The sequence below is a fragment of the Zosterops lateralis genome (genome assembly GCF_965231275.1).
Source record: "Zosterops lateralis genome assembly, chromosome: 2".
In the NCBI taxonomy this organism is placed as follows: domain Eukaryota; kingdom Metazoa; phylum Chordata; class Aves; order Passeriformes; family Zosteropidae; genus Zosterops; species Zosterops lateralis.
In genome coordinates, this window is record NC_139763.1 from 115,084,238 (window position 1) to 115,156,326 (window position 72,089).

At 38.4% G+C, this 72,089-nt stretch overlaps 2 long non-coding RNA genes across 4 annotated transcripts; one reads left to right on the forward strand and one right to left on the reverse strand.

Annotated features, from left to right (window-relative positions):
* The first annotated feature begins 1,491 nt into the window (after positions 1 to 1,491).
* On the forward strand, positions 1,492 to 46,986 carry LOC310924100. 3 transcript variants are annotated; one of them, XR_014592744.1, is made up of 5 exons: positions 1,492 to 1,601; positions 2,185 to 2,565; positions 16,086 to 16,141; positions 17,599 to 17,673; positions 46,721 to 46,986. It is a non-coding gene; the product is annotated as an uncharacterized lncRNA (long non-coding RNA). The 3 variants fall into 3 exon arrangements; XR_014592745.1 differs by lacking the exon at positions 46,721 to 46,986 and adding an exon at positions 38,673 to 38,729; XR_014592746.1 differs by lacking the exon at positions 46,721 to 46,986 and adding an exon at positions 23,877 to 23,973.
* LOC310924101 lies at positions 12,693 to 18,088 on the reverse strand. The gene is made up of 3 exons (XR_014592747.1): positions 17,775 to 18,088; positions 16,054 to 16,151; positions 12,693 to 14,423 (listed from the first exon to the last, which is right to left on the reverse strand). It is a non-coding gene; the product is annotated as an uncharacterized lncRNA (long non-coding RNA).
* Positions 46,987 to 72,089: the final 25,103 nt, after the last annotated feature.

A 72,089-nucleotide genomic window follows, 5' to 3' on the forward strand; every position in this document is an offset into this window, starting at 1 on the left:
AGGTGGACAGTTTTAGTCTTCTTGAAGACTGAGGATGTTTAGGATGAGTTATGAGTATCCTGAGGTCTTCACTGAGAGGAGTGTGGTGTTGATGGTGTGAAAAATGAGGTTCACTTTTTGGTAAATTTAAAAAAACCTATGTTTAATAAAATAATTAAGACAATTAGGAGAAAAAAAAAAGCCAAGTACGGCCGGCCGGGTGACTTGGCATTCAGCCAAGTCCACACCTTGCTTTCTCAGAGACACTCGTTAAGTACCCTTCCCGTTATATCGATATATGAATATTCATAAAATTCCATAAACTAGTCTCCATATTCCAGGAACTGTTTTACATGGCCCCTCCTTGGGTCCGCCTTTTTAGAGCATGTGTGTTTCGTGGCTGTGTCCTTTCTATCGCTTCCAATTTGGGCCTTGGTCCGTGCTTTCTGCAGGTGGTAGATGCTGATAGTTGGTGTATCAGTAGCAGAGTCTTCTTTACATGTTCACAGGATGTAATCCCAACCAAACAGACAGTTTAAGCATACTTACATCAACTACTCCCATTATAACTAATTTTCTTTTACCAATAGCAGAAATAAACTTATATCCTATATCCTTACTATGTTATTAATCATATAGCACACATCTTGTGAAAAGGCAATTTTTTAATACACACATATAACAATGGTAAGGTATTTTCCCTCCTTAGTGCTGTGGCTTTCTTTTAATACATTCTCACTTCCCCACTTCCTCCCTTTCTCCTACTTCCAGGGAAGAGATGAAAACTGCCCCACAGCTCCTTTGCACCCAAAGGGCATTTGTCCATCCAGCAGTGCCAGGATCTGCCAGGCTTGTCCCCAGTGGCATTGCCAGAGCTGGAGCTCAGACAGGCTGGGCAAGGGGAATTCAGCTCAGCCCCCTCAGGGAAAGGACAGCCTCTGGGATCCAAACGATTCCTGCCCCCAGTATAAACCATATTTACAGGGGCAGAGCTCACCTGCATCCTCCACAGAAGATGTTAAAAATGGGCGGAGATAGTATTTTTCTCCTTAAAATGCCTTTATTCATCAGCTCTTAAAAGGGTGGCTCGAGGGAGGTTTCAGCCTTTTTTGGTTCACCTTGAGGAGGGGGGTCAATTCGGCTTTGCAGTCTCAGGTTACTGCAGAGCCGGGAGGCCCGCCCTCGTCGGGTTGGTCTGGGGTCTGCCTCCTCTGGGGTACTTAGGTTACAGTGAGTTACAAAAAACTGTTCATTAACACTTTAGGGTATAGACAGTTCCGTGCTGTCCCCTGTGGGTCCAAATTTCACATCGGTTTGTTTTGGCAGGAGACTTTCGGTTTTAAAAGTATCCCAGTTTACACTGGGGTTTTTAATTTGTATGTTGGTGGCACAGGGTCGCCTGTGGGGGTCGTGTGTGCCGCGGCGCGGCAGTTTCATGGCGGCGGCGGGGGGTCGGGCTGGCAGCGGCGGGGTCTCATGGCGGGTGCCGCGGCTGGGGTTCTGGCGGGGTTTCGACGGCGCCGGCAGAACGAGACTGGGCCAGGCAGCCCGGGGCAGACCCCCGCCGGCAGTCGTTTTGCGGCGGGGGTCGGGCCGACAGCGGCTAGGAGCGCGGGACGCGGGTCAGTTCGGCAGCCCAGGAGGCTTGCGGCCCCAATGGTGCAGGGAGGCGCGCCGCGAGTTCGGGAGCGGCGGCGGCGGCGGGCGCTGGGAGCGGGCCGCTCCGCGGCGGTGGGGGAACACGGGCCGGGCCGTCGGCAGACTCACATCGGCAGCCCGGGGCGGGGGGGGGGGGGGGGGGGGGGGGGGGTGTGGTAGCGGCGAGGAGCGTGGGGGCGTGGGGCCGGGCCGGCCTGTCGGCAGTCTCACGCCGGCAGCCCAGGGGGGCACTGCCGGTGGGACTCCCGGTTTCTCCGGCGGCTCGGGGTGGGCGCGCTGCGGGGAGCGCAGGGGCCCCTGCCCTCTCAAGCTCTGACGGCAAACAGGCTCGCTCCGGCATTGGGGGGGCTGCTTCTTTCGCGATCAAATAGGCCCCCGCCGGCTCTTTCAGAGGGAGTATAAATGTGGCTTTCTACTGCCACTACAGAAATTTACAATTACAAAACATTTAAAACATTAATACACTTATTATACAATAATTAAGGGCTTTAACACTTTAAATTTTCAACATATACTTAGGAGTTTTCTAAATTTTATTCCTTTCAGAAGATACGATGGATTACAGCTCTCTTCACAGAGTACAAAACAAATCCTTTTCCTGATGAGGACCAAGGACAACTTTCAGGCCCAAAAGCACAAACAGTGGTGGAATGAAAATAGAAAACAGGAGGGACAAGACCTCACAACCTGAAGCTGTACTTGGACAATTAAACCTCAATATGCAAATGGAACAAAACTTACAAAAATGTAAGACCTCATGACTGATGGTCCATTTTGTGACCATTCTTAGTCCACCCTGGGTGTAGCCCTGGTCAGGCTCTTGTCCTGCCCAAGGTTTATCCTAAAGTTCTTTCCATAAATACCTACTTTATTCTCTGTCCAGTCTCTGCCCCAGATCAGTCTTCCCAAGGCATCAGTCCCTGACTGGTATGTATCTGTTAGTAAATAAGTTAAGTAAAGAAGTTAACTTAAAATCTTGAAACAAAATGGAACACTTTATTTCTCTTTAGATGTGATATCTTGAACTCTATCTATCTGTTAGTAATATAGAGAGGAGACTTTGATGACATTCATGTGGAAGACACAAGAGATAATTGTTATAAATGCAAAGGCAAATTTCAGGTTAATAAATGACAATTTATTAATAACAGAATATCGAGCACCTGAAAAAGAGAAAAACCACAATAATAGGAAATTGTCAGCGCGCGCTGGGTGGATAGAGGTCCGCACCGATGTACCAGACGCCCTAGTCCACGCCAGTGCAGCTCTCAGTCCACCGTTTTATAGGAATTTTCTGCCCTTAGGCAGTCCAGGTGTCCAAGGTGGGTTGAATAGTCCGGATTTCTTTTCGATGGCCCTCCTGGACCTCATTAAGTCTAGTTGTCTCATTCCGGGAAGGCTCCTTTCTTATGTCAATTCCAAAAGTCCGTCTTATGTTGATTTCATTCCGCTTGTGGCACCAGAAGGTTGGTGAAATTGGCATCGTCGTCAGGAAGGAATTTCTCCTTGCCTTGGCGAGGAAGTGATTCTTATCAGGGTTGGCCAGTGTCTTTTGTCTAAGTTGATGACCTTCGTCCTGTCCTTGCAACTGAGATTAGCAGGCTGAGAGAGAACGGTTACCCTTCTATTGGATTTTACAATTTTACTTTAGCTTTGTTTCATTATACATCGAATTATTATTTTATACACGAATTTTTACCCTATTTTTATCACAGTCCCCCACCTAATAATTCATCAAATTAAAAATTCGCTTTTCTCCCTTTATTGACCTCAATTTTAGTTTAAAAAGTCACATTCTTCCCAGTCCTCCTGGGAGGATTCATCACCTTGTTGGAGCTTCCGCTCCTTTTCGAATTCCCTTAGGGCCTCTGCAGCCCTTCTTTTACCTTTTTCTTCCTCAAGTTTCATTATTTTGGACACAGTTTTCCCTTGTGCTGCCTCTGGATCCATGGGAAGGGATGCTATTTGCATCCCTTGGACGACTGAATGTATCAGTCGAATGAAACAAGGGATCAGACACGGGAGGAAGACAATGCCTGCAATGGAGCACGTTATAAAGAATATTACCTTCTTCCACCATTCCCCCTGTCCGAACAGCTGGTCCCACCATGAAGCCTGAAGAATTGAATTCCACTTCTGGACTGGCACATGTGCCACCTTTTTTATTTCCTGTGCTAACCCTTTGATAGTCTCCCCATAGTCATCGATTTCGATGCAGCATTCTGATTCATTGAATCTGCCGCAGACCCCTCCTTCCTCTGCTAGCAGGTAGTCCAGGGCAAGCCGATTTTGATACACAAAAGCCCTCATTTGTGAATGCTGTTTTGCCAGGAGTTCCAAGGCCTCTGAGGTGTGGTTAGAAACCACTTCTACCACTGCTTGCAGCCGAATTAACCTATTCAGGAGGTAAATAGGTGTTCGATATCCCCAACTGCCATCGTTAGCCCAGGTGGCTGGCCCATAATACTCAATGATTCTTTCAGCGGGCCACTCCTCCTCCCCCCATTTCTGGTTGCCTCCGGCTATGGGTAACACTCGTCTTATCTCCCTTCTCTGTCGGTTTAATGTTTCGAACAGAGGAGCTCCTAACAAACTGCTTTCGGCTCTGGGCAAGGTGAAAAAGAAGGGTCTTATCATTCCTAGGGTACAGGACCCCTTCTATTTCCGGGGAAGTTCGCTATAGGCCTTCTTTCCACAAATCCAATATATCCCATCTGGAGCTTTCCAGCCTATATTGGTTCTACCCGGCTCGTCCCAGTACTCTCTCAGTCCCGCTAGTGCCTGAAATGGATTAGCCCCGGGACTTTTGTGCCAACAAAGTCCCATAGTCTCAAACCACTCACAATCTTTTTCTCGAATTTGGCTCCAATATCCGGAGGGTGGTTCAGGTTGCCAGACCCGTGTTTTGTCATTCACCGTTAGGGTATTTATGCAAGGAGTATAACCCACCAGGTCGGTGAACTCCTTCCCCTCCCGGCTGATGCAGATAGTTCCTACTATCCTTTTTTCCAAAATCCATCCCTCCGGTCTCTTTACTATTTTTGACAATTTAGAGCTTTCCCATTTTAGAAGTTGTTCCGGGGCTAATCCTTCTCCTTTCCAGGGCCACCTTTCGGCTGACTTTAATCCCCCACAAATCCAGCAATCCGTCAGCCCCAATTCAGTGGCTATCTCCTGCATTAGTTCTACAAAGAGGTTTTGGTTAGGGGCCGGAAATCCCCCATCCCCGTATTGCCTTTCCAATTGCTCGTACTGTTCACTGAGCGATTTCAACCTTTCCTGCTCAATTCTCCTCTTTCTGGCCTCAGCTTCCTTTTTCCTGAGTTCTAATGTTACCTGTTTCATTTTACTTTCAGGGTCCATCCCTTCCTTGTCCCTTGAAAAACAAAAAACTTGGTCAAACTGCAAACACACACGCTTATCTCCCGGAGGCAATAACTCGAAAATGATGGGTTCTGAGTCCAAGAAACCCGTTTCCTCATGTTTGAGATTCCTCCCTTCCCAATACAATTTTCCACCCATATTACATATTTTTAGTTTCGCTTTGTCGTAGCACAGGGGGTTCACCTTATAGTAGGCAAGGAAGGTAGATTGCCTTTTTCCTCCCATCCATACAGTTTTGTTACATTGTTGACATGTTGGTACCGGGTGAGGAGTTTCGAGCTCCCGCCTTCGTCTAACGAGTGAGTGAGCAGGATCCCTGAACGGCCCGCCCTTAGGACTTGCCCCTGAGCGTTGGCACCGGACCCTTCTTTCTAATTCACAAAGGTGAAATCGAGTGCCATTAGCCCAACAATCACCCAACTGCCTTTTTAGAGGACAATCCATTATCGGCCCGGTTTCTGGTGCTGTTAAGCACCATTCACACTTCGCGGGAGGATTCTCCCCCAGGAGCGCCCCTGGAAGGGCCCCCTTGGCCCAGCACACGGCTAGGCTCAGGACCGTCAGGATTCCCCACCGAAAAACCCCTCTGCCTTGCCCATCGCCCGTATGTGAACATACGGCGGGGTAAACCATCTTCCCGACAGCAAGGGTTTGCTTCAGGGGCCCGTGTGGTCCTGATGGCAAACCTTCTCTTATAGGTTGCCCACCGGGATAATTTGATTGTATCTCCTCGGCAAGGTACCTTGATGGTCCTCCGGCACTCAGTTGCTAAGGGTTCTGCTTTAGCGTCCAATTTTCCCTTTATTCCCTTTTTGAAAATCTGATACCACTCAGGAGAATCTAATTCCAAAAGTCCGGCCCGAGTGGCAAGTACTAAGAGGCGGTCTGTGTTAACCTGCTCCTCGATTAGACAGTTAGTGCACAAACCTTTAGGTCGACTCCCTCTCCAACAATGGGTGACCTAAACCTGTTTACAGTACACGCATTCAAAGTGAATGAAAGGAAAGCACTCACAACCTGGGGTATTACAACTTATCTGGTCGGTCATCTAGGTTGACGCCTGAGTTTGATTTTGAGCTCTCCAGGAGGGGTGGTGACCTTCCAGTCCGAGGCTTTTGAGTCCTCGATCTTTTTCACCCTTGATGAATGAGTCCAACCCTTCTCAGCGGTTCGAACTGCGGTGTCAGTTGTGAGTAGTACCAGGAACAGTCCTTCCCACTGCGGGGCGAGAGGAATCTCTTTCCAAGTCCTGATTAACACTTTATCTCCGGGCCGAATGTGATGAATCGCAAATCCGAGAGGGGCACTTTGGGGGATGAGTCCACGCCTTCTGAGCTCCTGTAAATTTTTGTTTACAGTGATGAGATAAGGTTGTAACTGCACATCCTCGACTCGGGGATGTCCCACAGGCATTCCGTGTTTGTATGGCATCCCATACAACATTTCAAAGGGGGACAGTCCCGTATCAGAATGAGGCATGGTTCTTATGTTCAACAAAGCAAGGGGAAGGCATTTTACCCAACACATCTTAGTTTCCAGCATGAGTTTTGCCAACTGAGTTTTTAAGGTCTGATTCATTCTTTCTACTTGCCCTGAACTTTGAGGGTGCCAGGGGGTGTGATATTGCCATCTGATTCCCAAGGCCTCGGTTAATTGTTTTATGATTTTCGAGGTAAAATGAGTCCCTTGATCTGAATCTATGCAATCCACGATTCCGTACCTGGGGACTATTTCCTCTAATAATACTTTGGAAACCGTTTGAGCCGTGGCTTTTGCCCTTGGGTACGCCTCTACCCAATGTGTCAATTTGTCCACAATAACCAATAAGTACCTATGCCTCCCGACCTTTGGTAATTCAGTGAAATCCACCTGGATCCTTTCAAACGGCCGGTATGAAAGAGGACGACCTCCCCAAGCCGCTTGTCTGGATCTGGATCGATTCACTTTCTGGCAAGTCACGCACCCCTGTACCTCTTGTTTTGCCAACTCAAAGATCCCCTTGCACCCAAAGAATTTCAGAAACTGGTCAGCCAATGCCTGTGTTCCCCAGTGGGTCTGTTCGTGCAGGCGTCTCAGGATCCCTCTGGCCACACCTTTCGGGACCAATTCCCTTCCATCCGGCAATTTCCATTTTCCCATCTCCAATGCCCCTCCCATCTCCTTAAATCCTTCAATGTCCCTTTCAGAGGGACATATTTGGATTCCGGAGTTTTCCTCCCCAATCACCTCGGGGATTCTTACTGTGAGTAATGCTGCCCTTTTTGCCTCTTGGTCAGCCAGGTTATTCCCACGCGTCTGAAATTGCAATCCGATCTGATGCCCTTTCACATGCACTACCGCAATCTCTTTTGGTTCCCTGATTGCCTCTAAGATTTGTCGAATCATTTCGCCGTGGACCAAACCTTTCCCTTTTGTGTTTATCAAGCCCCTTTCTTCCCAAATTTTCCCAAAAGTGTGAACCACCCCAAACGCATACCGAGAATCAGTGAATATGGTCCCCTTCTTTCCCTTTAACCCTTTGAGAGCTCTCAGCAGAGCATAAAGCTCACAAGCCTGGGCCGACCATTCGGGTCTTAGGGGACCCGATTCCACCACTCTTCCTGTTCTGCCATCCACCACTGCGTATCCTGATTTTCTTTTCCCCTCGACTACTCTTGCCGACCCATCCACAAACCATTTCTCTCCCCCCTCCAATTCCTGATCCTCCAAATCTGATCTTACTTTTGTCTGAAGTTCCACGATCTCAGCACAGTCATGCAATAGTTCCTCAGAAAGGTCTCCAAACATGAACTGTGCAGGGTTTTGTGCCGAGGTGGTTTTCAACTCCAATCCCGGGGAGCTGATCAGAATGGCTTCATATTTCAGAAGCCTGGAATCGGTCAGCCACTTTTCCGCTTTTTGTTGCAGAATGTTTCTCACATTGTGAGGGGTGTAAACTACCAGAGAGGCTCCGAAGGTAATCTTTCTCGCCTCTTCCACCAGGAGTGCCACTGCAACTATAGCCTGCAAACACGTAGGCCAACCTCGACTCACAGGATCCAGGATTTTTGACAAAAATCCTATGGGTTTCTTTTTGTTGGCCCATTCCTGAGTCAGGACTCCCTGTGCAGTTTGCCCACTAACATCTACAAACAACTGGAATTCTTTATTCACATCTGGAAGGGTCAGTACTGGGGCTGTCATGAGAACCTCTTTTAATTTTTGAAAATCTAATTCATCCTGTTCCGTCCACTTCACCCTGTCGGTGTTTAATCTTTCATACAGAAATTTTACCTTTTCACTGAAACCCTCAATCCACTGCCTGCAGTATCCCAGGAGCCCTAATAATTGGCGTATTTGCCTTTTAGTTTTTGGCGCGGGCAACGCTATAATTCCCGCGACTCTCTCAGGGTCCAATTTCTTTTTCCCTTGGGACAGCCAATGCCCCAGGTACTTCACTTCGGGCTCCGTGAACTGCAGTTTGGATTTTGAAACTTTCAGACCCTTAGCTCCAATAAAGTTTAACAATTCCACTGTACATTCCCTCACCCGCTCCTCTGAAGATCCTGCTATTAGCAGATCATCCACATACTGCAGCAATTTCGTCCCTGCCTTTGGGGTAAACTGAGTCAAGAGGTGCTCCAGGGCCTGCCCGAATAGATTAGGGGATTCTACAAATCCTTGCGGAAGCACTGTCCATCTCAACTGCTGTTTTCTGTTGGTATCGGGGTCCTCCCACTGAAAAGCAAAGTAATCCCTGCTTTTCTCATCCAAAGGGCAAGTCCAAAATGCATCCTTCAGGTCAATCACACTATACCACACATCCTCAGGCGTGAGCCGATTCAACAAAGTATACGGATTGGCCACTACCGGAAACCTAGTCCTGGTTCGGGCATTCACTGCCCTCAAATCCTGAACTAACCGATAGCTTCCATCTGCCTTCTTTACAGCCAGTATAGGGGTGTTATGGGGGGACATGCATGGCTCTATTGTTCCTCCCCTCAAGAGGTCATCAATAACCTGCTTCAATCCCTTTCTCCCTTCCAGGGGAATGGGATACTGTTTGACCCGTATAGGGTCCTCGGGGTTCTCGATTATAATATGAATAGGGTCGATTTCTAGCTTCCCCACCTCCCCTTTAGAGTGCCATACCTCTGGATTGATGTCTGCCTCATCCTTCTCAGTGAGTTTAAACATTTTCACCACAAGATCGGAACTTCTTACAACTATGCTAATTCCAAGGGCGATAATCATATCTCTCCCTAGCAAGTTGTAATCAGCTTCCTCTACCAACAACAAATTCCCTAGGCAGACTTTATTTTCTGATTCAATTTCCACGCTTTCTATCACAGGTACTCTAAAGGGATCCCCTTTTGCACCCACCACCACAACTTTCTCCTTACCGACCGTGCACCCTATTGGTAGATTTTGTAAAGTGCTCCTTTCTGCCCCGGTATCCACCAGAAAAACGGTTTCTTGACGCTGGGGACCTACTTTTAGTTTTACCAGGGGCTCGTTAGATGTCCTGGTCCCCAAGGTGAAGAGCCCCTGACACCCCTAATCTTCCTGAAATACTTTTTCATCTTTCATTCTCTTTTTGCAGTCCCTCCGAAGGTGTCCTACCCTTTTGCAATAGTAGCACTCGGGCAGTTCCCTTCTTGTGTCTGGGGCTGCTTTTCGGGGGCCTTGAGACTTTCGGGGTAAGGTTTTATATTTCCCCGAAGCCTGTTCCTGTCTCTGGACCTCCTTCACCGCAGCTACCAAAACCTTAGCTTGTACTTTCTGTTTTTCATCCTCCCTCCTCATGTATATTTTCTGGGCTTCCCGCAACAATTCCTGCAAGCTTTTGTCCTGCCAACCCTCTATCTTTTCCAATTTTTTTCCGAATGTCCTCCCATGACCTTGCCACAAACTGAGTTTTGAGCAGAACTTCCCCCACAGGGGAATTAGGGTCCGTCCCAGAATATATCTGTAGACTTCGCCTTAATCGCTCAATCCATTCAGTGGGGGATTCATCTTTCCCCTGACATTCATTGAAAACCTTGCTAATGTTCTGACCCCTTGGGACAGCTTCCCGGATGCCCTGAATTATGATGTTCCTTAGATCTATCATGCTCCTTCTCCCGTCCTCTGTTTGTGCATTCCAGTTTGGGCTAGAGCTGGGCCACTTTTGATCCCCAGGTGTCCCCTGTGGGTTCCTCCGGTCCCAGTCTCTGATACCCGCCTGTTTTATCATCTCTCTTTCCTCACTATTGAATAAAGACCTCAGGATTGCCATCAGGTCCTCATATGTATAAATGCTGCTCCCTAGGAACTCATCCAACCTGTCCGCCACACCAAAAGGATCATCCAACAATCGCCCCATTTCCTTTTTGAACGCTCTTATGTCTCCTGTGTTGAGAGGCACATTTACAAATCCAATGATCCCTGGGGCAGTTGGTACTTCCCTTAATGGAAGTAAACTGTGTCCCACATTCTCATTCTCTCCCCATTCATCACCCACCATCCTTGCTTTCAATCGGGTTCTGCTAGCAGGGGGAGAACTGGTAGCAGTGGGTTGTCTCCCTTTCCCGGACTGCGGGGGCGGGACTGCCGCCTGTGCAGCAGAGGGGGGTCTTTCCTCCGCTCGGAGCAACCCTGGTGGCGGCGGAAAAGGTGACCGAGAGCGCCCCCAAGCTGGCGCAGACGGGATCTCAGAGGGGGCTCCCGTGGCCATGGCATCTATCAGCGGGGGCGCCGCCGACGGACCCAGGCCAGACGGGAGAGGCAGGAGCGGGGGTGGCAGTGAGGGAGCTGCCAGTGGGGACAATGGAGGGGAGGCATGACTCCCCACCTGAGATGCCTGTGCCCCCAAAAGCTGGTTTGGAGGATCGGAAGGGGCTGTGGGCACCACTTGCTCTGGAGAGGGTGGGGAATTCAGCCCAATGTAGGGAGGTGGGAGGTGATCTAGGGGCTCCCAGGGCTCGGTCCCGGTTCCGGGCCGCCCTTTCTGTTTTATCGGGAACAAACCAGCTCGGGTGTTTAGCCAAAGCCGGGCGTATTCCTTCTCCTCGGGGTCCGAGGGGCTCTTGTTTGTCACATAGCGATTTAACTTACTACATGTCCAGCTTTCAAATGATCCCATTACTGGCCACGTGAGGTGTTCCCCCAATTTCTCTCCACCCCACACATCCATGCAATAGTAAATCATTCTTTCCTTAGATTTTTCTTTCCTCTGTGGACAATCTCCCCAATGCTCCAACATCCACCCCAAGGGACTATTTCGAGGGATTTTCATGGTTCCCTTTCCCTTACCAGTGGGGGGTCTTTCTGGGTTTTTTTCTGGGGCTTACTCTTTTTCTGTCCCATGTTTCGCGAATTTCCTTACCAAATCTTCGAAATTCCCTGCAAGTCGACTTTTCTGCCTGTGCGTTGTGTCTCTGGTTGTTTCTCAGGGGATGGGGCTTTTCGATCACTCCCCCTCCAGCGAGCTGTGCCGAGGGTTCCTGATCGGTTCTCTAATCCTTTCGGATTTTCTTTGGACCCTTACCTTGGTCCGCTGGCAAAAAGGGTTTACCGATTCCCGAGCTCAACAGGACGTACCCTTCCCCTTTTTGCCCACTCCGTGATCGGTCCCCGAGACTTCCCTCGTCCCGGTTTTGACGAGCAATGCAAGAGAGTTTCACACGAAATCGCTTCCTTCGCGGCCGACCGCTCCCCTCGCGGGAAAAGACGGAACTGCGACCTTGAAGTCCACACTCGCTTCGTGATCAGATCACGTCTCACACACTCGCCCAATCACCCGCTCAACCAGCAGTACTTACAGCTCCTTTTCCTGCGTGGATGTCTTCGTGCACGTAGACGTTTTACGAGCAATTGCAAGCCGCGGCTTTTCCGAAGGCCCTTTGCCTTCCCGAGCTCTCTTTGCCCCCGGATCCGTTCTTTCCCCTGTCCTATTTTTGTGGTTTTCTCGCTCCTAAATTTGGTTCGGAGGTTCGGGTGGAGCCGCGGGGTCTCCTCACTCACCAGGCCGCCGAAATCAGCGGGGGTACCCCCCTGGATCGCAGGTCCCCGCAGCTTCCTCCGAATCCGAGTCACGGCACCAAATCTGTTATAAATGCAAAGGCAAATTTCAGGTTAATAAATGACAATTTATTAATAACAGAATATCGAGCACCTGAAAAAGAGAAAAACCACAATAATAGGAAATTGTCAGCGCGCGCTGGGTGGATAGAGGTCCGCACCGATGTACCAGACGCCCTAGTCCACGCCAGTGCAGCTCTCAGTCCACCGTTTTATAGGAATTTTCTGCCCTTAGGCAGTCCAGGTGTCCAAGGTGGGTTGAATAGTCCGGATTTCTTTTCGATGGCCCTCCCGGACCTCATTAAGTCTAGTTGTCTCATTCCGGGAAGGCTCCTTTCTTATGTCAATTCCAAAAGTCCGCTTGTGGCACCAGAAGGTTGGTGAAATTGGCATCGTCGTCAGGAAGGAATTTCTCCTTGCCTTGGCGAGGAAGTGATTCTTATCAGGGTTGGCCAGTGTCTTTTGTCTAAGTTGATGACCTTCGTCCTGTCCTTGCAACTGAGATTAGCAGGCTGAGAGAGAACGGTTACCCTTCTATTGGATTTTACAATTTTACTTTAGCTTTGTTTCATTATACATCGAATTATTATTTTATACACGAATTTTTACCCTATTTTTATCACATAATGAATACTCTATCGGGTAAAGTTTCTAATAAAAATCTGTTTTAATTATGTGGAAAGGAAAAGCAGATATTTGAAGTATCATGGTGAACACTGACAGTTTTTAGGATATTATGAGTCAGACCTTTCCCTGATGAAGAGATGAATAAGGTGAAAATATTATTAAGGTCTCTTCAGAGAATAGTTTATATAGGAACTGATGTTGAGAATGTACTCAAGTGAAAACTTTTCAAAGCCATGTGTATCAGGGAGGCACAAAGATGAAAATATTTCTTGCTGTAGACCATGGATGTTATTGTGTACTGACCATGAATCTGACCTGCCAGAAGAATTTTTTCTGCTAGAGGCTATTAAAACTCTATGATAGATTAGTCATGAACTTTGGGAGAAGAGGTGAGGATCATGCCCATGTTGATAAATTAGGTGTGGGTTTGTGATCTAGGCTTTGTCCTCGGTGGATGATTGAATACAGAATCAAAGAAGAGATGAAAGTGAGTATTTTATCCACTGAGTCATCCTTTTTCTTAATGCTTTTTTATTTTCCCAATACTTTGTTCATCAGCTGCTGTTTTGCAAAATTCATGCATGTTTGAACATTTTGAACTATGTTGTATTAATTAAATTTCAACTTCTGAAGTATTAACTAACCAAGCACCTTTCGTGAGTCACTGATTCTTAACCGAAGGCTTACTTGATTTTCACCAGTAGGTTTTTATCTAATTGTATTTATTTAGAAATATATGAGAAGCAAACTTGCAGAATAAAACATAAAGGAATGTCATTAAAATTGAAACTTGAGATAGTTCAGAACAATACCTTTTTAAAAAAAAAATCAGTATGATTCTTGTCAAAAGTTAAGGCAGAAAAGCATTGCTTTTCATTAATATGATTTATGAAATCAGATCTAATACTGGATTAACGCTCTTCAGAAAAAAAAAAAAGAGGAAAAAAAAGAAAGGTGGAGTTAAACCAACCTAATTTTACAGAGATATATATCAGGATGATATAAGTGTTCAATGAAAGTAAATAAGATTAGCAGTTTATGTTTTAAAGTTTTAAATCTGATTAAGTAAATTTAGAGACATTTGGAATTAATTTGAATAAACACAAGTTAGACATACTTTCCTTAATATTACGATGTTTATCACATTGATAACCTAAGTATTACATCTATTTAGAGAGCTTTCAAAATGTGTGTCTTTGACTGTAGATACTAATGAGTTCATTACAGGTAACACAGCTCTTCTTGAACCTCTGCCTGAGCAGGTTAAATGGTGTGACTGTTGCCACCAAATCCTTTGAGCTGCTGTGTAGAAAACGATCTTACCCATTTCCTTTGTTAACTCACATGGTAAAAGGGCCTTTCTATGCAACTGAATGGGGAGCAGCCAGAGGAGGAAAAGGTGCTGAGCTGCCGTGTTTTCATTCACAGATCAGAAATTATTTGTTCAAGCTTCCCCCTAGATTTTCTCAAGTCATATCCACAGTGACCCAGCCTTCCCCCCACTGGGTAAGCTTGAATCAGGACCAGAGTATCATCCACAGGCTGTTGTTGCCTTTAACCTTTCTTTATCAGGACTTCAAGCACTGCACAGTTTCAGCTCTCTTTGCTTCCCTATGTTATAGCAGATTGAGCATCAACAAAGACTCAAGGGTAAGAGTTCAGTTTTAGATTTTGTCGTGGTTTCCCAGATGAATTTAAGCAGGTCACTCTTCATTCTGTTTCCATTTTCCTGTCTTGAAAGAGGAAGAAAAAATAGATTTGCCTCTTTATGAAGTCTTTTAATATGTATACATCATAAGTCTCTGTAAATCCTAGGTATTACTACTATCTGCTTTATTCTACTGCAAAAGGACTGAGCAGAACACTTGATTCAAGACACATCTATCATCTATCTGAGTTTGTATTCAAAACTGAGGAAAATTTGTGTTTTTTTAAAAATAAAATGAAATAAAAAGCTCTTGATTATGTGTCAGGGTGTGGTGTTTCTAAAGCAGCTGCAGTGTTTGTCACTGAAATGTGTCGGTGTGACTCCACTCTGAAACTGCCTTTCTTTGGACTTGAACAACTGACATCCACAGACACCCACAGGTCTTCCACGTTGTCTTTAACAAAATGTGTATATTTAGCAAAGATTAATGCTAAATACTTATAATGTCACAGGATTTCCTCTGTTCAGGAGGTTTATGACCTGTTTAAGGATTGGCAATGGCACAATGGACTTAAAAGCTACAAAGAAGTGTCTTGTTTATTTGGTTTGATCTTGCAAACTATTATTTTTTTTCCTGCAGTTTACTGACCTTAAGGAAATGTTCATGACTTTTCATTTAAACATGTAACACTAACTCTTAATATTAAATGGTTCAACTAATAGTTAAAATTTGTTTCTTAATTCAGATGTTCCAAAATTAGCGTGCACAAAATCTACTGAAGGCCACTGGTAATCTGCCATCAATGCAGAAGTCAAGTTTAAATTGTGGTGGCAGATATTTTATTCTTTTAAAAAACAGATACATAAAATAACTCTTCCTATCCTGGATTTTTGCTGTAGCGAATTTATAGTCAGTGAAAATACCTTAACAAATACACAAACATGTTTTCCATGTAATTCATTTATTGTAGGGGCTTCTATTCAATTAGCATATCAATCTATTCATGTAATGCTAGGATTTATTTTCATTCATCTGATATTTTGAAATGAGATACAGTGGAGCCAAACTAATTTTATTACTTTATCAAACTGATTTCAATAATTTCTTAAAAAAAGACACTGAAATTTGCAATTATATTTAATATATAAATAATTACTGAATTCTCTGGAATAAACAACATGATGTTTGATAGAAATTTAATAACTATTAAAATATTTCTAGCATTTTCTTTACAGTAAGCTAGATCTCCCAAGTATTTAGAAAATTTTCATTTAGGGTGGCTGTAACTTTTTAATTAGCCTTTTAAACAGACTGATAGATATATTTCTTTTTATTTCTTCAAAGTCTTTATTTAGCAATTCTTTGCATGCTGCAGCTCATCAAGTACAGCTAATGGTCTTGAATAATAATTATACAAACCCAGTTATAAATTTAATGCATGTATATGTATAGATATGTATATAAAAATTATACACTTTAAATTGAATTGTCTGTTCTCATAAACAATTCTCTGGCACTTTGCAGCACATAATGTCATGAGATAAAGTGTTTAAGAAAGCATCAGAGTGATCAGAGTGTGGTCTAAGGAGATAAGTCACATAGTTCAAAAGTTTTCCAAAGCTGACAGTACATAAGAAGAACCTAATAAAGGTAGGAAAGAGTTTGCTAATTATTAATTAATCAAAATTATAACATGAAAGGAAAAGAAGCATACCTTGATTAATCAACTTTTCATCTCTCCTCCAGCTGCTAAAAAACCCAGGAAACAACAGACTAAATGCATCACCCTGGCAAATTCACAGGTAAAGGACACTGAAAAAAATTGCATATTTTGCTTAGTTTGTAATTTTACTTAGCAAGTAACTGAGTTAAAAAAGAAAAAAAATCCATCTAGCTACCTGGTTGGCCCTAGTATTTACAGTTCTGTAAGCACATGTATTATTGTCACATTCCTTTTATTTTGGAATATAATGTTTTTTTTAAAGAAATAAAACTGTTTTGGAAAAAAAATTAAAAGTATATTATGGCATTTTAGCCCTGAAAAATTCATTTCAGAAACATGAGAATGTGTTGCAACTTCCACTTTCTTCTACACATTGTGAAATTAAAACAAACCCTTTATTAGCTCAGAAAAAAACCAAAACCTTTTCATTCTGAAGGCAGTAGATGGAACATTTTAGTGATCTTTTTGAAAGATTTCTTTCCTATTTGAAAATCTAGTTTCCAAAGCTGTCAAAAAGTAACTAAACTCATAAAAGGTTTGAATGTTTCTGCTAAAAGCAAATAAATATATAGATAATTTTCATGATAACTGCTACTATTGCTGTTATTTCTCCTAAAACCTGTTCTTGATGGGTCATGCCTTAATTTAGGCATAAAATACTCATAATTTGCATACTTTTCTCATACTTTTTCCGTAACTGGCCTCCAATCTTGCAGTTTCCATTTAAAGGGCACATGGAAATTTCATTAATTTTGGTGAGATGTTTTGAGTCTCATTGAACTGAGGGCACTGGAGAATGGAGGGCGTAGACTCAGTTAGCTACACAGAGAAAAAGAAATGTTCCTTTAAGAACCATGTTTTTGTTTGGGATAGGGGTTTTGTATTTTATTTAACAATTGTTTAGATTGACCCCATAACTTTGGTGCAAAAAATAGAAACTTGAACTTCTCACTTCAAAGCTCAGACAAAAGACAGCTGTTCTACACCTGCTCTCTCTTACTCCTTCCTGGCCCTTTCCTGTTTTTTCATATGGCACAGAATGGTTTGGGTGGAAAGGGACCTTAAAGATCATCCTTACAGGCAGAAACACCTTCCACTATCCCAGGTTGCTCAGAGCCCCATCCAACTTGGCCTTGAACACTTCCAGGGATGGGACAGCCACAGCTTCTCTGGGAAACCTGTGCCAGGGCCTCACCAGCCTCACAGGGAAGAATCTCTCCCTTAAATCTAATCTAAACCTCCCTACTTTCAGTTTGAAGCCATTTTCCCTCTTTCCAAAACAACAGTTCAACAGGCATTACAAAAATGTTCATCAGCTCCTACAAATCTGATGATGATAAATGCCAAGAAGTTGTATTTGCAGTGGAATCCTAACTAGCTCTGAATTAGGACAATAAACTTTCCGTATCAAATTATTAAAATGTTCCCTTCCAAGAAGTCACACAGTAATTTATAGAGCTTCAGCTAAGCTACAAATTTCGTCAGTGGCAGAATAGGTTGTAGTTGAACAATTTTGATTTTCTTTTCCTTTTTCAGACACCATACTGCTACAGCATCCATTTCCTTTAAAAGAGAAACCCACCAAGCTAATTTACAATTCACATTTCGGCTGTAAGTAATGTTTCAAATGTTTAATCATAAAATTAGTCCACTCTCTAATGTGATATCTGCAGGATCAATATGGCATGATTGTTTTGAGAACAGGGACTTACCATTGTGAGTCACTGGCTTTAACAAGGATGAAGACAGACACAGGTCATTGCCAGCATACATACTTTTTAGAAATGGTATTTTAAGAATAAAGAAAATAGAAATAATTAGAAACTTTAAAGAGGATTAAAAAAAAAAAAAGCAACACACTAAAAAAATCAAATTTTGAGGACTGCTTAGCTACCCATAAACCATGTTAATATATATTTCCATTTTATTCTCATGTGATGCTGAGTTCTTAGAACATCAGGTACTTTGATATCATCACTGTATTCTACCAAATTACTACTAACAAGGTCACCACCTGCATATTAAGTTGGAGTTAATATAATTTAACAGTGTTTGAACAGCACTACTCAAATCTTGAACCTCAGAAAAGGTGCAACTAAAGAGGATCAGAACGTTTTCACTTCAATTATTTGTCATTGCTAGATATAAATACACACACACACACACATATATATAATATATAGATTACATACCTCTAACTATATTTAGAGGTATGTGATCTGTATATCTTCTTTTCACAAATCCAAAACTACTTCACCGAAAAATAAGCTTTCTGGTAAGATATTAGAAATGTTTTGAAGCTGTGAACTGTAGCCACAAATCATATTTTAGATATCTTGTGATCCTAAGTGTTGGCTGATTAGAGTGCTTTTTCAAAGATTATGTAGTTCAATAAGGTTTTCCCAGATACTAATTTTCAATTTTCAAAATAAAATATTTTCTGCTATTCATGAATGTTCCATCTTCTATGAACAAACATATATATAAACATGTATGCTCCAACATTTTAACCTTCAAATGGGTTTAAGCCACTTCTTCACTCATTGGAAACACAAATCAGAGGTTATGCAGCTACCCCCTGTCTCTGAAAAATATTTTTCTCATAAATATATTCACTTATGTGGTCTAAGCCTGACTTTTAATAGTATTTCTACATACTTGTAGGGGGTTTAATTATAAATCAGAGTAAAAATATAGTAATAAACCCTGAAAATGTTATTTCTATAATTCCTTAATAACATTTCTCTACGGTTTCCAACTGGTAAATTGCATTAATGCCTTAAAAGAAGTACTGATTAGAGAAATAGTTTATGGATTTCTTTTAGGTAAAGTGCTGGATCTCTGTGAGCTAAAACCACCACAACACAACATATTAATTATCATCAAGGTGGTATTTTCTTGCAGCAGGCCAGCTGCATTCTACATTGATTGCAATACAAGTTACAAGCATTCAGATCTTAAAGGAAAGCCATTTTTAATTTTAAAATTCTTATTAAACGAGCAACTTCTCCTGCAGATAGGAGAATAGAGCTCTCTCACACACACAGTGTAGCTGATTCTTAGCACCAAGTCTCAACACACCCGAATGGTATAAAAACTGTCAGATAAAATTATCTATGTAATAAAAAACATTATTTTTAAGTTCTAAGCTAAGATATAGAAATTGTCTTCAACTGGATTACTGTTCAGGGTAACTTTGTCTTTCTCCTGCCATGTTTCTAAATGCTTTTTCAACCAGTGGCCCACTTTCATAAGGTCTAGGACTTTTCTGCAAAAAGGTTTGTGTAGACTAAAATCCAAATTATTATATTGATAAAAGAACTAAAGAGTAAAGATTATATCGGAAGTGAAAAAGGGAAGAGTTTTGGAGGAAGAAAAAAAAAGCCAATCCAGTCAAAGTCATTACATGTTCAATCAATTACTATTATTTCTAACCTGGGCCCCAGTTTTATATTCAGGATTAACAGCTACCTCTAGTGTCAATATTGGAAGGGATAATTGATTTTGGTCCCTTTTGGTGTGCTTCCAGAGGGCTTCACATTCATTTCTAATTTGAAATATATCCTCAAATACAGACAATAGAGAGATACTGCCTTTGTCTATAAAATGCTTCAGAATGTGCAGTTTTTAAAATATGAGGAAAAGAAAAAGAGAAAAAGGAAGAAAAATGTTTAATGAAAAAACATAATCATCTCATAAACAATGTGTTAATACAAGATAACGCTGATTTACGTAATTAATTTTGTGCATAAATAACTATTGCTTTTATATTTTACAAAAATGTTTTTCTTGTATTGATGGTTTGTGTTAAATTTATTCCCTTCATACTTCCCCTTCACCAAGTCAGAGGAGCAATTAGTTTCATTAGGTTGATTCAAGTAAGGATGTATTCTACAGGTTCTGGCATGAATCAGTCATCTTTTCTAGTTGCAGATATGAAAGGGACTCTCAGCAAAAAGGGACTCTCAGCAAAAAGGGACTCTCTTCCCTGGCTGGGGAGTCATACAACACACTTAACATTTTCTAAGCAAGTAAGACCTCTCATGCAAAAATATTGGCTAAAATCTCTGCCAGGTGCAAGGACTTTCCCTTGTCCTTTGTAGGCTGATTTTCTTGGGTCATGACTTGGTCCAGTCAGATTCTGCAGAGCCGGATTTTCTGATTCTCTTTTTCATCTTTTGTGACTTGATTACTTTTCTCTGGGCCCTCCATCCCTTCGTTGTTCTCCACATGAAGTGCAGTATTGTAAATCCCATCACAGCAGGAGGCCTTAGAAATAGAGCTGAAGTCCCTTCTCCTGAGCAGGCTGCAGGGGCCAGGAGCAGCCCAGTCTGGCTGTCTGACCTGTCTGCCCATCTGCCCACAGGCTGTGAGCAATTTCCTGGAAAAACCCTATGCTGGTTTCCTTGCAAAGTTGGAAAGACACACTGCTTATTCCTGTGCACTCTTTTTTTCCTGATGTATGGTCTAAATAAGGTAGAAAGACACATGGAGAGTGGTATGGAAATTGGGGATGCGGTTCCCCAGGGAAGACAGGCAGGGGCTACAACGTCTGGTATTCCAGCGCGTAGGAATTTGATGCACCTAAAACTGCACAAAGTGGCCCTACCCTATATTACATATTTGCAGATGGTTTCAACCTGCAGGTAAAGACACCTGGCCAAGCTCCAGGTAAAGATCATTAGAGCCTCAGTACAAGACTCTCCTTGGGTAGCCAAACCTCATTGTTTTCCCGTTTCAGTAGCTTTACCTGTCCCACCTTTGTTTGTGAACAACATATGACACACATCAGGACACACATGATTACGGGAATAAAGCAGGGAAGTATGACTGCAATTTTAATAAAATAATAATCCGTGACCATATATCCTTTCTCGAATTCCTCTAACACTGCAAGTTCAGTATTCTTTTGATGAAAGTGTGCTTGTAAGGATCAGACACATATCTATGCAGCTTATGTGCATCTGTACAAATTCACAGTAAAATATTAACTATACATATTTCACACATTTGATAGGTAGGACATTGAAATAATTTTTCTAATATTCCTAAATTTTACTTCTATAACTATGGAACATAGGTCTGGTGTTTTTTTCTCAGTTGTCTAACCAGCCTGTTCTAATTTGGATTTGGACATTGAAATATTTCTTTAGTTTGAAGAGAGGTATAATAACAAGATGAAATAAAATCTATTTGTACTCCAAAATCAAAATTACTTTGAGTGAAGAAGAAAAACAAACAAAACAACTGACTAAATATCACTCTCTGAATCTATTTCTTCTTATTTACAACCATTGAATGAAAACAATAGATCAATTTAAGAATAAATTATTAAATATTTTAACTGCCCTTTCTAATTTTTATTGCATTCATTCTTTTTGTTTGGTTTGTGACAGGTTTTTCCCTAGCTGGTTAATCAGAAATTATGATTCCTTCAGCAATTTTTCATGACCCTGTGGGCTTATTAAGGTCAAATAACAAATGTCATTGTTTACATTCCTCACCACCATTATTTACTTGATAGTATTTACTTGCTAAGCAATATGGATTTCTGACCTCTACTGAAATCAATTACTTAAAAGAGCAGGGATGCTATTGGTCCTAGAGATATAGATTTAAAAAATAAAAAAGAGAGAATCGGTGCACTTACCCAGTTATGCTATTTGTTGTGCCATTATAGACAGTATGTTAATTGTTTGGGACACAGGACAGAAGACCCAAGCCCCCTCCATGAGGATTAGTTCATGTCTTGGCCATGCTGTTCCTGTTGCCACAGTAACACCTGGAGAACCTCCTCTTCCTTTGTGCTGCAGAGTCACTCTCTGCAGTTGACATGCAGAACCCAGAACAGCTACTTTGGGGCTCTGACACAGCAGGGTTTATGAGTATTTACCTTAGATTGACACCTAAATGTGTTAAGTACCTACTTAATATTTAGTACACAGGTATTTCATTTGCTTTTCTCATTTTGAATAAGACAACACGAACACCGTTTCTTCTTTTTTTTTTTATATGAAGGTTTGTAAAGTCTTTCTAATTAACAAGTAATTTACATCCAAGAGGACTCTAATACGTGTTGCTATACTGCGTCTTATACTCAGAAATTTGTGGTTTTTCTTCTTTGAAACATGTATGTTCTGAATATTTTTGGATGGAGTAGAAAATGCAGTTTTAATTGACAGAGACAGTATCAAGGAGACGAGGCATTCTCCTTGTCCTGATAATTATTGATCCATAAATGGTGTATATAACAAGATCTAATGAAGGGATTTAATATTCTGATAAATTAAAAGGAAAGCTACTTTGCTGCTCTCAGCTCGTTTTATTATGCCAAATCATTGCCTATCTCACAGATTCTGACAACAGGTACTGTGCCAAAAATGTCATAATTAACTGAGAATAGTAAGTTTAAATTCACTTTGTCGTCTGCTTTAGGTCTTATGAACAATCTGTGGAATCAGAGATTTTAACAAACTTTCAGCTGACATGGAATGTCTTACTCTTTCTTGACTCTGAAATGTATTTGCATCAACTTCATCAATCTCCAAAACAAACAAAAAATGCCAACAAGCATTTTTAAACTGTGCACTGAAGCCATCCAACTTAACTCTGGTCTGATTCTTCCACGTAGACCCTCTCACTGAAATACAGATGCCAATCTCCAATACCGTGTTTGATTAACACAACTTACCCCATGCATAAATTCTTTTTCAACAAGATAAATATATGAAAATTGAGTAGATATACAGCTCAGATTTTTCAGTGCAGCAAACAAATGAGCCTATTATGACTATTTTGAGTAGTAGCTGTCTGTATTAAATAAAGAGTCTGGGTTTGGTGACCAGTGAAGGGAATATATCATGATAGTTCCTATCTTTTAAACCTTTTGCCTGTGTGACTATGTAAAATGGAACCAAACTTTTAGAAGCAATGATGTAAAGATATAGCATGAACAGATTTATGCTCAGAATGATCAGGGATACATAAAAAAGACCTTCAGAATATCATAAACACCTTTCTCACCTGTGTTTTCACACAAATGTTTAAAAAAGTATTCCCAAACCCTATTATTTCTGTTCTACAGATCCTAAAAGACAGTCTCGCTACATCTCTATTTAGAAGTCATCTCTCCAAGTACAATGACCATCAAATAATTTTTTGTGTTAATGATATCAAGGCCTTTGTCAAGTGTTCTGAAGTTACCCTTATTAAAATTTATATACCATAGTTTATACTCAGAGATATGGGGAATGTTCCTTACCTTTTTGTCAGGGAGAAATGCCAGTACACTCTGCAGTCAATTAACAGTTAAACCTACCTGGCTCTTTCCACATAGGAATGAATTTTCTAACGATGGCAAGTGACTGAAACTGTGACTGCAGCAGAGCAGTGCAGGAGAGAAGAGATAATGCTCTATCAAATCACTTTCAGTGTTAGAGATTATAGGAACACCCAGGGCTGAACTTCCATTCAGCAGAAGTCATCCAAGAAAAAAGACTATAATGAGAGACTTCATCTGAGAGCAGTATGCTCCTCAGCAAGAAAAGACTGAAATTTATCTAACAGACTGCTGCTTATTTCCTGGGAGATGTTTGAATTGACTTTAGAGATAGCTGACTTGTTATTCCACTGGAAGGGCAGAACAGAGAAAACAAAATGAAGCCAAGCTAGAATGAGAGCTAAAGGAGAAGGAATGCCATACTAAGGTTTTTTTGGTTTTTTTTCTTTTTTCTTGTCTGCCTCAAAAGAAAGCAGTTGCTTTTTACTCTTTTCCAGTCTAAGTATTGTATTGCAATAAAGTTATTTTATTTCAGTTAAAATTTTGCCCAGTGCTGTCAGACTCTCCATCACCACACAGCCCAGAGCTAAAACAGGGCATGGGTTCTCAGCTGTGTCTATCTGAATCTCAGGACTGGATCTTCTCTAAGTGCCTTGGTCTGCATCCACCTGCAGGTAAGGATGTGATCCCTTGATCTGATGACAGAAGGGGCTGACAAAGATGTGAGTTTACCCCTGGAAAGTGTAAATTGGAGTGCTTTTGAGGCTGTTTGCATCATCTCTGTGTGCATCAACTCTTCCTTAGCAGAAAAAGATTTGAGCAAGAGAGGGGCAATGAAAATACTTTCCAGAAACTAAGAACACATTTAGAGGAGGTTGGATGACATCTATACAAACCACAGCAACAGTGCCAAGATGTAAATAATAGATACAAAATAATAATGATGATTGATGGTCCTGTGAGCAGTGAAAGTAACACAAAGACTTACATGACCACCAAAACCTGAGGTGAGTTTTACAGCTTTCCAGAGAGTGCTGATTAATCTCCCCAGGGTTCTGGAAACGTAGCTCGGCTGCTGTAAATGAACAACTGATGTCACTGTAGGGAATCAGGAATCTGTCTGCCACTGGCAGTGTGACTTAGCAGCAGCACTTATGACATGAGTTGGAACCACCCTCTGAGGTCTGACAAGAGGTCATCCTAAATTAGCCTGGTGGGTATGCTGAGTTGAGGATACTTCATACACACCCCTGAGTCTGAGCAAGCTGCCATAGAAATTGGTTTACTCAGGAATTCCTTCCAGTCTTCTCAGGAGCTCACTACCAACAAACAGTGGAGGGAGCTGCAGCAAACCTGCTGAACCTTTGGAACAAACCCATCTGTGATGTCCTGCTCCTGCCGTGTCTGTTGTGATTCCCTGATGGCTTTGTGTGCCTGTTCAGTCCTTTTGGTCCCCACCAAAGTGACCTTACGCTACTAAGCCCACATATCAGCCTCCTCCTTTAAACTGACATAAGGCTAGCACAGACATTCTCTGATGTCACGTTTTGCTACAATTTTGATTTTGGAAGGTATTACAATGCTTTCTTGATTAATTTTTTTATTTGAACTACTATTTAAAGTAATTGAATATTTGAAGTAGCATTCTGAATTATATTTGCCTATAATATATTGAAGTTCAACTAAATAAATATTTAAGAGTGTCATAAAAGGAGCAGGATTTCAGTCTAAAGAGAGATTATTTAGGGATTTTCTATTATTATTATTATTATTATTATTATTATTATTATTATTATTTATTATTATTATTATACACTTGCTCTGTCCCAGAAACCATTTAGCAAAAGTAAAATCTCAGACACTTCTTTAGTCTATGCCTGTTACTGAGTGGAGATGTACTGAGCTATACCAGCACAATTCATAGAAATAACTGTTCAGGAAGAATGTTGATAAGCTTGTTATTTCTGCTTCTATTCTTTTAGTTGCTTTACGCTACTTAATAATCCTCATAATGTTATTTTTCATTATTTATAAATGTGATAGAACAGGCAATATATTCTGTTCTGTGGGGTCCAACTTTCACATGCATCAATAAGCCAGAGGGGGAAAAATAGATCATGCACATCTATAAAACTAGAAACTGCTGTAAGATAGAACTTCTTATGTTTCATTCTTGTGTCTGGGTTCTATATTTAGCTGAAGGATAGATTCATGCTAATCCATTTTCTTTCTTTGTTCCATCAGCTATTTTTTAAGATTCTCTCACTTCTGGACATTTTTATTTTCTTCCTTTTAGAGTGGTGTATCAAACCAGGAAGACAAGGCTTCTGTCTCCTGAAGGATAACAGTGGCCAACTGGTTGCATTCATTGGCCAGTCCACAGAGACTGTCAAGGGAACAGAATGACCAGTGAATCAAGCAATGCACGTTAGTGACAGTGTTACCCTGTTGGATAAACACTCATACAGTGAGAGCATACCTTCAAGAATTTGAAATTCAAAGCATGTATGAGGTTTTTTTCCTAAAATTCTGAGGACAATGAAGTATTAAATACATGATGTGCCTACACCCATTCTCCCTATGTTCACACATCTCACATGTCAAATATGAATGTTTTGTAGTTCTTCCAAACTAGGTCATGCAGCTTGCTTGTGCAAACTTCTTATATGGACTAAAACTGGAGGGAAATTGAGACTTTTCTAAAGTATTTGCTTTAAATATATATATATATGTGTGTGTAGATAAACATTAGTATCTTCCTCCTTATATCAGAATCTACCAGTGCTCATCACTGTTGGGGAAGTTGCCTACTTGTAAACACATCTGCACAATCTGAAACTTGTATTAGAGGTTTCTGCTTTCCTGTTCCCAGTACTGTGGTTGAAATATAGGAGAAAAATCCTGACAGTGACAGAGTTCACAAAGCCAAGAACTGATTTAATACTCTTCTCTTATCTTTCATAAAGGGCAGCCTTTTGGAAGAAGTTGTAGAGAAACAGAAATATTTGATCAATTTCTTACAAATAATGTATTAAAAATGGTTGATTGAGCAAAATAATAGCAAACAGATTGTCAGTTGTTGGCCTGGAGTATTTGACTGCTATGTCATTGCTGTGGTACCCCTGTTTCAGGAGAATGCACAACAATAATGAGAGGAGAGTGCTGAACCCAGCAGAATGTTGGGAGATGCACTTCTGGATAGGAGGACTCTCAGCATCACTTTCCAGCATGGCAGGAACATCCACAATGCGTGGTACAGTTACATTGAAGCAATTTTGTTGCTGAGGCTGATGCTGGATCTTCTCTGGTCCAATGGGGAAGTTAATTACTTTTATCAAAATTCATCTAAATCTGCATTAATGTAAGGGTTAGGAATAAAAAAACCTTCAAATTGTCTCATCTTAAACTTGTCAGACTAGACAAGTCCTAATAACTGAAGTGATGATTGACTCATGAAAGCAAGATCTTCTGCTCTCTCAACATTGCTGAGCCTGTGAGGTACATGTGGTGACCATCTAGTGAACTCTCTTCTCTAAGGAGGCAGAGCAGGTCACTTCAGTTGTGTTTTCAGTATCTCCTAAGAGAAAGACTTCATAACCTCTCTGAGGAACAAGCTCCACTGATCAATTACCCTTCCAGTTCATATTTCCTCATGTATAAATGGCTTTTCAATGTTTATTGTCTGTACTTCCTCCATGAGGTATTTAGGCACACTGACAAAATTCCCCCTAAGCCTTCTGTTTTCCTCATGTGTCATATACTCCAAGCCCTTAATCACTGAGTAGCTGTTTACAGGATTTACTCCAGTATCTCCCTGTCTTTTGTACAGGCACTGGGGCAGCATTCCAGGTTTGTCTCACCAGGGGTGAGTGGAGGGGAAGGATCATCTCCCTCAATCTGCTAAAAAACTCTGTCTAATGGACCCTGGGAGGCTGCTAACCTTGATCCCTGCTAGATCACAGATACCTTGGTGTCACTGAGAGGCCCAGGTACAGGACTTTGCATTTCCCTTTCCTGTAACTCATGAGATCCTTGTCTGCCCATTTCTCTACCCTGACAAGGTTCCTGTGAAGGGCAACATAATCTTCTAGTCCACCAATCATTTTTTTGCAAACTTGCTGAAGGTGGATTCTGTCTCACCTCATTGACTGAGGTGTTGAACCACAGTGCTCCCAGTGCCATTCTGTGACATACATACCAAGGGCTGTGGTTTTCCTAGCCCCATTCCTGCATGGCTGGACACTGTCTCTCTGTTCTTCCTGGATCACTTGCCTCTGCTACCACTTACTGTATGCTTTCTTTCCATGTGTGAGTTTTGTCAAAATCTGCTTGTTCATCTCTGCAGATCTTCCACCACCTTTGTTTGGCTTCTTACACATAGGACAGATAGTTGTTGAGCTTGCAGGAGGTGACCTTAGAGAATCAACAAGATGTAATTATGAGTATTTGGTGGCTAATATCCCGGTCTAACGACATTCCTAAAATTATCTTTGCGTTATATGTTTTAAACAGTGAAGAAAGAAGGTTAATTTTTTTTCCATTACTTAATTAATTAATAGTGATTGGCACAATAATTCGGAGGAGTATTTCTTGATTTGTTGTTTTGGGTTTTTTTCAGTAGAAGTCCCACTTTATGGGGCAAAATATCTGATAGTTTTATTAAATGGTAGTTACCATCAATATCTGACCTTTGAGAGGTTTCTTCCTAGTAAATCTAAGTCCTCTGGATTTTAAAGGGATTGAATACTCTAGCTGAGCACATTTATGTTTACCTTTGGCCTTAAAAGCTCCCAAAAAATGTCTCCATTTTAATATATTCCATGTGCTTATCATTCAGTATTAAAGTAAATGTATTGAATTTACTGAAATAGAATTTTTATTTTTTGTCCAAAGCAAAAATCTTAGGATTGTGGATAAGTTTGTTATAAACAATGATTTGAGAAGATTAGTCAGAGATTAACCTATTGCATTTCTTTTTTTTTTTTTTGCCGTGTGACTGCCAAAGAAATATAGTTTCATTGTTTTTTATCCTAAAAGGTTGAAACTTATGAATGAGAAGAACGGTAAATGATGAATAACAGACCCATAAAATTGTTTATGAATGCTGGGGTTTTTTGCATGCAAAACTACATATTCATATATTGAACAGTAATTTCCTAAATATTCATGTTGAACAAAAACTTCTCTGCGTGAGTTTCTGTTAGCAATGAATATTACGAAGTGGGAACCCGCAGAAACAGCTGTGCAGAGCTGAAATAAATGTTCACTTAACTCTATTTTTGTAGTAGCTGTACAGCTCAATTTATCAGGAATATTACACTCCTTACTTATCACTTCCATCAGGGTTCACATATACACAGGCAGAGCTATTCCTTCGCCACACTCTACAGCTCTGCCAGCTGCCATAAATCAGTGTTTTAGCTCTTGTCCCACATCCTGGTGTTGTAGAGGGCTTGAGATCTCAGGAAAGCAAGCAGAGGGTAACTAATTTGATTTCCAAACTGTTAGACTGGAATTAGGTGTAACATTTTATAACATCTAAAGGCTTTCACTTTCTTATCACAATCATTAAAGGCAAAGTTCCTCAGCGCAGCGTTGCTGATTTACAGGATTGAAACATTTTGTCATTTTTTGGGAAGTTCGCATGTGTGAAATATAACTCTTGGTGTTACAGAGTAAGGGAATAATGCTGTCAGGCTGGGTGCATTACAACATTGATCCTCCAAGAGCTAGGTTTGATTTGGCTGAGTAACTTCAGCAGTATCACATGGAACACAACCTTACAAAAGGAATAAAACCAGCCAGTGAATGAATAAATGGATAGGCCAGGTATTAAAATTGCAACAAACTGAAGGAGGAGTAGACAATTGAAAGGATAATTGTACCTTCTTACTAATAAAATATCTGGTGGTGATGAATAAAGAAAAAAAAGTAAAATCTTTTTTTTTCAGAGTTTGAAAAGGTATCATAAAACTTCTGCCTTAGCCATCTGTCATAATATAACCCCAGCCAGCAATCAAGTTACACACAGATACTCACTCACCAACAGTGGGGTGGGGGAGAGAACTGGGGGAGGGTCAAAGTGAGAAAACTCGTGGATTGAGGTAAAGACATTTTAACAGAGAAACCAAAAGCCTTCCTCAAAAGTAAAGTAAAACAAGGAATTCATTCATCACTTCCCATGAAAAGGCAGGTGTCTGGCCACCCCCAGGAGAGCAGAGCCCCATCACATATAATGGTGACTTGGGATGACAAATGCCATCACTCTGAACATCTCCCACTCCTTGTGCACTCTCAGCCCTCTCACTTTGTGAGGCAGAAAAAGCTGTGACTGTGCAGACACTGCTCAGTGATAATGAGAACATCCCTGAGTTATCAGCACTGTTTTCAGCACAAATCCAAAACACAGCCCCACACCAGGCACTGTGAAAATAGTTAACACTTCCCCAGGCAAATCCAACACACCATTCAATATACAGAGTTTAAAAAAAGGTGGGATCTGCCATGGGCCGATTGATGATATATATGACTAAATGCATTTCTTATAATCTAATTTGATATCTTAAGTAAAAAAAGCATATCCTAAATTACATATAGCTTCATTCTACATCTAGTTTGATTTTAAGCAGCTTCAATGAATGTTAAAAAATTGCTGTCACCAGTTTGCAGTCTGCATGAAGTATGTAAATATCTGTAATTTCTGATAGAAAAAAAATCCTATCAATCATTTCACCAGTGAAATTCAGTAGCAGAAAACTCATGAAACAGATTAGATACTGTGAGAGACTGGAACATTAATGGTTATTGACTCAAACCACTTGGCCCTGTGTGGAGGCAGCAGGTGCTTTTTGTGGGAGCAGGACAGTCTTTGGGCGTATGCTGTTGAAACCTCTGATTCTCATAAGAGCACTCAAGATGGCTTCAAGCTGGGTTATGAGCCAGGTGAGGGAGAAGGTCAATAAGAAACATATATTGCAAGGTGGGATATTTCTTTATAATCGTGCCAATCTCCCCTCCCACAGAACTGGGTCAGCTGCAAAACTCTCCTTCACCCTGCAGAAGGTACTGGGACATTCTTATGTAGGTCTGAAGGTATTTATCTCTTCTGATGGGGCAAAACTGCCTCAAATATCCTGACATGAGGGGCAGCTGTCTTATCCCAGAAAGGGTCATAAACAACCAAAAGGCATTAAATACCCACAAGACCCATTCCTGGGGCCTTGCACCAGAGTACTGCACAAAATCCAAAATGTTGCAGCAGATCCTCAGTGTTGCAGAAGACAGTGTAAAACTCCTCTGCCTGGGGAGGCACCTGTGAGTTCCCACATAAATCTGAGCTTTATTAACCCACTGAACTTTGTGTTCTGTGTGCTTTCCCTCACCCTGGACAGATGAAGACTGTGACTATCACTTTGATCACTTCAGACATTGAAATTGCAACAATCAAGTCTCACTGCTGGGTCCTTGGGCAATGACTTTCTTTTCTTTCTTTTCTTTCTTTTCTTTCTTTTCTTTCTTTTCTTTCTTTTCTTTCTTTTCTTTCTTTTCTTTCTTTTCTTTCTTTTCTTTCTTTTCTTTCTTTTCTTTTCTTTCTCGCTCTCTTTTTCCATTTTCTGAAGTGTTATTTTTGTATTGATATAATACTATAGATAACAACCAAAATGGCTACATAATCATTTTTATTAGGAACAAAATGTTCTAAAATAAACCATATATATATATATATCTATATATATATCTATATATATATATCTATGCATGAAAATATTTTAGTATGATCATTCAGTGTCATTTCACTCTAGCTCTCCCCAAGGGGTCTATTAACAAGAACCTGAGTTACCCCTTCAGGAGAGGGTGATAATAAATACTTTTAAAGTAGAACTGAGAAGTTTTGGTGAGAAGGTTCCTGATGAATCCCTCTAGGAGGTTAATGGAGAAATGCAGCTTCTGAGATCCAGCTTAGCTAATATCCCTAATCACTCTCCTGATTCCATTATTTTTACAGGCAATTATCTTAGATATTTCTAGAAGAAAACACTCTTAGGATAAATATAAGTACCTTAATTAAAACAAAATAAAAAGCAAAGCATAACACTGACATTAGCTAGAAGACTGATGATAGAATTCAAACATAAACATAGAATTTAAAAAATTTATATTAAAGGGAATCAAAGGTTATCTTACTTCAGATTCTGAAGTGGTTAAAATTTTAAAATTAAAAAAAAAGAAAAAAAAAACACATTTATTTTTTAAAAATCTACTTTGACAGTGAAGTTCTTCAAAAGTGACATTGTGCATTTTGAAATGTTTTCTACCAACATTACCTTTTATGAAATGTTTATTTAACTTATTTCATGAGAATGCTCAGTTTGTTTACCTGTAGAAAGTCTGTTTCATCCTGTAAATTTAATTTTATATACACAAAATTCTAATACATTTAAAATATTATAGAGAAAGGTAGGGAAAAGGTTAGCAATATACTTCAAAATGACAGAAAACAGTGAAGAGGGTTTATTCTACTATGTATTCCCCTTTCATGGATACACTCCATTCTGTCTCCACATTTTGTTAAAATACTACTGAATTATGTAATCCATGTGGTTTTTAATCACATTTCAGTGTTACTATTTCAGCTTGTCCCCTATTGATAAAATGTGCAATTATTTATTTTGTATTTTTACCTGCAGCACTTTTTTTTTTTCAATTATAATGGCCTTTTATATTGTGAAAGAACATTTACATTTCACAATTTGAGTAGCTCTGAGAATTTCTTGAGCTTTGTCAAATTACTCTTTCATGGTCCTGGATGGCTAATCTAAAATTTTCAAGTAACTATTTTAAAGTACGCGAAGTCAAAAATTCATTTTAGAAAACCAAACTTATTACAATATGACTTCTCATGACTTTTTGTTGTTGTTTTAAAAATGAGTTATAAGAATTGAGGATTATATCAGATTACTCTTAAGAAAATGTAGCTTAAGCCTTCTAGAAATACACTGACACTAATAATTATAAAAGTAATTAAATTTTTAATTTGTTATTTCACTTCTGAAAATGCCAAGCTCTATTAAACCACTACAAATACTGATTGCATCATACTTGTAAACATTGTGCTCTCAACTGGGGGTTGTTAGCTCTTCAGACAAAAAGAAAAAAACCTTTTTTTTCTAACAACAAAAATTTCACTAAATTGTATCTATTAGCTCCTTTGTAGAAATCAATATTCACACGTTCATTAAAGAAAATGTTTAAACATTTTGTGCAAAATAGAGAGGAAATATTATGCTTTAAATAATAGTCAGTATTTTTATGTAACTGAAACTGGGTTTCACGGCAACCTATTAGGCTTTTGAAAGGGTAAGAAGCTTTGATCATGCAAACTTCTGGTGGTATCTGGTCTAATCTGTGCTTTCTTTTAACTGTAAACAGCCTCATTAAAATATTGCCAGTTAGAGGGTCTGAGAAAGAAGTAAAACATATCCAAAACTGATAGAGAGGAAAGAATATCAACTAAACAGACAAATTGAATGGTTTATTTTAAAGATTTTCCATACATGTTCTGATGGTATTAACTCCCTTTGTAATTCATTGTGAAAAGTCAACCATCAAAAAGAAAATTGTTTCTCCATGCGTAGGTGGTGTTTGCATTAAATTACTGTTAGCACAGAATAAAAAAGAATTTGTGACAAGCCACAAGCTCCAAACAAATCCATTGCTGGAAAATTTAAAAAGGCAGCACGAAATGCAAGTTCTCAATCTGTTTAATCATGCCCAAGGTTCCAAAGTCACCCTACAGACTGCATGATTGTTTACAAATAGGCTTTGACAGGTAATTTCACTGAATACTCCACCCCTATTTTAACTTTATGGTTCCAGTCCTGTACCCAATGAAATCACCTGGCAGTTTGCAGTTGATTGCCACAGGGATATGGCTCACTGGCTTCTAAGAGCAGGGGAAAGTAAGCGGATTTGGCAGCATTTCAAGCTGGTGAATGTCACAGACAAGCCATGGGAACATCAGTCCATGCTTTTTCAGCTTCAGCTGACATGGAATACACAATGGATTTGGGAGCACTGCTTGCTCCTGCCCACGTGTGAATTAAACTTCTAGACTGGAAGAAAAATGAGAAACAAATAATGGAAAGGCCACAGGAAATGTGTTGTATCCATGTATCAGCTTCAATAAACCAAACAAATGGCAGGACGAAGTGGACATTGAAAATACATCAGAGGACAGAAGCACATCCTCAGTCTCCTTTCCTGGCCTCTGGGCTGTATCATGTCTGCCTCCTCCTCACTGAGTTTCCAAGATGATTTGATGGACTTCTAGTTTTCCAATGACATCCTGTTCCAGGCCAGTAGTGCTGAATTGCACAGTGGTGGCCAGGAGATATTGGTCTCAGCTGCAAGGGAGACCTTGGTGCTCACCACACACACAAACCCTCAGTCCTGCTGCAGAACATGGAACAGGATTTACATTTCTATGGATTTGCTGTTACTACCTGCGATCTCCTCTTCAGCTGTGTAAAAGCTAAAGCAGAGGGTTTGGCCTGAAATGTGTCTTTTATCTGGAAAGTTTCTGAATGTGAAGAAAATAAAAACTAAAAGCAATTGAAACAGGCTAGAACTTTCCAAAAGGGAAAATGATACCCTGGATCTTAAAAAAAAGTTAATATTTTCTATTATGTCCTCTAATTAACAGTGAAATTCTGCACTCATAGCCCAACCAAAATTCTTTTGGACTCTATACTTAGTGGCTGTTAAATTACATCTGTAATTAATACACACAGAAAATGTGAATAAGATTAAAAATGTCAGCATTTGTTTGAAGTGGCAGAAAATTTAACATGCATTTAAAATTACATTTCTAGTCCATTTTTTTATAAAGCTCTTTGTTTTATTAAAATACATCTTGAGGCTCTATTGAGACAGATATCCTGATTTCACAAGTTTTGACAGTAGAGCTTGTCTAAAGATTGAAGAGCAAACACTGAATACTTGTTTCTATATAATTTACAGCTTTCAAAGGAGTCATTTGCCTTTTCTGTACTAAATAATTGCAAGGAATACTTTGGTTTGTTTAGTCAGCATATTTAATACCTGGTAAGAATACCCCTAATGGAATGGTATCTGGATTTCCCCAGCTCCCCTTGGTTGAATAAAGTAGGATTTCAAATTTAATTTTTTAAAGCATAAGAGAAAATATGTGAGTTCAGAACTTCCATTGTTTGAATGGCTTTTTGTGCTGGTTTGCTGTAGAATAACTTTGACATGAATATCCACCGCAATCTTTTGATTTCATGCAGTCCTTGCAATGTAAAGTAACAGACACTAATGTTCATCAGCAGAAATATTTTTCGTCCTGTGGTTGGCCACTGGAAGAGGTTCCTCAGGGAGGTGGTCAGAAGACCAAACATGGCAGAGTTCAAGAAGCATTTGGACAATACTGTCTGGCACATGCTGGGATTTTGGGCCAGTGTTGGACTTTGATGATCCTTGTGGGTCCCTTCCACCTCAGGATAGTCTATGATTCTATGATTATCTACTTTAATCCAAAATACATAATGAAAAAAGCCTAATCATTGCAGAAGGAGTTAACAGGGATAACTCTGCTTCTGTTCTATTGGAATTATCAGTATTGGCTGAAAGATTATAATCTTGTTTATATTCAAAGAAATTTTCTGCATAGTCTTATAAATTCCCTTCATTCATCATTATTAATCATTAAAAAATTAATTGCTGAAAAATCATACCATATTTTCTGCTGAAACAAAAGCCCTGATATTGTATGCAAAACCCAGTGGAAACTAATGTATGAATGGATAATGACTCAGATCCTAGGTTAGACAGTAAGTTTCTTCTGGTGGTAAACACATGTTATGACCCTTCCAGTCAGCATCTAAAGCAACAGAGTAAAATATCACTGACTTTCACTTCTGTAGGCAACACACAGCTCTAACTTTAACATTTAGGGATTTTATTCAGTGCAGGTGACATTTTGATATCTAATTAAATTGTTCTTTAGAGAAAGAACATCATAAAGCTGGCTTCAAAAGACCATGAACCTTATTAGTTAAGTACTTGCTCTTTAAAAAGTGCATATTTTATGGCAGAAAAGTCTTGGAGGGTAAACGTTCAGTATAAATGAATTTCAGATATGATTTTTCCAAACTGCTCCAAAGTGTGCAGACAGAAGCTCATAGACTGTATCCAGTTTGTTTTCAGAGTGTATTATTCCAGAATAAACAGCCATCTTAGCAATTCCGTTTTCCTGATTAAATATTATGTCTATTTAATGATACTGTACACAATCTTTATGTTGGGGTGCATATCTCCATGGTCAGCCCACTGTTTGACTGGACTGCCAGGTCAGCTCTGATATGCCTCAACAGAACCAATGTGTGGGTTCTTGGCTCTGCAGCACCCCAACCTTCGCTGCCACGGCCGTGGTATAAATGAAAGAGGGGACTCTCGGAGGTTCGGGGAACAAATGTTTTTTGGGGAACACAGGGGAACCCCTCACCTCAGGCCCAATGCCTCAGGAGAGACCCTGCACATGGGCTGCGGGGGGGTTTTGTCCAGGACAAACTCAAGGGGTGGATACAAAATTAAACCAATAGAACAAAGCAAAACAATAAATGCCAACTGGGTTACATAACTCGTAACAAATCAGAGGTAAATTGAGGAGGGGTCCCTCGGGCATCTGCCAACCACTGACCAGATGTCCTCGAAGTTTCTGGACCTTGGAGATAAGGATTCCAGTGATGAACAAAGAGAAAAAAGATACATTGGAAAGGATGGGCAGGGAACATCACAGGGAAAGGACCAATAGGGAACAGTCTCTGGGCAAAAATCAGAGATGGCACCAAAACCTTTATCAAGTTATGATAAGAAAGAACTCCAAGACAGGAGGCTCATCTTAGGTACCTAAAACTATACTAAACTTACAATGAAACTTTTAAACAAAATCCTGCAACCCCACATCTTTACCTCATTGCATTTCATTTATATATATTTTTGTTGTTGTTGTTATATAGGAGAATACAATTAAATCTGTTTAAATAATCTATGAAATCCAGAAGGGTATTGATCTTCCATTTATTCCCCCTGGAGAGTTCAGAACACAGAAAAGCTTTATTTGCTCAAAAAATACCAAATAGTATTTTGTTCAAAGAGATATGAAAAATGAGGCATCAAGGGGAAGATTACATTACAGTCTATAATTCATTGTCCTTCTACCTCTCACTACCTTTTGTTAAACATGTAATCCAAATAAAGAAAGAATTGCACTATTTCTGCTATTATCTAATATGGTAATCACAAAAATCAGTCCTCAAATTTTCCAGAAGTAATTTTCATAAATTTTCATATTTATCAGATATTTTAGGAAAATCAAAAGTTAATATTTGCTTTTCATCTCATTTGAACTCACACAGTGTGTAATCCTGCCCTTTTTTTTTTTTAATCTGTTCACTTTTTAATGTGAATGAACCACTTAATGCATTCAGAGTGTTTTATTTCACTGCTCACCTGACATTTCTGTGGGACATAAAAAAATAAATTTTGCTTTCTCTTTTTCTTTCTTGCTTTCTTGGTACTACATCCAGAATGGTAAATACTGGTCAATAGCTTCTATTTTAGGTAAATACAAAATAACGAAAGAACCCCAGTGGAAATTGGGATCTAGGGTTTATTTTGTGGCATAAATCCATCACAAAGATGGCTCAAGGTCAGACTGGACAACTCAGCAACCTGATCTAGCTGAAGATGTTCACTGCAAGTGAGGTTGGACTATCTGACCTTTAAAGGCTCCTTACTGCACAAACTCTTCTACTGTTCTATTTTAGAAGACTTCTGACCTGTACTGAACAGAAAGCATATATCAAATACCTAGTTTCTGGCAGATTCAGTAATAGATCAGAGCAATCTTCCTTAATTTTCTTAAGTGATAATCCTAATGCATCATATCTGTACAAATGTCTTCTTCATTCATTTTATTCCATAAATGTTACTCTATGATCTAATTATTTAGACAACTTCTCTCTTCTACTATTGTGCATTTGGCACTAACCTATTACTTAAATCTTCCCACTTTCTTCTCCATGTCTGTTCATTTCTCAGAATTCAATCTGTTTATCTAATTTAACAAAGATGTCCTGGTTGTAGATCCTATATTCCAAAACAGCTGCTATCCTGCTTACTGTGTGGATCAAAATGAACACTTGAAAAAAGCAAATGAGGTTTAAGGTGTTGCTAGGACCTACTGTTATGCTCCTTTAAATTATTATTTAGGGGTATTTTTTTGTTTTCATCTTGTTTGGGGTTTGAGGTTTGGAATGTTTCTATTTTTCTAATATTCACCTGATTATTAGAACAAATTGAAATGAGTCACAACTATGGATAATTATTTTTTAATGTATAGGATTCATTCTAATGAAGTAGCTCAGTTTTTCTCAAAGTGCACAAAATTACTTTTCCTCTGCATTACATATATGCAATGACCCTATTGGTTAAAGATCTTACAACATGGACAAATCACAATGAGATGTTCTTGGGAAAAAATGTTACTTCACATAGAGAATGTATTTTTATTTATTCAGAAGCACCATAATCAGAAGGAAACTGACAGCAAAAATTGCAGTGGTTCGGCTTTACCAAGGGTGCAGCTCCGGCCAGCCCTGCCGCCACTACAACCCGGGGGCCACTTTGCCAGAGGAGTGAGCAAACCCGACCACGGTGCGGATAGTGCGCAGAATAGAGAGGCGGGACTCTCAGGATGTGCAACAAAGGGGGTGCGTGTTCCCCAAGGCAGTGCTCCGAGAGAGACGCTGACCTTGGGATGACACGGCTCTTTATTGAGTGGGTTACAGGGGTGGGATTGAGTGGGACCAATCATAACCTTTTGCCAACTTATGATGAGGGAATGCACAACTTTTGAACCAATAATAAGTAACTTGGGGAGGAGGAATGCATGATGAGGGGGTGGGGAAGTTATATAACTTAAAGATTGACATATAACCGAAAACTGGTAAACAACTATTATGGGATAGGGTAACCAGGACAACCAAGGTTTTGGCGGGAAAGTCTGAGGGAAGGAGAGAAGGAGAGGCCATCTTAAACAATAGTAATAATTACAATTTTCCAAAACAATTATAAAACACAACTTATAAAACCAAACTGGAGCAGTGAAAAACCCAACTGGAATTGAATTCAAGCACCACCACAAAAAATATTCTGCCTCTTCCAAATCCCTCAGGTCTACACCCTTAGTAAGTCCCTTCTAGCTTTGTCAGCTGAACTTCATTTCGGAGTAATTTTTTTCTATTTTTAGAATCGACACGGGGTCAAAAGTCTAATCCAGTCTACAAGACATACTTCAAAAGACTGCAAGCAAAAGTGTTTGCTACAGTAAGATGTGACTTCACCCACCCTGAGGCTTAGACCCTTCCTGATCCAAATGTGATATCTTTCTGTTTAATAAACTTCAATGGGCTGTACATCTATGAATTTGTCTATTTAGTTTTTTTCAAGCTCAGCTGTAAATTTTTCATGTGCCATGTTCAAGGCTGGATGGGGCTCTGAGCAACCTGGTCTGGTGGAAAGTGTCCCAGCCCATAGCAGGCTATTAATAAATCTTATTTCAGTGATCTTCATCACACTTGGCAGGCAGGGTCAAAATATTCCAATGCAAGGCAATAGTTCACAGTCTAATTCTGCTATTGTAACTGGGGAGAGCCTGTGTTTGCATGCAAATCAGCATTACTTAATCAATACAAACAAACGTGGAAGATGTAGAAGTACTGCCATAAAGTAACACTTTAAGTGACACTTAAGTGTCAACAGACCTCAAAACTAAATGCTAGTGTTAAAATATCAGTTAAATTTTATTTTGAGAAATATATACAACCTCTTATCCTCAAAAACCCCAGACATCAAAACAGTCTCTCAAAACTGCAATTAAAATATTGCCTCATTCATCTTGTTTGAATCATTCTGCCCACTTAATTATATTTTGGAGGTACTCCCTCTGAGTGCCATTTTTCTACACGTTTTCTGTTATCTCCATCTGGAGTTTGTTTACCAAAATTTGCTCCATCTCCCCCAGGCTTCACTAAAATGGATTAATGATGTTCATTACAACATATGATATTTGCAGGTTTTGCCTTTCCTTCTGCATGGAGACAATAATGCAGAGCTTTTCCTCATGTTTCCTTTCAGTCTATTTTTTCAGGTGCAAAGAAAACCAGTCACAAACCATTGCAAAACAAGAAGTGCAAGGAGATATTGCAAAAACAATCTCCATTCATTCATTCATTCATTCATTCACTTAAAAATATTTTTTATGACACATCTTAAAATATATATGAAAAATACATGTGTGCGAACTGTTACTGCTTGAAGCAGGCTAAGAGGTATGAAGAAAATGCATCATTATTTCTATGCAACATTTCTACAGCAAGAACAAGTTTTTGCTAACACAGGGTTTAAGATGAGATTCTTCTTTCATTGCTTGCGCTTTCTTGCTGTAAGGGTCTCATGGAAGTCTAAACAAATCCAAACAACAACAAAAATTGATGAGGAAAATGCTCTAAGATCCCTAATTTTTCCTTAATGATTTGCTGAGTTAAAGCAGAGTTTAGTCACTGTTTATTCAAACTGTGGAACTTTTCTGTAACACGTTTTCCATTATTTGGGTTAATAAAGATGTCATGCCTGTGTTTGGTCATCCTATTCATATGAGTAATGTGGTGGAAGGGAATAGTGAAGAGAAAGTGTGGGAATGAGAAAGAAATAGGCAAAGACTTTCTGAACTCTGTATTTAAAAGCCTAAAACCCCTAATCTCCATTAAAAAATGCAGGAATGGGTAAAAAAGATGGGAGTAGAAATCTGTCAAAAAAGTTTACTGAATACCAGAGCTTTCTCAATATTAACCAGGTAATTTAATATCACTGTCTAAACTCAGCTATCTCCACAAACACAAGGCTTTTTTATGCACACAGGAACATATAATGAAGAAAGGAAAACCATGTTTAATGAGATGCTTGCTTTTGTTTTTCCAGAAATCTAATGCTCTATCACATTTTATCATTTCTGGGGTACCTTTTTCATTATTATTAATAATATTAATAGTAATAATAATAAAAATCATGATAATAAATAATTACCATAAAATTATAAACATGTCATGTTTAGCTGCAAGTCAAATTGTCAGGAAAAAATAATATTCCATTCTATTAGGATACTACCATGTGACCTTCCATAATGAATTGCTGCACATCCATGTCATGACCAAGTCAGTAATGAGGTGCTGTGACAGTTTATCAGTTCCCACAGCATACTGCACTTTGGGTACCAAGAGAGGTATTAGCCTTCCCTGAGGTGCAATTGTAAAATAAATAAGCAAGCAAATGAACAAGCATTATCATGTTTCAGGATGTATCAGAGTGTGTGCACTGGGTTACCTGCTGACAAGCATGTCTGGTTGCAAGTCTTTATGTGGGAAATATGACTGTGTTCATTAAAAAGTGCTGTGGGCAGTTTCAGGTTTCATAGAAATTGTGTGCCACCTACGTACAAATGTCTGTTTTTACCCTTCCCTCATAGCTTTCCCACCATGTAAGTCACACTTCCCACTGCCCACAGGCCTTCTGAGTAATGTCTTTATCCATGCCTTAAAATTACCCAGCTCCAGTGTAAAACATAGGGTGATTTGTCAATATGCAGATTTCTTTTCTGTACATCAGGAACCCAAACTTTTAGCTTATGTGCACTGCAGATCATGTTTCATCACTGCAAAAAGAGAACTGCACTTGCCTGAGGACTATAGAGCTAGAAGCACACAAAGTCAAGGACGGTACACTGGAAATGTCTTGACACTTATAGTTCTTTTCTTTTAACTCAGTAGGTTTTTTTGTATTTTAAGTGAAGAAAAGAAATTTCCAGGGACTCTGTTTTGTCATAGTCTATAAGACTGAAGGAAATTTTAAAGGCCAAAATCAGTGAAGCTTCTTAAAGTAATGAGTGCTATCTGTAAAGCAGTACAAAATGGCCTTCAGCAAAGCAGAGTTGCTCAGGAAGTAATAGGTCAAACTCCAAACTACTTGAACATCAAATAAGAAAATGCAGGGCAGTGCGACTTGCAAAACATGAATGTAAGATGTCTTAATATCTCAGAACCATGGGCTATATATTTAATCTCTTCTGCTGGCATTAGGAGATGCTATTTGGAAGTATGCGGAGCATGTAAAACAATCATCTTCTGCCATACTTCCTGGGCAGCCATAATTGTGGGAGTGTTCCTGGTCTATTTCTGCCTAATCCTGTTATTCATTTCTGGACCTGCCACCCAGGAATACATCTAATCCCTTGAACCTGCTAACTACCTCTCCCCCAACAATTCCCTGTGGCAGGAAGTCTCACAACTTTATTTCTGTTTTGCACACTATCTGTCTCCAATCAATCTCGCTAGTTTCTCCAAGTGTTTCCAAGCTTTTGTGCTGTGGCTGTCAAAAAGGAAATCCACATCCAGTTTGGATGCTGCATCATGACTTTCACAAACCCCTGCAACTTGCCTGCTTGGAGATTCCACTGCTCCTGCCCTGCCCTGGCCTTGTCAGGCTGAGCCAATACTTCACTTTACAGAAGTCATATTCCACTTCCTCAGCAGGCTGCATTTCCATGCACTCAGTTTTCTTCATTCTCATGACAGACTGTGCCGTCTTACGTGTGGGAGCCAGACTGGTCTGAGGTTCCCAGGACTCCCTAGAGCTCAGAAGTGGCAACGTTTGCACAAAGAGCCTTGTAAGACTATAGAAACAAAATAAATCTATACTGTTTTCTGAACAATCATAACCCCACAATCTGAACAAACAGATACCCCTGTATATTTGGCATGATTTGAGTATGCACTTCACTGAATAAGCATGAATAGAGCATGTGCTTAAAGGCACCAAATATTGCCAGCTGAAGAAGCCCCACTTTTGTTAACATTCCCTTGGCACAGCAATGAACAACCAAGCTCCAGCAGTAAATATAATGAGAATTATTACCTACAGTAGTGCCTCAAAGTAGCCTGTTATTTACTGTGCTTCAAAATTCTTGTAGAAAAGTAATTCCAAGCAAATGTCAGAGTGTTTCATTGGAAAAGTGAGGTTGAAGTTTCTGGGAATTTGACATCACAACAATTATTTTTTACGGACCACTTACCAGATCCCATTTATTCTTAATGATCTTGATTTTAATTAAAAAAAAAATTGAAAAAAAAATTATTACAAGAAAAAATTCCAGTGCAGCTGATAGAGGAAACCAGATTTGAAATACCCTCTTTAAAAGTCAAACTGAAATTTTGCTCGTGGTCTGTTAACTTGCATTCTGTCAGCAAATGCTAGCTTGACCTAAAATTGGTTTCTGTGACTCAAGCACCAAAGTAAATATGGGAGCTTCCAAAACTTTTTAAAATAGGTTTTGCATCATCAGAAAAAGTTAGTGTTTTAATCCATGATTCCTTCCTGGTCTATTGCTAATAAAAGATTCACTAAATTATCTTCATAAAGGTCAAAATGCTAATTAGAAAATTTTCTTCAATGATAGATCAGAGATGTGGAACAAATTATTAAATCCGCTTTTTCTAGAGTTCAATTATCCTTCTCTTCATCTTAAAAACATAATAAAAATCAAATAAAAATAAAAATAAAAGCTGAATTCTATGTATTAAATATTTCTTCTTTTAATTGGATAGAAAATGATCTTGGAAGTTTTGAGTTTACATAAATTACATTTTAGGTAAATCGATGTACAGTTTTACCTGTATCATTACTATTTCCTTATTAGCATCAATACAATAATTGGTTAAAAAATAATTTTAGAAATAGCCTTCAAATCAATAAGTGTACTAATAATCTAAAATATAAACATTTTAATAAAATACATCTTTTTAAGCTAAAAAGAATAAACTACAGAAATATTTGAAGAGCAAGAGAAAATATAACATAATTTGACAGAATATAATATCCCTGTTCAATCTGAATTTTAGAAATAAAGAATCAGCCAAGAATTTGTAGCTATAATGATCCATCTATTTCACTGACATGTACAATAATTAAGGAAACACTCGTAATGCCTCAGGAAACTGAAATAGCAGCATTTCTTATTCTTATTTGACACATTACTTTAGGTGTAAGTTAGTCAGGTATATTGATGTGTACTATTGCACAAAAAGTAATCTTGAGCTCCCAAACTGCAAAACACACACAGAGTAAACACCGTAAACATCTTTGGCTTAATTGCAACACCATTTAATGCAAACTTTTATCACAACAGCATTTTTAGTAAAATGGCAGGGAAACAGAATTAAATTCTTATACTGCTAGTTCCCATCTCACCTTCAGGATCAAAACCGAGCTATTTATAACCACGAGAAAATTCCACAAGCTACAAGGATGTCATGCATTTAATGTTCTCCTGATGACAGACAGTGGGGAAAAAGCTTCCCAAAAAGTTTTATAATTAGTACAGGATTAAAATGTCCAGACGTTAAAAAAAAAACAACCATGAAGTCAAATTATGATCTAGCCTGGACTCTGCAATCATAGGCTCATCGATCATCAGCGTGAGAATTTACTCAAGTTCATTTTTCATTTCTCGCAGGTATGATGATATGCCTAGGTATTAACTCGGCTGATAATGAAAGATAATTAATTCATGTTTCTTAATAATTGCAGGATACAGAGTCAAAAGAATATATTCATACAGACTTCATAGCTTTGGACTTTTATGTATATATAGAAAATATGAAAATTCTGCCACAATTTTATTGAATGCATACATGTTTTCCCTGACACCAAAGGCAAACAAAAAATGTAAAAACTTAATGAAACCACCTTGTAATTTTATTTTTTTTTTTAATTAGGGTTATATTGTTTAATCTCTGATTTGGATAGCAGGAAATGAAATGTGGATATTTAGCCAATATATTCCTGTCCCTGTTTTCGAATCATAGAATCATTCATAGAATCAGATTGGAAAAGACCCTTAAGTTCTTTGAGTCCAACCATTAACCCAGCACTGGCAAGTCCACCACAAAACCACACCACCAAGCACCATGTCTACAGGGCTTTTATCTCCAGGGCTTCAGTAACTAAGGATTCTAGTAAGCAAATATTTCTACCTTATTCTGAAATCACTGATTTATAGTAATTTCTTGAAGAGATATGATCCTTAATGAAGAAAAAGCATTACCCTAAAGTCTAGTCACAGAGGAAATATCTACACTCAGCAGCTAATATGATGAGAATACATCTAGGTTTAGTGTATTTTTGCCATATATAATGTATTTTATTTAATCTCTTTTTAGGTTTCAGCTCTGACAAAGAATGATTATTATTTTAGCTGCTCATCAGAAGTGAAATGCCCCACACTCTGATGAGGACAACACACAGCCTTGATGCCTGTGAACTAAGTGTCAGTATTGCTATGACTTTGGCCCAGTTAATTGTAGAAAAGAAAAAAAAAATGCTGTCAAGCTGTGATATATTGCATAAACTAAGGATAAGACTGTGTAACAACCAAGGATTTCAGGGAAATGTGAAAAGTGTGAATAAATGTGCAGAAAATTGACTGCTAACAGCTGCATGTAGGGACTCATCAGGTACCTGCACCAGAAGTAAAAACATACCAGTGTTTAGACTATTATACTAGCCCAGAAGTGATTGCTGTGTAAGCAAAACTTCTCCATATTCCTCCTTTTATAGAGTAAAAGTTTCCCAAACAAAAGATAGATTAGAGATTAATCTCTTGGGATCTCTGCCTACAGCAAGGAGTAAGAGCCTCTCAAAAGGTTTGCATGACAACCTATTATTTAACCTCTGAATCTGAGCCAACAAAATGGCATCAAACTTAACTCATTTCATAACAGTAACAGAACCTTTACATACCTTAAAATGTATAGATGCCATTTATTAGATACTCTGTATAGTCTGAGACATAAAACTGATGGCAAGATGTAAACTCCCAAGCTTTATATCACCAGCCCTGTGCAAAGGCAGTTTTATGAACAGAACATTGAGCAGAAGCACGTCACAGCTGTGCCAAACAAATGATCTCTGAGAAGATTTAAAAACACTGGAGTAAAAATGCAAAACATAAAAAATAAAGGCAGGCAAATATCCTAGGCGAAACAGGTTGCACTAATTCCTCATTTTTGCTGTAGCTACTCATGTCTTTTCTAAGCCAAATGTGAAATGCCATCGGTGTAATAGAACTTCCTCTCAATAACTCATGCTTCTATAACTTAAACCACATTTCTCCCCACATTCTGTCAAAATGAATGTCTTGTGGCATAGAAATTCAGTCTTTAATGACTAGTGCAGTCTGACATTGATAGAAAATGTCTGTTCAGTGGATGGAAGACATCAATATGATTTCACTGGAACCAATTCAAGGAAAGAACAGAGCCGAGTTTTGGTGGTTCTGAAGCTTTCTAGACATCAGTTGAAAAAGAAACCAGAGACCAAAGCCATCCACTGATTGTGGAGCAGGTGTATGATGGGGTATATCCTGATATCCTATTTCAATGACCTCTTAAGCTGTATGCCCATAATTTCCTTCCCCAGGAAATCAAAACACCATGGAAAATACTCTACATGTAAACATTCAATGTAGCCACCAGACACATCACCATTACAGTTTTGGAGTCTGAGAGCAGGTTTGCAGCCAATAAATATCTAAAAAAACCTATCTGCCAGGCTGAACTCAAAATTCAAGGTTGGTACCAACTGTGAAACACAATACTTAAATGCACTTAAGAAAAGCTTGAGAATTGCACTTAGTCAGACAAAGGGTCTGTCCAGTGCCATATGTATCCACAGTAAAACCTACAAAGAGTTGCCACAGGATGAACAAGAGTAGGCAAAACTCCTGGTGTTACTGGTAAAAGTGTTCCTTACCTCCAACTATTTCCATTTTATGAAGTTCTCACAGACCAAGGGTGGTCTTTCTGATGCAGCAAGTCTTTGCAGATTATACATATTTGTCCAGTCTTACCTGCGGTTTTCATCAATTTACGCAACCACATTCTACTATTTTAATGAGGTGCACAGACTTATTCTATGCTATCTGGAAAAATCACATCTTGTGAGTTTTGCATCAGCCCTGACTGGCTTGTTTTGAGTCTCACTGCCTGCGTTGAAGGGAATGGGAACAATTAATGCCCATTTCCTAATGCCTCAAAAGATTTTGTATGCTCTGTAATACCTAAATCTCTCTCTTACAGCCTTTGCCTATCCCATACTTCCTCATACAGAAGATGTTCTTTATCTTTGTTCATATATCTTTACCAGCTTTTACTGAACATTTTTCTGTTCACTTATTTTCTTTTACAGGTGAAGTGTGCAAGAGATGGAGAATTCCTACACTTTTATATACAAGATATGGACAAACTAAGAATTCTACAGTTTATAAATAATGTTCTCTGTATTTCTTTTTATGAAATCTCAGAAAGTCACAATATTTGATTTTCTCTTTTTTGTCTGCTCCTGTGCATTGAGCTGACATTTTCACAGGGTTTTATTCCATAACATCAAGATCTTGCTTCTGAGTAGTAACAGGCATCTTAAAGGTTTTCATAGCATTCATATGTAAAATTAGGACTGGTCATCCCCATGTGTATCACATTTAAACACTGAATTTTAATCTGCCATTTGTTGCCCAGCCACTCAGTACTATAAGGTGTCTTGACAATCTTTCACAGTCAGCACTTGTCCTTAGACTCTTCAATAACTTAATATCATCAGCAATTTTGGTCACTTTAGTACTCACCCCTTTTCCTGTCTATGAATATGTTCCACCACAAACCCCCTTCGAGCTCCTCAGTTATGAGCCTTTATTTCTACCCCTACTATCCGGTGCACTAAAAATATTTTAAAAATCAAGGGAAGAAAAAGGAGGAATAGCAGAACAATATATATGGAAAGAAATGTTTAAGTAAACACAGAGAACATGACATATGCTTCCATGAGAAGAAATAGTTCTGTTTCTAAGGGTCTGAAAAGATTTTATATAAGTCATGAGTTCCTAGGGCTAAAAAGACTTCTGGAGTGCATGTCAAAATGCAAAGAAACTCCATGCTGTTTCTGTGGCACTGGAAAAATCAAAAATCTCAGATACAGTCAGCACTTATGAGTTCTGTAGAAGTATATGGGGTTTTTGTATGAAGTCTGGTGCCTCTATTATACAGAACATTTACAACTCTTCTTATACCTACGTATTCTTAATGCCTCATAAACAAGTGCCCTGGAGCAAAAGTAAATTAGTAGCTTTCGAGATTGCCTAAACAGATATGCATGACACTGATTGCATTAAATTAACTGTTTAATTGAATACATTTTCCTGATTGAGTAAAACGACATTTGTGTCAATGTTTTTTCTAATTGTGTTAGTGTGCACAGTTGGTTCACTGCCCTTCCTTGAGCTGATTGCAATCACTAATTTTGTTGCTCATGAAGCTGTGATAGGAAGCAGATGAATTTACATTCACATTGTTGTCCACACAGACTGAGAAGTAAAATGGACCTCCTTCTATCCTTTCAACCTCAAAGCCAGATGTATCCTATTAAAAATTGACATAGTCATCCTGCAATACCTGTGGGCTTAAGAATGATAAGGCAAGTCCATGCAGGTTGCAAAGGAAAAAATTTCACCCATTTTACATAGCTCAGCAAACACTCATATACATCAGTGGAAGACACTTTATCACCCTTGGACTATCCTATTTTATTTTTTTTTTAAGTTTATTTTCTTCACTTTTCCTGGGGATGAAATCAAGACCTGTTAACAAATATTTAGGGGAAAATGGTGGAGCAGGAGGGAAGAATGAAATGTCATGTAGCTGATTCTGTTTTTACTCTCAGAGTCCTGATGAAACAGCAGAAGTCAAATCCTTCACCCTCACAGCAGGACCTAAACTACATGTGTTCTCATACCTTAAGCATCTCACAAGCAATAAGCAAGTGCTGGGTATTTGACTTGTCTGCAGAGAGAAAAAAAAAAGATTATTTTTATCTCTCCCATTGGAAAGAGTCCCACTCAGACAATTTAATCAGTAAGATTTGGTATATTTCATTAAGTACGTATTAATTAAGACAAACATTTTTACTCCACAGTGCAGACAAAAGATACATCATACAAGGAATACTAAAGTTCAGTTCTCTCTTCCTATGCTTATTTACTTAGCATACAGAGAAGCAGATTTTTCCCTTATCCCCTCTCTTGCTATCTTTTAAAAGACTCACTGACCTTTCTCTTGTCTTGACAAGAAATTCTCTCCAACTTTCCGTTTGTAAAAGTTTCATTTATGATGCCAAAAAAAAAATCTTAAGTCAGATGTAATAAATATGCTTTTCATGAGAAAATTTCAGGCCAGCTCTCCTTTTGTTTTGTCAATAAAATTGACATTCACAACAACTTTATGTCTTTGTAGTAAAAACAAGCTAATATCCATTTAGAAAGTCGCTGCTGTCATACATTACTCACAAAAGCCAGCTATATTAGTTATTCCACATAATTAAGTAAATCCTGTTTCTGAATCAAAACTCAGACAAGCCAGTCAATAATCTGACTAAAAATGTAGACAGAAAAAACTTTTGAAGAGAGGTATCTTGTTCTTAACAATTCATGTTTATTAAAATGAGATTTGTTTGTACTGCTCTTTTTTTTTGTTGTGGAAGAATGAATGTTTTTAATATATACATTACCCTATTTGTAAACCACAATTTCTGTAATAATCTTTCTGCTCTCACTGATTAAGTTACCTCCCTCATTGGTGATGGAATTGATATACACTTATTATACTGGGATGTTTTCTGGCACTTAATGTTCTAAATAAATAAGCAAAGCCAATAACTCATGCCACTGCTGCAAGTGTACTATTAAAAGTGAGGCAGTTCCCTGCCTTTATCTACAACACAGAACAAATGAAAAATTATTAAAATTATGCCCAGAGCAATGTTGATTACTTGTTCACCATATGACAATGAAATCCTGTTGAAAATTTGAGTGGTTCAATGAAGTAAATTAGCAGTTCAACTGTAAGCTCTCCCTTGCATTATTTCTGCAGTTTCCCTTTGTGACACAGCTCAGGACCTGACACAGAGAGACACATGTTTTCATATAAAGACCAGATTTTCTTGGTGAAATGTTACCTTTTGCTTATTTATTTATATTTTTGTTCTGGAAATTCAGAATACTGTTCAGAAAAACTGGCAGGTATTCATTACCTCATGGAAAAACAGAAGAAAAGGAAAAAAAAATCAAAAACTCAACAACCCACAAACACTACTACTTCCATAATGTTTCTACTTCACCAGACTGCTCACATCTCAGTTTTTCTCCAGCTCATGACACAGAAAATGACTAATCTTTTACTCACATGATTTTATCTTTCATTGTGTTATTAGATTGACAATCCTTCCTACTGAAACACTGACATATGACTTTTATTCTACCTCTCAATCTAGTGGTGGGGTGACTTAGTTTTAAACAATTTTTTGGAGGGTCCATGCGACACTCTTTGGCTTTAAGCTCAAGTATTGTGTATGTTCTGGATATGACACTGATATCAGAGTAATTTCATTGTCTTGTGATAAGTGTACAAAGGCTAAGTATAAGTTGTTGAAAAAGGTCCAAATATTGCAGGAAAATCTCATCTAGGCAAATGTACAAAATGTTCAGTGTAAGACAAAAAGAGACAGTAAGGTCATTCCAATATCTGTATTAAACACAACTTATATTGTTATCTGATTTTTTATCCTATTTTCATCCTATATTTTTTTTTTACTTATTTGCTTCAAAATACTTGGAAATATTTTAAAATTTCTGTTTTACTTGTTAAAAATGTATTTAAAAATTCCGGTTTTCAGCAAGGTATTGGGTATCAGACTGCAATGAAGGTTTTGTATTCCTACTGTATAGAAAGGACAAATGTGCAATGAGTTCCTGCAAAGAGATTCCAGAAAGTCGTATTAAAAAGATGAAAATGCCTATATGCATATATATGCAATTTTTTATATACTCTGATTATCCACATTAGGCTCAATTTCTCATCAATAAGAGGGGGCACGAATATAGGAAGTAAATGATGCTTTCTTCTTTCGATTCTTTATGTGGGCAAGGCAATTCTAGTCCTAAGAAAACAAAGGGATTTATTCTCAAAAACAATTTAAAAAGACTTTTTACTTTTTTCCCCTCAGTTTTTCTTTCTTTCTCTCTTCCCATAACTTTTCTGCTCCAGTGGTACCTCCTCAGCTGGAGGCTGTCAGCCCAGGGAATATTATAGCTCGTTTGGGATGGGTTTACATTCTGTTCAACATATCTGTAATTTTACATTGTTGGATGAAATCTGGATGAGAAGACAGGTTGAGACAACATGTCTGAGGGTCAGACAAGAATTCCAATATAGCATAAAGACAATACAGCTGCTTCCAAGGCCAGAGCAACTGCTAATAAAGCTGAGCTACTAAAATCTTTCAGAAAGTGGCTCATTTTGTGCATCTTTCTGTCAGTGCCAGCAGGCCTGAACAGAAATATAGATTCTCTGGCTTTACAAAGAAAGCAATACATTTTCTCAGTTACACCTTCCCAGCATTTAAGACAAGGGATCATAATTTCTCTGGACAGCCTTTTCCCCCCATATTTTTCCATTGCATCTTTTTATTGGATCCTATTCACAATATCGAATTCTATATATTTTTTCCTGATACTCCACACTTTTGCACCTTACATTGATAATAGTGAGGTGAACATGACTGATAGCACTGAAAAGTCTCTGAAATATTTTTATTTTTATTTTAAATTTAAATTTATGCTGTAATGAGATAAAATAAAGTGACTCAAGTCTGGGCTGGGGTAAAAGAATACATTCAGAAGAGGATTAAGCCCAGCACTTTTGGGGACTTGAGTCATTTTTATCTCTATTGACTTGCAGTGGAGGGCCTCAGTCAGGAGGTCCATTTAGGGTGTGGTGGTCTTTCATGCAGCTTTTGTTATACAGTTTTGATACAACAGGCAAAAGTCCTTCATAAAGATGTTTAGGCCATAAACCATAACATGTCAGTCTCCTATATTTCAGTTTTCAGGCATGTTATCTATCTAAAATGACCTATGTACTACACCAAAATATGGCTTATGTGGGTATATCACTATATAGACATATATCTATATAAATTTATTTTCTCATTTAGTTTCTGAGCACTTCCTAAGAATGTCATTCTGTTTTCAGAAGGGAAGTTATCCCAGGAAAAAAAAATCTGCAGAGTTATTGTTATAAAAAATAAAATGTATGTATGTTTACTTCATGGGTTGAAAAAAAAAATACAAATATCATCTCTTTGTATTTGGTAAGAAAGTGACCAAGTACTACCAGTGACAATACATCAGACTTACTACCAACTCTCACATAATACCTCACATAAACCCTCTGATAAAGTAATACTTAATCCCTAATCAATGAGCCATAAAATTCCTTGGTTGTTTCCACAGTAATCCTCATCTGCAGTTGTCTCACTACCCTTCCCTTTCTCTCTTTTCCTCTTAGCAGTCACTTACATCTCTGATTCGCTGATCACTTCTTCAGTCTCCTCCATTACCTCCTGCACTCCCCTGCTCATCATGCACATCATTTCTTGTTCGTCCAGACCTCCCTTTCAGAGGCGCAAGTCCACAAACAGAAAATTTCTCCAGAAATACTTCAAAACATACGCAAGTTCGACTTTGCTTCTCCTACCCCCACATGCTTCTCTGCTCACAGCCCCTTCCATGCCCCATAAGCAGTCTCTTTTCAAACACAAACCCATCTGTATTTGTCTACAGTGAGAAAGCAGAAAAACCTGCAGCTGGCGAGTACAGCTTGCAAGGATTGCTGGTTGGCAAGAAATTGTAAAAGTTTACTTTTTCTCTAATACAGAGAAACATCTTTACTCAGCAGAGTTTCTCATAGTCAGGTGTTTTCTAAGCCTCACTGAACTGCTTGAGGAAATGAACTATAAAACTACATGCAAAGAGCACTATGCAAGTCCTGCTACCACCTGTTGTGAAATCAAGAAACATAGAAGAAAGAAAAGTATTTTTTTTATCATGAAATGGCTGAAAAAAGGTGAATTTGGCTTCAAACTGTAGTTATGCCACCAATTTCTGTAAAGTACAGTGAAAATGTGTGTAGTCAGAAAGATGCCATTATTCTTTTGAAAAGACATACGTGTCCATCTCAGGAAAAACTTCAGCATCAAAGCTAAGTCTACCTCACTGTTTAGGGTCACTTTACACAGAGATGATATTCCTCTTAAGATCTAAACTAAGCTGAATCTTACACAGCAGCTCAGCTGAATTTCAGTGACTGAAAGCATTCATGCATTTGACATGATCTCGTCATGGATTTGGAATTTATTCACACATTGCAAATTCTCTGGTATTTGTTACCCATTAGTGCAGTCAAACCTGGGAATATATACAACATATATATATATATTTTTTTTTTTTTCAGTAGTAGAACAGAACACAGAAAATGAAAAATTTGTACTGAATCAATATTCAGAACCGTTGGTAATGGGAAAACAAAAAAAGAAGTGATACCTAATTAAGCTTCAGCCAATATTGTGTGTTCTTTTGGATTTATTTCCCTTACTCTAAAGTTAAGTCACATTTTTTTATTGCTTGATGAGAAGGCCTTCCAAAAGCAAAAGGTGAAATGTTTAATTTTCACATGTCAAAGTAATTTATCGTATTTTTTTTCTGTGAAAGTAACAGAATATTGTATTTCAGAACAAAGGAATTCTATGTTTAAAAAACCACCCTCCACTTCCTTACTATTGAAGCTAAAGGGATGGATTGAATCTGCTCTGATTTTGAGATCCTAATGGTTTTAAACATCCTGCAACTCAAGTTTTCAGTTGTCTTACTACTTACTAGAAGAAAAAGGAACCTGAAAAATGACAAAAAATCTCAACACCAATGAACTAAACAAGCAACTCACCTTTGATTCCTTGGCTAAGTTTTCAATACACTTCTGGAATCTGACTTCAGGTTGAGGTCACCAGAGCTGAAGGGTACCCTTTAGTTTTTCTTGTCTACCATTCACTGTGGTAATAACAAACTGAGCTTTGCCAAGAGGCTGTGTTTTGGTTTGAAAGCAAAATGAATGAGAGGCTCCAAGTCAGAGATATAATTTAATAAGAAGAAAGGTAAAAAGGTAAAAGTAAAATAAAATAAATACAATAACACAAAAGATCACTGACAGAGTCAGAATACAACCTGAGCAGGATGGTGGAAGCAGTCCAGGTGAGGTGCTCTTCCTGAAGCAGTGATCCTGTAGAAAGGTCTGGTAACTCTGCTCCTCTGGGAATCCAGTGGGTAAGTGCCCTTGCACTGTCCCACATACCAGCTTATATCCAGGTGAGAATGCTTGGCTCCTCCCCCTGGGCAGAGCATCTCACAATAGCATGAGAAGTGTGAAATGGGTCCTTGATGGCCCATTAACAGAGATAACCCCTGGAGGGAGTTACCTGTGACTCATGGGCCATTAGCAGGAGACACTCCAAAAGTCATTAGCAGAAGACACCCCAAAGGCGTTAATGAGCCATTAGCAGAAGACACTCCAAAGGCCATTAGCAGAAGACACCCCAAAGGCCATTAGCAGAAGACACCCCCAAAGGCCATTAGCAGAAGAGGCAGGGGGCTTGGGAAAACACTAGCCCACCTGGTTTCAACAGTTCATGAAGATGGTGATAGAATAAATACTTTGTGTACATCCTACACCGCAACCCAGGACAGGCTGTCAAATCTGTCAGGTTTATAGTGCTATTTTTTAGCTTCCAGGCCTCTCTGGACTTTAAAGTAGAAAAAGTGTCTAAAGTGCCTTCAAAGTCAGGTTTGCACGGGGTTTTTTTGCAGACAGATATGCCACAAAGATTGTACAAATTTTTTTTTTTTTTTTAAGTAGAATTTATAGCTCTTGAAATGGAGCTTCATGTCTCATTCTCCTACTAAAAAAAACAACTCAGTTATCTGCAAACCAATCCAAAGCAGGCACATCCTCCCTGCTTCCAAAACAGATTGAATTTCGTGTGCTGTCACTTCTATTTCCCCTCTGTTCCAAATAAACTTTGAGATCTTTGCCATATTGCTGTATTACCAGCTAGTCATGATTCCGGTAGTTGTATTTCTGTAACATGATGTACTACCTTTTTTAAGATGAGCTGGAGGAAAACAAAACAAGTTTCTGAGCCCAAAGGTAGTTTTTAGCTTTTCAGTTGAAATTTTTCCTACAAACATATCCTTATGATATTTAGGGTCCTTAAATACCTGGAGCTTCTGCATTAAACAATTTTAAGGATATCTGTGTCAGACATCAGCTCTTAGACTGTTGGATGCTGCACTTATTTTTGGATCAAAGAAATTTTAAATAGCGAAGAACAAGAAGATTATCACATCCTGAATATTGATTCCTAAAAATGTACCAGAACCTTTTTGTTTCATTCTTCCTTCTCTAGATTTCACACTTTCATTTTGTGTCCTATAATGTGTAGAAAGGTATTTATGGTGAGACAATCCTTTCATCTCTCTGGAAAATTCTGTGTTTTCTTAGAGTTCCTGTGAGCTTTCCTTTTCCTTAAGTGGAATCAATCTCTGAAGACTTGCCCCTTCCTTGCCCACCTCTCCTTCTTCCCACAGTACTTCAGACTAAAATAATAACACAGTAAAAAAATTACAAGATCAGTAGCTTTCTGTAACAATCTCTCTAAGTAGTTTGGAGTTAGGAGGCTTTGGTTCAGTCACTCTTCATGATAAAATCTATCCTCAGCTTTCCAAATTAATGAAGAGGCTGGATTCTTATGTCTATGTTTTATCTGTTATCTAATTAGGATTCTCTAATTGTCCAGAGTGACCGAAATACCTCCCTTAATTCTATCTGGAAAAACTCTTTAAGGTAATTTATCATAATAATGCAAATCTATTGAAAATCTTAATTATAGATGAGTATCACTTCTTGCAATACATTGTGAGACGATAAGTTGACAGATTACTGACAATTAAGATCTTACTTATCAATTCACATTGCTCAGGCGAAGACCTCAGTCTGAGGCTTACACCCTATAGTAAGCTATTTGTCACATTACCAGATTACCAATATTAAGCATTATCTCCTACTTTATATTTGCTGATTTATGCAATCATAGGGCAGGATCCTAACATAGAGGCCCACTGAACTGCCCTTTAGGATTTTATTATTAGATAAAATATTTAAATATTAATTAACACCGTCAATGCCTGGTTCTGTTTAAACCAGGAATTCTTTTTAAACCTGGCTCTGACAAAAAATACCACAGCAATAATTTGTTACTCCTTAGTGTAATAAAAGGAAAGTTTATGAGCATTTGCTAGAAGCCAGGTAGGAGCTCGGGTCATCATTTTTGGATTAAACCTGAAGGAGCTGTGGAAACAAAGGTTTGCTGGCCCATACATGGGTCTGGAGGCACATAAAGGTTTTAGATGAGAACATTCAGAATTCCCATCTGCTATGGCACTTTATGCTACTTTCTTCTGTTACTTTTATTCCTGTCTTATTTTCCAACTCTAGTAAGTGAATGTGTGAGCTACTCATGATAGTGAAGTCAAGCTTCTTCTGAACACTGTTACTGGTCTTTTTAATTACATTATTTTCAAACACAGGCACTCATCCTAGACATGTTATTCATGTATCACTCAGGGAAGGCTTAAAATTATTAACACATAGTCAAAGCTGTTATCAGTGAAGTGTTCAGGACAACCACTGCTGGGATCCACCAAGGTAACAACATCCCTAGCAGGCAGCAGGTTTGTTTTCTGACACTCATCTGGTGCCAGTGCTTTAGGACTGTTCTGGGACACTGCCAGACAAAAGAATTTAGTGGGTTTACTCTGCTCTGCTAAGAAGCCTGCAAACTAGCTCAATATGCTGGAGGAAGGAAGTCAGAAAAGGTTCAGGATTAAAATAATCCTAGGCAGATGAATAAATGCATACACAGCTATTAAACCCGCAAAGTTTCCTGAGGGAAGTCAGCAGGAAAAGAAAGCACATGTCACAGCAACCCATGGGATCACGCACAAAATGCTAAGCTCGTCATGTTCATTCTTATAATTGTAACACCTCGGTATGATAGGGACTCATAAATATTGATATTTTAAAAACTGAGGGTTTTTTCCCTAGTGTTAAATACATTGTCAAGACAGGTGTCAGTCACTAAGCCACTAGTCACAGTTCTCCCAAGGGATAAAGCACAGATTCCTAAAATACTCACCACCTTGAGGAAGCAAACAATTGGTTCAGATGGGCAGGTATTCAGGAACTACAGTGTGAAGGAATAAACTTTAAGATTTCACTCCACTGAAAGGACAAAAACACAGTTTAGATTGTAAAATTGCCAAGAAAAATAATGGAATGAAAACAAAAAAATACAGTTGGATTTCATTGGTGTTCTTCCAATATACACTAGCTAACAAGTACTTTCAAGTACTAACAAGCTAACAAGTACTTTCTGTTTCTTATTTGTGTCACATAATATTTGCAAAATTTTTTGAGGAAGAGGAAAATGTCACTAACCCTCATTATTGACATGCCTATTAAAATAGTAGTAGTAAACAGAATGTAACCATAACTGGTTCCACTAAATTACACTTTATCAGCATCATTTTACAATTAAGCATGGATTTCAAAAGATTCAGAACTCATGAAATGAAGTGCAGAATAATAAATTATATTAAGAATTAACTGTGAGTTCTATGTCTTTGAGTGTGCATGTGTAAATTACTGTCATTCTATGAATGTTTCTCCCAGTGATAAGCAAAGAAATTTCAATTAAAGAACACATATAGTGGCTGTCATCAGCTTCCCTATTTCCCTTCAAAACTTCTCTTAAAAGTGCTTTCATTTTTTTTTTATTACTGAAAAAGATATAATTTTAGATCATTAACTGAACACACAAAAAGATACATGAACATTGGAAACGCAATTGGACATGTTACATTTTAGAAAACAAAAAAACAGAGAATGGTAAAAAATCCCTTGTCAATGACTGAAAAATTGCTTAATTGATAGATCAATAGTAAACATGCCCCTTTAGAATTTAGCAGCATGCTGTTGTATTAGCCTTGACTGGGAAAGATGACTTTGTCCATAGCAGCTGGCATGGGGCTGTGTTTTGGACTGGTATGGAAACAGAGTTTATAACACAGGGATGTTTTCATTATCACTGAGCAGTGTTTGCACAGAGCCAGAGCCTTTTTTGCCTCTCAGGCTGTTCTACCTGTGAGTGGGCTGGGGGTGCACAAGGCATTGGGAGGGACACAGATTGGACAGCTGAGCCCAACTGACCCAAGGAGTATTCCAAACCATATGGCATCATGCTAAGAATATAATGTGGGGCAAAAAAAAAGAAGGAAAGGAGGATGCTCAGAGTGATGCTGTCTGTTTTCCCAAGTTCCATATAATGAAACCCTGCTCTCCTGGGAATGGCTGAAGAGCTGCCTACCCAGGGGAAACTGAAAACTAATTCCTTGTTTTACTAGTGTGTATGTCTTTTGCTTTTCCTATTGAACTGTCTCTATCCCCACTCATGAGTTTTCTTCCTTTTACCCTACATGTCTCTTCCCCAGTGTGTGGCTGGATGGGGCTTAACTGCCTTCAGGGTTTAAATCACAACAGGTGCCCTTTAAAGCAAGGACACTAAAAATTCAGACCATATTTTAGTCAGTCTGGCAATCTGAGAGCTTGTCCTGGGTTGACAGTGCTTCCTATCTCATATCGTGGACTACCTTGTTATGTCTAACAGCTGTCCCTGTTTTCCTGTTGGCTGGGCTGGCATGGGCTGCACCCCCCCTCTCTCTTAGCTCTGCTGCTGCTAGGGGCTAGCTCACTGTGCTTTTCGCTTGCTGCTTTCTCCCTCTCTTTTTCCTTTAGGCTGCTCATCTTCGCTGTTTCCCTTTTTTTTTTCCCTTTCCCTTTCTTTCCCTTCTTCCCTTCCCCCCCCATTTAAGATTTTGAACTGGCACCGGAGCTGACCTGACCGGAGGAGTCTGAGGATCTCCGGGGCCTGCGAAAGAAGCTCTGCGCCCTCCCCCTCACAGTAACATGAGCTTTTTTTTTCTTTTTTTTTTTTTTTTCCCTTGTGTCGGGGGGGTGTTTATTCATTTGTTAATAAACTGGATTTTTTCCACTTTGCTCGAGAAGTTCCTTCCCAAACCCAGGGCTGGGGGAGGAGTGGTAGATTAGGGGAGTCCTTTGGAGGTTCTCCCCTAATTCAACCTAAACCAGGACAGAGCTGAAGAGTTTGATATAGATAGGGGGTTTTTCACTCTCTCTCTCTCTCTTTTCTCACTCTCTCTCTCTTTTTTTTTTTTTTTTTAATCTTTTGGTAGTTTTTTTCTAAAGCCCTGTAACCAGAAAAAGGAGCAACCAAGAGACATGTTTAGAGGGCCAAAGGCTTAGCCTTTCAAGAACAGCTGGTGGAAAAGCAAAGTATAAAGAAAGTAAGAAAATGTCAATTTTATGTACTTTACCAGTCCCTAATGCAAACATATGAAGTATTTGGTCTGTCAGGTTCCTCTGGGACTATAATAGTTATTATACATCTGGAAACATGAGGAAATACTTGACCATACTTTGTTTCTATCCTCTTGTGTCAACTCAGATAACACAGGGATCAGAACCACACCACATCTTATTCTTTCCTGATATTTTGGGGTTAGGAGGAGGGATAGACAGTGGGGTAATGAAAAATTGGAATTTTGACTTAGTTTTTGATCAGTTTGAGTACTATTAAATGAAGCTTCCATTGGAATTTACTGAGGTAAGATTTAAGTAAGGTGTAGCTAACAGTTATATTTCTAGAAACAATCCTAAGGGCCCTATTGTTTTGGCCAGAAATATGCTACAGCAGAACAGGAATTACACCTGTAAAGAGGAAGTAGGATACCTGAGTAAACTTTTTGGCTGAAATTATCCCTTACACATGACAAGTGTGCTAAGATGAAATGAGCATGAACCAAATACAGAACTAATAGATAAAAAGTGCTGTTATGACTGGTAAAAAGTTTCAAGGCTGTATATCAGCACAAGTTATCCCAGAAACCATCTCTATTGAGTTGGTTACACACACAACACAAACAGACATTAAAATGAACAAGAATGATACGTTGTGTACATATTTCATTTCAGTGAGGAAGAATAATCACTATAACAAACTAGAAGGAAGCTGTGTCTCCTTTGATGTCCTAAATATACCTTATGCAAACTACATCTCCCTGAAGAGTAATCAAACATTGGTCAGCTTTTAATCTATCAGTTGGGTAAATTAAATGAGATAAAATTTAATTGCCTATGATTTGATTTGAGTTTCTGATAGAAACGAAACAGTTTTTCTAGCTCCTTCATCCTTCCCTCCCTCTGTAAAAATTTTGATTTGAGACAATTCAAGCCATTATAAAACATTTTGTGTTTTAAAAATCCATTTCTATTTTTTCTTCTGGTTTTATTTTGGTTAAGATTTTTTCCTTTTTTTATATTTTTTAAATTAGAAGTCTAAATATTTTATTTTTTAAATATTCAAAATAAAAACTTTGTAATGTCTGCAGCTATTTTTAGCTTTGAAAATTATTTAGTCTCCTTGAGTTCTATTTTCCATCAAAAAATACTGTCTGTGGAATAAGATCACAGGAGGTCAGAGAAGATAATTCAAGAGTCCCTGTGGCCTTATAAATGTTCTGATTCTAAGCCCTAAAGTTGAGATTTGAATAGGAAACATATTCATAAACATAAAGACCAAACTATTTTGCAGACTATCAAATCTGACCCTCCAAAGCTGGTGAGAAGACCTGTATACTAACAACATCACATTTGTTTTGAAGAGCACCCATGGCACTTTGATAAGAGCATGAATCTTTCCAATGAAAATCAGAACTAGAGAAGGAATATCTCAACTGAGATAGATGATCCAGATTATCTTAGACTGTGCTGATAAGTACCACAAGCTGGGCTGATGGGCTTGTGATTTGCTGTTTCAAGATGCAGCAGTGGAAAAGGAAATCTATCAGAAGTGATTGGGGAAACTGACACAGCTCAGAGGAAAAGAGGTCAAAAAATATGATATTAGATGTCTTTCGCTTAGACATTACTGTTCCAAATTATCTCCTACTAATTGAATCTGATAAAAAAGACATAGAAGTTAAATGAGCTTTGTCTGAAACTTGTTAGAAATTTAGAAGGTAAGAGACAAGAAAGACTGAATAACTTGCAAAAAAGCCATAAGTGCCTTGTAAACCCTGCTTTTTTACTTTGAAATTTTGTACCAAATCTGGCTCCTAAAGACAAGTGTATTGATATGCAATGTGTAAACTTTGAGCTGGTTTCATACATCACATTTTCACATCTATAAAAACTGGTCAAAATTCCAAAATTTTATGATTGTGCACTCACTGTGGGGTGAGTTGCACCCATTAACGGTTTGGAATGAATATGACTGACTTTTAATTTTAATTAATTATCACAGAGTGGCAGCCCTTCTCAAGTTTATTAAAGAATCATGAAAATAGGGTCTGGAGCTACTGCATAGAGGCTTATGGTCTCATCCTTTTCTTCCCTATCCTGAGGTTCTGGATATTTCTAATATCTCACTTTAATATATACTTGAATTCCTGTCATGGACCACTGTGATGGAAGTGCTACTGAGTGAGCTGAATGTCTTTATTTGTTATAGCAAGGAAAAAGCTTTACTTTAATGATATTTTTATATAACTGAGGCAAATGTAGTCAATGACTATGTTTTGTGTTGAGAAAGATGAGATGGTTACATGCTGAAGAAAGGTTTTTTCCTACCTGAAGGATTGGTTTAACATTCATGTCTTTGCCCTTTTTTTGATATCAAGCTTCAAATTTTGGGTTTATTAAGTCATCCATTTTGTACTTTGGGTATCACACCCATAAAAGAAAGGTAGGATTTGCTTTCTCATGTTTGTTTATATTAAAGCTCTGAGCAGCACTCTTCACACAAATTCAAGTAACTGTGAATTATAATTTCCACTGTAAACAGACATGCTCATAAACAGTAACTTAATTTTAGTCCTACTGAGTGGGGTATAAAATATGACCCTATCATTAATAGATAGAAACAAAACAGAGGATGTTTATGTGTTTAAAGTGTGCAACAGGACATCTGAAATATCTGTCTAATATTTGTCTCAATTCTGTCACAAACACCCAGAAAAGGTCATGAAACCCAACATGTGCTTATCATAACTGATTTATTTATTTACCAGTAACGCACACTCGAAATTTATGAAGGTCATGCTTGGAATGGTTTCTTTCTGGCTACAATGGAAAAACAGCACTGCTTCATCAAGGCAGGCACTTCCTCACAGTATTCTTACTTGTATTTGAAAGTCATTTTCTAATCCATTACACTAGGGCCTAAGAGATCATAGATTACTTCTGCCATGTCACAAAATGTCTTGAGAAGGATTAAAACACTCAATATTTTTTAAAAATCTTGACATTTTGCTAACCACCAGTTGGAACTTGATTCAACTGATCTTGTAAGATCTCTGAAGACCAAGTTAAAAAAAAAAAAGTAATTTCTTTTTCCCATCAAACGTTTTAGAAAAAAAACCATGTTTTTTTTGGAAAAAAAAAGGTTGATAATATTTTAATGTCATTAGAGCTATTGGTGTTTTAACAGACACTTTTTTCAGACATTTACTTTTTTTAAAGCATTATTATTTTTATCAAGCTCCACTTTCTTAACCTCATCAAAATTCCTTTTTAAAATAAGAAAAACAGTTTGAAACACTACTGATAGGAGAAACATCTACTTACCAGAGGAATACTAATAAAATTTCTTGATCAATATTATTAAAATACAGGGAGTGGAATCTTATAGCCTGTTCTAGAACAACTTCTCCACTATGGCCATTTTTTCTAGAGAGCATGAAAAGTGCATGGCGATTACACACTCATTTAACAAAACTGTTGAAGGAAAGAAAATGGCAGCATGATTTGAGAAATATATTTAAAATTATTGTGTCTTTTTTCATGTTTCTAATTCTGTCTCATGGTCCCTTTATATTTTCACCTTTTTTTTTTTTCTGATTACCTTTGACTTATTAACTCCTTAAACATCAAATAATAGAACTTAAGAGCCAGAAGCATATACTGTAAGCTTCCCAGGGTTTTCTTTGTCCCATTGCATTACCAGAATTAATATATTATCGTTCATCCTTTCAAGACTGCATTTTCTCCTGCTCCTGTGTATGAGAAATGAGGCATTTGGGCTTATGAATATTAAAATGTCCCAAGCTGACAGCACAGAATTGCTTAAAATTACTGCCTCTCTAGCTCTCCTAACAGTGTCAGGTTACCATTATAATTCCAGGGATACTCCGCACAGACAAACTTTGGTACTTGGTATTAAGACAAGTATGAGCATTTATGCTTCTATTTAAGTCTCCTGTAATTATTTGGGATGCAGTATTAAATGTGAAAATCTGCATCCATATTTAACATTTTTAGAAGGGGTAAATATGGTTACTTGGGTTGTGCTAGTTAAACCCTTTAAAGTAGACAGATTGTAGTTGTCATGTAAAGAATAAGAGGAACTAGAGAAGAGACACTAGAGAACAGTTGGCACAGGGATATAAGGCTTTCACTAGTTAGTCACTGTCCAAAAAGCTAGGAGGAAAAAATGTGTGGAGCTAGTCAAGGAGGGAAGCAGGGGCAGGGGAGGACAATACAAATAAAAATAGTGAAAAAAAACACAGTTTGCAGTTTCTGTTATGGTTTTGCAGAATCACAATCAGAATTGTGTTTCACTTTTCTGTCCCTTTTATGTCACTACTGTTCTGGTGTTTAAAAATTAAAGATCCTTTTGTGGAGTTCAAGCCCCACCTTTTCTCTACTCCCCCCTCAGCCTCTCATTAGAACCCTGACATTGCTATCATCTTTAGGAAAAATCTCCTACCCATTTGAAGAATCTACATAGCTTTATGCCTTACACCTCTTAATTTCCTCCACTTCTTATCTAACACTAAAACTGCTCCTTGCCTTTATTCCCAAGAGTTTAATGGGGATACATAACCTAGTTCTTCCCATTTAATTGGACATTAGGCCTTATTATCACTTACTATCATTGCTGTGGTGCCTCATATACTTTAACAAATTTGTATTAAATTAAGAAAATGGTATCTATTAAGTCTGACTACCTTTCTCTTGTTCCATCCCAAAAATCCATCCCATATTTGTCTTTATGTGTGTTTTCTTAATGGGGAATACCAAAGTTGATAGGAAAAAAAGCTGACTTCACACTAAAATTGAGTTAAAACCTGATAACTCAGCCTCCCTCTGGCACTCAAGAAAGAGGGCTGCTTCTGCAGGCTGGTTCTCTGTGAAACTGCTGCCTGCCTTGTACACAAATCCAGACCCTGCCACTTGCCTGTTGACAGTTTATTCTAAAACAGCAATTCAAAAATTATGATCAGCAAGAGGCAGCATTTTAATTGCCAGTAGAATGAGTGGAGCATCCTCCTCCCAAATGACTTGGAAAGAAAAATTGGATGGCAATAAAAATGCGATAATGCACACCGTTGTATTGAATTATAATTGCACACACTCTCAGAGGAGGCAAGACCAGGGTGCTCCTTGAAGGAAGGCAAACTTGGATCTGATGGCAACAGAGGTGGCAGTGCTCCCATAGCACCAGAGCCAGGCCAGCAGGGCCTGGAGGGGACTACTGTGGATCCAGCAAGCACCAGGCAAAGGCAAGATAACAAGCCAAATCAGGGATTGATCCAGGAAATACAGACACTTCAGTCACAGGGCAGGAAGCCCACCTACAACATAGCCAGGGCAGGAATATGAGTAGGGAAGGTGAGGCTGTTTCTCTTAGACAGCCACTGAAATCACCTGGCAGCCTCTGAACACCAAGGGCTTTCTTATGCAAGATGGAATTCAGAAAAACTGCAGAAAACACTGGCAGATCTAATGGAGGACAAAGGAATATGTGTGTTCAGAGCAGATTTAGGTGAATTTATCTACTGTAAGTCTTCTAGTAGCTATTATAATTGTGACAGTGAGATCACCTGAATTCCCAAATTGTTCATTGCTGAATTGCAATACTGGAGTGAAGATCCCTCTACCTACTCTTTCTGAAAATATTTACTAGTCACTCTTAGGAAAATGGTGTCTTCGTTTGGTCCTACATTTTCTTACAACAGTCTTTGCATTCTTTCAAGAGAAATAATTCATATCATAATCATGTCAAGAATAGGAAAGACCTGATTACAAAATGAAGACATGCACAAGGAATATGTATCAACAATTAAGAAAGCAGATGTAAAAAAGAAAGAAGAAAAAAAATCAATTTTAAAACTATCTACCAAATCCTCAAAAACTTTTAAAGAAACCTAGAAAAGTAATCTTTGTATGAGAGGATTAAGGAGGACTTATGCTAAAAACTGATGAGGGTAAACTCAAAAGATGATAGGAACATTTCCTGAACAGTCTTGACAGAGCAAAACCTATGGTTAAACTGAAGTACTCCTAGAATAGTCCAAAGCTCCACTAATTGGTGGTGACCTTCCACTAAACAGGAAACAAAAAAGTCTGCAGGAAACTTCATGGCCAAGGGAAAATATCAGGCAGAATCTGACTGGAGAAAGCCTACCTGAAAGAAATGACCGAGCATCTGCAATAATGCCTTGAAAACAAAACCACATCAACCTTAATTGTCATAGCGCCACAGAAGGAAGATAAGCCAAAATGAATTGAGCAGCTTAGCAGAACATTAATGTCACTTGCAGGAAATATTCATAGTAGATTGATATTACAGGAAAAGAAATCTAAGAGAAAGAAAGTAAGAAAATAATGTACAGGTGTCAGATAAAGGACATTATATACTGAACATATTTTGAAGAGTCCTAGGAAGATATATTGAAGTGCAAAATGCTAATCATTATTAACCTCTGTGATTCTGAAAAACCGTGTTATTCTTGCATAAAATGCAATGAGGAGAATGGTTAGCTGTGGAACATGAATGAAATAAATTACTCTGGTGGGTTAACCTTGGCTAGCAGATAAATATCCACTCAGCAAATCACTGGCTTTACCCTTCAGTGGAATGTGGGCAGACATAAAGACAGAGAGATCACATAACCAAATACCATTGAAGACAAAGCAGGCTTCCCTTGTGGAAAATTACTTAATATCTTGCCAATAAAAATAAATATTCCATTATGGATTTGGGCAGTGTAGAATTACCATCTCCTTTCCACTGCATGTATGCAGCAAGGAAGCAAGTCAATGTTAAACTGGCATATTTTGTCCACTTTCAAGCTAAAACCAATGTATTATTCATTGTCAGAAATAAAAAGCAAAATATGCCACTATTTTTACTTGTTGACCTCATTGAAAGAACGAGAGTTGAAGGAAATAGAGTGTAAAACTTTGGAACAGGAGTCAGAACTGTAAAGACTTAGATATTGAAGGCTAAACTTTCTTAAAGTTTCTGCACTTCTAGAAAGCACAAGGCACAGCTCTAAGGAGACAGAACTATAGTTTGGAATTTTGCAACCATTCCTTTTGCCACCGATGTTTTTTAACAATTTTTCTGCAAATAAACACTAGACATTTTGTTATCTACAGAACACCATAATGACAGAAATAATCCAAAGGCAGAAAGAAAAAAAGAATCTGTAGAGTAGGAGCAAGCTACGTAACATTTGGGCTGTAGAAATTCTTCAGACAAACCTGCATGCTTTGTACTAAATATCTATGAAAACCAAAAAATTAAAAAAAATATATAGAGCAGGCAATAAAAACTGGACACATATTAAAGATGCAGGAAATCTATCTCTTGCTAAATTTCTGGTATGGAAAAGACAGATGAAATGGTTTGGAAATGTCCAAAGAATAGAAGCATAAGTAGCCCTTGTAACACCAAATGCTGTAACAGTGAACCATCACAGGGAGGTAAGGTTTAGAGGCGAGTGCTGGGGATTTCATGGCACAACACTCTGGTCAAGAACAGCCACCTGGAGCCAATTTCCCAGACTATATCCAGATGGCTTTTGAATGTCTTCAAGCTTAGACACTCCACAACCTCTCTGGGTGACCTCAAAGATATATAGAAAGCAAGACAAAAGTTAGGAGTCACATCAAAAATAAAAATAGCTTAAACAGTTGAAAGATTAATTTGTTAGTTTTAAAAATCTGTATTTGTTTTCTTTTTTCATAGAATTCAAAAAAAATATAAAAGAGAAAATAGAGAATTGCAATACTAAGGTTAAAATTTAATTAATTAATTAAAGTTATATAATGATATCATTTTTAAAATTGTGGGTCTAGCTATATGAAGGGAATACAGGACCTTGAATTTAGCTATTACCTCTCCAACTAAAGTTCAGAAGCATGATATAATCTCTCTGATTGTAAAACATTTTTGCATAGTAAAAAATGATTCTTTAAAAAAACTTGAAGTAATTTATGGAGATTTAATATATTTTTAGATCAAATAAAACAGAAAACAATCAACAGACTTCAAAGCTAAAGTTTTTAATCCTTTTTTTCTTTAAACATAGTCACTGAATTGAAAGAATATTATAATGTAGGTTGGTAATTAAATGGGGAAAATGCTGGATGTATATGTTGATATAAAAGAGAGCAAGATGCCAATAGCAAAGTACAAAATGCATTTCCCTAAATCTTCTTCAGTTTCTTTTTTTGCCTCCTAGAGACACACATTCTAGTTAACTTAAAGTTATTATTTCTCTACCTTTTTGACGTGCCTGTGGCAACTGTGCAAGGTGATCAGGCAAATGCAGGTGCTCAGGGAAAGTTATGGGTGCTTTAGATCTTCCACTAATAGCATCAAATACACCATTTTTATGTGCTCTATATTGCATGATACAGTTCTTGTCACGGAGCTGAGGGGGAAATAATGGAATATTGGTGAAGAGGATTGTAAACATGCTTGAGTGACTTGCAGACAGGGTTTTGAGAAATACATAGATCATAAAAATTGCTGTTTGGCCTTGTCTGCAGAACAAGTACAAAATCTCTGTTTAGATAACCTGCAATAGACTTGGAGGCACCCCACGTAACATGCTTGAGATTTCTGCCCTGCTGTGGGGAAGATCAAAGCAGAGAGGTAAATCACACCTGCAGGAGCCCCTGACACACAGGTGAGAACAGCAGGATCACTCATCCTGAGGCATGGGCTAGAGCTCTTCCAGCACGAGCTCTGTAGTGTCTGTGTGAGGGGCTCACATATGTGTGCTACTGCCCAGATACTGCTCCAGGGAAGCCCTGCTTAGTAAGGCAATGAAAATAAATTTATTCTTGGTATTTCATCTGCGCTTGTGCCTGCATCCAGTCTGGTCCTGCTAACACACAGACATTAAGATTTTATACAGAATCACAGAATCATTAAGGTTGGAAAAGACTTCCAAAATCATCAAGACCAACCTTTGTCTGATCATCACCTTGTCAACTGGACCATGAGACTGGCTGCCACATTCAATCATTTCTTGAACACCTCCAGGGATTGTGACTCCACCACCTCCCTGGGCAGCCCATTCCTGTGCTTTCCATGAAGAAATTCTTCTTGATGTGCAATCTGAATCTCCCCTGGCACCACTGGGGCCATTTCCACTTGTCCCATTGTTTGTTGCCAAGGAGAACAGCCTGATCCCCATCTGGCTACAACCTCTTTTCAGGGAGTTGTAAAGAGTGATAAGGTCCCTCCTGAGCCTCCTTTTCTCCAGGCTAAACGATGCCAGCTGCTCCTAATCAACATTGTGCTCCAGACCCTACTCCAGCTCCTTTGTCCTTCTCTGGACATACTCCAACACATCAATGTCCTTCTTGCAGTGAGGAGCTAAAACTGGACACAGGATTAGAAATGTGGTTTCACCAGTACCAAGTACAAGAGTACAATAATTTCCCCTGTCACACACCACTAGCCAATAATCCACAAAAAAGCTTTTTTATAATTTTTTTTAAATTTATTTTTTATTTATTTACATTGGGAATTCCTATCTGCTCAGGATATTCTGAAACTTTATAACCTTTATTTAACCCTGAGAAAAGGAGATACAACAGAAGTGTGTGCAGAAGATACCTACAGAAGTGAAATACCACTTAAATTACAGAGATGTGCAGTAGAATTTTTCTGTTCTGACGTGAACACTAATTTTGCTTAACCAAATAACCAGCTCCTTCATGCTTCATTAACTTTGAGTCCTCTTCACTAAGTCATACCTTGCCAGTAAAGAGTACTGCAGTTTTTAATAGGAAGGTATCCATGTCTTCTCAATTTATTAAAAATGCTTTAGAGTCTCAATGGATTAAAACATATTTTATGCAGAAAAAAAGCAGTAATTCTCCACATTACCATCAAATCAACACTGCAGATTTGTGTTCCAAAAGGATTATGAGAAATTTGTAAAGATAACAGAAAAGGCTTAAATCTCTAAGGGGTTGAAAATTGAGTTGAGTGAAAGCAAATGGATTCCCACCCATGGAATAAATTACATTAAATGCCATTGGCATATATGATTTGTGAAACCCTATCTTTTAGACATGCCTGCATGCACACAAAGAAGCCATTAACTAGTGAAAGGATTACGAGCAAGAAAATGGCCTCTTGATGCCATGACATGGCCCAGAAAACTGATTTGCACTTTCTCTGGACATGAAAACTCTTATTGAGCCCAGCCTGCCTATTGCCAAGAACATCTTTATTTATGTAAACCATATATTTGAATATGTAAGTTCCCTGGGGCAAAGAGAAACTTTTGGGGTTCTTTGTGGGACATTTATTTTCACAGAGTATTCTCCAGCCAGAAGCTGAGCCTTGTGGGCCCTGGTATGATTTAAGAGAATTTCCAATAATGTCCCAGCAACTTGTAACTGCAAAATGAAAGGTACCTCTCCATTGTTATACTGGTGCTCCTGCTGGCAAAGTGAGACCATCAATGCCATGAATTTGCAGAGAGATTCACAGTGGTAGGGCACATCACAGACCAGGTACCTTGTGCATTCCTCCTCACCAAGGCTTCCAACTTCTGTCTGTCATGAATGAGTATCTTATCTTACTTATAGAATCCCTGGGAAAGTTATCAGAAAAAGAAGGTTTAATATAAAAATAAAATTTAATTGGCAAGATTTACTCTACTACTTACCAGATATACTTATTCCTTCTGTAATAACATTTACCTTTTTACCACTTTCTGTAAGACTATTAGCATATGGTAAGACTATTTAAATAAAGAAAAATAGCTAAAAAATATTACTAATAGTCCATCTCTTATTGTGACAATGTTTAGAAAGTAGTGAACATCTATATCTATTATGTAGATCTGCTGAAGAAAAGTAGATTACTCTTTCCTCTTGGAAATGTTAAAACTAACAAGAAGAAGAAAATCAAGTGTAGTAAGAAATAGTGGCAAAGAAAAAACTTAAAGGTGTCACTTTAAAAAGACAAAAAAGATACTCTAGATTAAGGATTTTTCTGGGTTAAAAAATCTTAATAATTTTCTTAAGTGTACTCAGTTGATATAACTAACATATCATAATTCCCTTCAAAAGTTTTGTTTGTTCTTGATAAATATCTGCTAGCTGTTATTTATCAAATGTGTTTAAATGTGAAGAGCTTGATTTTAAACATGAAGCCCCAGAAATATTTTCCATTTCAATACTCAAGAGAGCTGAAGCAAGTAAATGTTAAAGGCAGTGGAAATAGTCAACATATGCAACAACAATATGCTTGTCATTCTTTGTAAAGGTTTTGATTGAAATTCAGGCTGCTGAAATTCTAAGTAAACTATAAGGAATGAAGGCTGCCTCTAAAAAAATATCTTCCTGAGGATTTGGAAAATATCCTGAAAAGGAATAAGATTGTAGAAACCAGAATGTGCACTCACTGGAAGAAATATACTTAGAATATTCCTCATATTTTCCTGATCTCAGCTCTTATTTCCCACAGTACCATAAATTCAGGAAATATGAAAAGTTCTCAAGGAACTCTTTACAGTCCAGAATGTCAAGAATTGAGCATTACCAGGAGGCCAGTACCAAATAAACTCAGCTTGTATCTACATCCATCCTGAAAAATATGCAATTTCGGTTTGACCTTTATTCTGTTATCTTTGCCAAAACAACTGCATTTGTTCAGGAAGAGCAGATCTATCTCATTCATGCCTTATGAGGACAGATGGTTTTTTTCTTCTCTATTCACATACTACAAGGCCTCTTCAGAAATTAGCATGGCTTTCAGTCCTTTCATCAGCAAATTAAGATTTATAATACAACTTTCTGTCTTGTGTTAAGCTTAAAAGCCATGGGTAATTAAGAATATCCTCATTTAGATAAACCTCCAAAAAAACATCTTCTTCAAATCTCACAATAATACAGAGACGAGTAAGGGATACTATTTGACTTCATCATTATTATTAGATATTTAAACTTGTGTTTAAATAAATTAAAAATAGATTAAAACAGACAATCAAAAGTTCTGTTCTCAATAGAGGACAAACAGGACACATCTGGAGTTCACAGTGAATGATCTGGACATTATCTGTTAACAAGAAGGACAATGAAGATACCATATTTTATGTATTTTTTCAGACATGATTTCAAATCAAATCAAGAATAGCAGTCATGCACCTGTGATAAGATGCATTTCTATTAGAAGATTGGGATAATGAGTTCTCATCATCTATGAAAAGTCCCATTATCTGGTGACTAAAAAGCACATTATCAGTGAAATAAGAAATTACAAAAATGAACTCATCTTATTTTAGCCTGAAAAGGTTATTGTCGAGTGTACTTCCAGATGGAATTTCCTTTTCAAAAGTTTATAAAAGAAAACAAATTCTTTTGTGAAATATTATAAGGATCTGTCTTAATAAAATCTAAAAGCTCCAAACAAGGTGTCAAGAAAACACTCAAACTACAGAAAATCACTATATACACGCTGGATGTTCCTAAGCAACATGTTAAATCTCATTACATTAATGGAAAATGTGATTTGTTCAATTTCACTGCTCTGTTACTTCACTGCTCCCAGAATACCACCCATCCTTACACTAGGGTTGCCATTGCAGGAAGTCAAGGAAAAAAACCTCAGGCATTGCTTTGAATAGGAAAAATCTTCCATTATCTTCATTCATTCTACAAGCTCATAGATAAGGATTTTGTAGTAATAATTTCCTTTAGAGTCTGAAAAAAATGTAACTCTCTAATTTCTGAAATATTGCAATTAAAACCAGAAAGCTACAACATAAGTGGACTTGGAAAGTGTAAACCCCTTTCATCTGTATAACTGGAAATATTGTAACAATGACAGATATACTGGGATAGTTAATGTTTATCATGCAAATCTGATAATCTCCCAGATTTTCTGAGATATTTTACTTTCACAAATCAAGCCATAGATGAATGAAATTGTGCTTACTGCCTTGAATGCTGTTATTTAAAGCATATTTTATGGATAAACAGTGTTCATCCTGGTATGAGAGCACTGCAATACAAAGAGTCACAGAATTACAGAACACAAAGTCATGTCTGATGTACCTGTGGGAGCTCTTGTTCCTTTCACCTTCAATGCTAGATGGTTTTTGGCTTTCCTTATCCCAATCCAGCATATTCAGACATCATTTTCCTCCTGGGTCTACATCTCT